The sequence below is a fragment of the Alnus glutinosa genome, chromosome 6, assembly GCF_958979055.1.
Source record: "Alnus glutinosa chromosome 6, dhAlnGlut1.1, whole genome shotgun sequence".
NCBI classification, from domain to species: Eukaryota; Viridiplantae; Streptophyta; class Magnoliopsida; order Fagales; family Betulaceae; genus Alnus; species Alnus glutinosa.
Window position 1 is genome coordinate 9,126,623 of NC_084891.1, and position 72,089 is coordinate 9,198,711.

General features: G+C 36.3%; 3 protein-coding genes, 1 long non-coding RNA gene and 1 pseudogene across 5 annotated transcripts in view; 1 reads left to right on the plus strand and 4 right to left on the minus strand.

Moving 5' to 3' along the window:
• Window positions 1-8,992: 8,992 nt before the first annotated feature.
• LOC133871169 (uncharacterized) lies at window positions 8,993-12,987 on the minus strand. The gene is made up of 3 exons (XR_009900832.1): window positions 12,548-12,987; window positions 10,619-10,717; window positions 8,993-9,274 (listed from the first exon to the last, which is right to left on the minus strand). It is a non-coding gene; the product is annotated as an uncharacterized LOC133871169 (long non-coding RNA).
• Window positions 12,988-13,405: 418 nt separating this feature from the next.
• On the plus strand, window positions 13,406-14,391 carry LOC133871497 (uncharacterized). Its single transcript, XM_062308938.1, has 2 exons — window positions 13,406-13,427; window positions 13,916-14,391. Exons 1-2 carry the CDS (start codon window positions 13,406-13,408, stop codon window positions 14,389-14,391), a joined length of 498 nt encoding a protein of 165 aa, XP_062164922.1.
• Window positions 14,392-23,953: 9,562 nt separating this feature from the next.
• On the minus strand, window positions 23,954-27,289 carry LOC133871498 (uncharacterized; annotated as a pseudogene).
• A 4,601-nt stretch (window positions 27,290-31,890) lies between these two features.
• Window positions 31,891-33,408, minus strand: LOC133871109 (protein OXIDATIVE STRESS 3 LIKE 4-like). Its single transcript, XM_062308474.1, has 2 exons — window positions 32,800-33,408; window positions 31,891-32,461 (listed from the first exon to the last, which is right to left on the minus strand). Exons 1-2 carry the CDS (start codon window positions 33,105-33,107, stop codon window positions 31,999-32,001), a joined length of 771 nt encoding a protein of 256 aa, XP_062164458.1. The 5' UTR covers window positions 33,108-33,408; the 3' UTR covers window positions 31,891-31,998.
• Window positions 33,409-70,369: 36,961 nt separating this feature from the next.
• LOC133870701 (exocyst complex component EXO70A1) overlaps window positions 70,370-72,089 on the minus strand; it is a 3,484-nt gene continuing 1,764 nt past the window's right edge. For both annotated transcript variants that reach the window (XM_062307889.1, XM_062307888.1), the window contains exon 2: window positions 70,370-72,089. This exon is cut by the window's right edge. In XM_062307889.1, coding sequence (XP_062163873.1) covers window positions 71,114-72,089 — 976 coding nt within the window. In that variant the 3' untranslated portion in view covers window positions 70,370-71,113.

Consider the following 72,089-nt stretch of genomic DNA (forward strand, 5'->3'; position numbering starts at 1 on the left):
AATTTTGTGCTTTAAAAATTGTCTATTCACTGCTTCTGTACTGAATTTGCAATATACCTTGCCCTCTATGAGCAAGTAAAAATTTTATCTTGTCCTTTATGGTACAAGTAAAACAATTCGGTGATGTATCTCATAGGGAGTGTATCAGATGAGGATGGCTAGGCCCTAGCAAAAGTAAGGTTTGACTTTTGGTTAATCTGTCACGGATTCTCTCTCTTCTTTAGGAAAATCCGGCTGCTCTTGTCATGATTTTTCAAACCTTGTCGGTTTAGTCTCCACACACACACGCATTGCATGAGTTGAGTTGCCTGTTTGATTTTTCTATTTTCAGGAAAACTATTTGTGCTAAATGAAATCTCAATTCTCATTTATATCTTTGTTTAGTTTCTGAGATGCTCTCTGATTGTGTTATCAGTTGATTATACATGCGTATTCTAACACTAACTTGAGGAAATTTGATCTCTGTAAATTTTCCTCAGCTTTTCTGGTGTTTCAGTGTGGAGCGTCCGGATGGACTGGTGGTCTGGACGGCTCTCCCTTGGAGTCCGAACAGAGATGGAGCCCACATGTCTGGACAGGACCTGACGGAGTCCGAACGCGCGCTGTCATCACCGTCCGAACAGTCTCTTTATATCGTCCGGACGCGCGCGACCAGTCTGCTCCTTTCCGAGGTAGCGAGCGTCCGGACGTCCTACCCCACAAAATCATTGTTTTTTGACTGTTTGTGAGTTAAGTTGGCTTTAAGTTTTTGGCTTGTTGCATATTCCTCTCATATTTCAGGTATTTTTCTAGTCTTTTTTCCTTCAGTTTTTTTTTTTTAAACTGTTAGAATGTTATTTTTTTTTTTTTTTGGAATATGAGATGCATATATCTGCCATGTTGAAATTTCTTGGACTTAGTTGCGATATGATTTTGTATTTATTTTTTTACAAGTCATTTTACTGCTCTTATTCTGCCAAATTTTTGTTATCCTAACAAGAATATTTTTGGAATATTTTTCTTTGGACAATTCTTGTTGGATCTTTTGCAGAATCATGTCTGCCGGCAGTCCACCCCGCAGGGTCTGTCAGAGGCTTGTGGAAGATAGGGCTGCAATTCAGGCCAGAATTATGGACCGCTCCGTCATTGCTGAGCGGAATGTCCTTCGGGCTGATATCATGGTGCCACAGCTGGACAACATACTTGACATCATCTAGACGTACAACTGGGGATATCTCCACAGCTGTGCTTGTGTGGTGTACACCAGATTGGTCAAGTTGTTCTACGTCAACCTGGAGGTGGTTCAGAATGATGATCATGGAGTGGTGCTTCAGTCCTCAGTTGCGGGCCATCTCATTACTGTTGATCCTCAGGTCATCAGCCACATCATCTGAGTCCCAGTGCTCGAGATTTCGGCCAGCCCATACAATGAGGTGGTGCTTCCTCCATCCCTGGATGATCTCAGGGAATTCTTCTGTGCCGTTCCCCAAGGTGAGGAGCGCTCTACTGCCATCTGGATTGGTGCCCTGTCATCCACCCATCGCATGCTGGCCAAGATCGTTCAGCAGAACATCTGGCCTGTTGCCTGGCGCAGTGATCTTATTCTGAAACGGGCCCAGTTTGTCTATGCAATCCAGCTCCGCTTGCCTTTCTGCCTGTGCAAGCACATTTTGGGGGTTATATTAGAGGCCCGTGATGAGAGCACTGCTGGTCTCCCCTTTGGCTGCCTCCTTACTCAGATTATTCTTCAGTCGGGCATCAATGTCAATGGTGAATCGAAGATGAAAATCCAGTAGCCCATCAGCAAGCATACATTGATGAAGTCTAATGCGCAGCTGCGAAGATATGACTCCGATGATGAGGTGCCCCCACCTGCTGCTATGCCGGTTGGCTTTCCAGATATGGCTTCATCCTCACATACTGTGCCGCCATCTGAGCCAGAGGTCAATTATGCTTAGATTATGGAGGCTCTTGCTGCACTTCAGGGAGGGATGAGCAGCTTGCAGGTGTCTATGTCCTCCATGCAGCAGTTTATGAGTTCCATGCAGTTAGCTGTGCACTCCATCGACAGGCGCGTGGAGCAGAACCAGCTGGACCTTCAGGAGTGCCTGAAGTATCATCATCCTAGCAGCAGTGATGATGAGGATGTTGCAGATGGGATTTTACCCATGCCAAAGGATGTTTGATTCCCTCTTATGTTTGTAGTTTTTTATTGTTGCCTTTTGTTATTTTGAGACAATTTCTGCTTTGTTAAAACTTTTTGGATATATATTACTCTGTTTCTCGGGACCTTCTGAGACCGTTAGGGGAAGTAATTTTTTTATGACAGTTAGTTTTTATTACTCTGTTTTACCCTTTGTCCCTTTGAGACAAAAAGGGGGAGTAATTTTTATTTTGGACCAGGAATGTATTTCCAAACCGGTCAAGTGATTTTTGTCCCAGAATGGCCAAAGGGGGAGTTTGTTAGTATTTTGGCCTCATTATGTGTTTGGACAAAATCACTTAAGTGTAAAGATGCTGTAAACAGGGATTCCACTATTCAGAGTCTGCAAGTCAGAAGAAATTCAAGTTCCCTGTCAGCCGTCCGGACGATCGAGCCATCCCGTCCGGACGCCCATCTGTCCACTATTCCATCCGTCCGGACGACGTGTCATCCCATCCGGATGCTAGACAGACCAGCATCATCCGTCCGGACGAAGTGTTCATTCCGTCCGGACCCCATACTGTATCAAGAAGTTTCTGTGCTAGCTTGCATCAGTCCGGACGGTTCAGTAGCATGTCCGGACGCCTCCCAGTATCGATCAGTTTCTGATTTCTTTCCAATTTCCAAGAAAGGGAAGATCAATCAATCGTCCGGACGATGTGGTATCCCGTCCGGACGCGCGTCTCCGTAAGGCAAGAATCGCAATTCAAATATGACCGTCCGGACGTCTGACAGCTGTGGTCCGGACGCGCGTGCATTAAAGAAGGAAATTGCCGATTCGACTTCAACCGTCCGGACGCTCATCCCCCATGGTCCGGACGCTCGAGAGCCTTATAAGGAAATTACTTGCAGCGGACGTGCGACGGTCCGGACGATGTCCTTAAACAGGAAAGATTTCTCCGCGAAATTTTATGAAAATCCTGTCGCACAGTTGTCCGTCTGGACGGCCCATGTCCACCGTCCGGACGATGCCCAGGTATATTTTGCCTGACGCTCATTTGAGCCCCCAGCCTATAAATAGAGGCCCCTGGGCACTGAGAACTGCAAGAATTCGGTGTGAATTCCATTAGAGCTCAGAGAAGTTATCAATCCCTCTGAAGCCGTTTTACAAGTGTGTTGTGCTGTAAACCGAAGTCTATCTTAGAGGTCGGCTCTAAGGTAAGGAGTTTCATTGAAGACCCCTTCAGGTAGGTAAACCTGGTTGGGAAGCGTTCGTGTTGGGTTACACATCAGAGATCAAGGTACGACCACTGCATCGATACATGTGAGTGTTACTGTCTTGTATATAGCTATGTCTTCTGAATAGTAGAATTCTTCGGTTTGGCTGCCCCGGAGTAGTTTTTCTCTTAACTGAGTTTCCACTTCGTCAACAAAAATCTATGTGTATTTACTTTCCGTTGTGCTTTAATTTTTGTTGACAGTTATGCACACACTTTATTTTTAGAAGTCAATTCAATTTTTCACATGTTATCAAGGTGTATCAACGAGGTAGTAAATCATTTCAAAGAAATAATAGCAAGGTGGAAATCGTCTTCAACTCCAATATTTAATGGTTATCAAAAGCAATTAGATATGAATTTCAAGCTTTGGTTACAAACAAGAGAGAGAGAGAGAGATGCAATGTTGTAAAACAATGCTACATACAACACTCCTAATCTTTCGTTGTTCAGATTCTTAGTCTATTCGGTTTCCTTGGAAACTAGTTTGCTTAACCCAAGCCTATTGGGCTTTAGACTTTTTATTTTTGTAGGAGATCTCTCTTTTGTTGTTCTGATTCTTAGTCTACTCAGTCTCCTTGGAAACTAGTCTAGATCTGAGTTTTTAGGAGTTCTTTTAATCCCAATGGTTTTACCCATTATAGTGCGCCGTGGCTTTCATTGGCTGCATTCGCAAGTTACTTCAACCTTTCTGGTTTCCTTTCAGTATTTGGAGGTTCTAGTTGTCTAGCTAGCTTGAGTTTTTCAATTGTTAAGCTTGTATTTATTTTTTTGTTTCTTGCATTTGTTGCTATCTTTTGTAATTTTTTTTTTTTTTTAATTTTTATTATTATCAAGTTGAGCAATAAGGATAGCTTATATTAAGGGGAAACTTCACATAAGGCTATCAAACTATCGCGCTTTTTCAATTAAGGGTACCGATGTAGCAAAATTTTCAATTGAGTGTATGCATTTATCAAAACCGTGCAATGTCGGGTATTCCATTAGGATTTAACACTAAATCCTGATGGAAGTGGAGTCACGTGACTTCTACATGATTTTTAAGGGCGTTCTTCCTATTATGCCCCTTAAAAAAATGCTAAAATACACATAAAGGACAAAACTTATAAAATGCTCCAAACAACGTCGTATTAATAGCCCCAAAACACCCCAGACACCGTCTTCTTTGGCGATAACACCCTGCCTCTTTCCCTTCCGTCTCGGTCTGAGCCTGGGACACCGATGATGAGTTCCTCTTCATCAAGACCGCCTTCCACCTTCCCCACTGGCTCAACCCCAATACTAGACCCAACCACGTCTTCGTTTGCCAAAACCACCTCTCAAATCTCTGTTAAGTTCCAAACTTGATGCTCCTTGTCGACCTATCCAAGCGACCGGACCCAAAAAACCCCCTCCGGGTACAGTAGGTTCCCGAGCCCGCAGGGGCAACAGCAGCACACGGCCGCGCGGGCACAGTATAATCTGGTTAGACATGATTTGGTTTGGTTCGTTAACTAGGGTCAGAACGGAAAATTAGAAAATGGGTTCAAGGATTTGGAAGAAGGAAAAATGGGGTGGGCTTTTCCGATTTTGGTGTTTTGGTTCAATGGCAGAATCTGGTGGGTTTCGAATCCCCTTGTTGTGCTATGTTTTTTCTTTGATTCTTTCCTTGGCATTAGAACAATAAAGATAAAGTTCTGAATCATAAAACCTTAACGAAATTAACATAGTATATACAATGAAAATTAAGAATTGAAAGAATATTTCCCTGCTAAACAACGGAAATTAACAGGGTCTTCCTCATGGCTAAAAGACGTCGTTGGCCGAAGGTTTTGATGGCAAAAATCCCTAATAAACCACTACCCAATTCCTAAATAGCAAAATCCCTAATCCCTAAATGGCCCAAAACAAAAACCCAGAGATTTTGACAGCAAAAATCACGATCACGATCACAACAAAAATCCCTAAAAATCATGATCACGATTTCAAAAATATGATATCAAAAATCTCTCCCTCTCTTCCTAACAAAGATTTTGATAGCAAAATTCCTAATCACGACCTGTTCTGATTAGTTTTTTTTTTTTTTTTTTTTGACCAGTTTTTAATAGATTAATAAAAGATTAATGAATATATATTTTTTAATAGAGGGGCATAAAGGGAAGATTTGCTTAAAAAATCACGTGACAGGCACGTGAGGGGGGTTCCGTATGGGATTAACAGCGGAGCCTGACGGAATACTCGACATTGAACGGTTTTGATAAATGCATACACTCAATTGAATGTTTTGCTACATCGGTACCCTTAATTGAAAAAGCCTATTGGGCTTCAGACTCTTTATTTTTGTAGGAGATCTCTCTTTCATTATTCTAATTCTTAGTCTACTCGGTCTCCTTGGAAACTAGTCTAGATCTGAGTTTCTATGAGTTCTTTTACTGCCAATGGTTTTACCTATCATAGTGCGCCATGGCTTTCATTGTCTGCATTTGCAAGTTACTTCAACATTTCTGGTTTTCTTTCAATATTTGGAGGTTCTCGTTGTCTGTCTAGCTTGAGTTTTCCAATTACTTAAACCCTAATTGCCTCATGTGGTTTCAAAACTTTATTTTTTACCCCCTGAGTTTTAATTTTTTTCATATGAGGTACCTGTGCTATGGGAAAAGACGGAAATGGTACCTCCATCCATTTTTCCGTCCAAAACTAACGGATTGCCACATCATCTAACACGTGTCTGTGTAATATTGCAACACTTGTCTCCTAGCACCACGCCAACGCCAACGCTAACTTGTAGTTTGACATATGTATGTGAATTATGTAACTTTGAACCTCCTGTGGTTTTATTAATTTCATGTTTTGCTCCATGTGGTTTCATTAATTATGACAAATGGTACATCGGTTTTCAATTGTATGCCTCCTGTGGTTTTATAAATTTCATAATGTATTCCATGTGATTTCAATAAGTATCATAAATAGTACATTGGTTTTTTATTTTAAGGCTTTAAAAAAAAAAAAAAATGTAGGGGTGGCTCATGACCCATGGGGGTGGTTCGGCCACCCAATGGGCGAAAACCTAATTTTTCTTTTTACACTTTGGCCCTTGAGAGTGGTTTGGCCACCCCAATAGCCAAAACCTCTTTTTTTTTTTTTTTTTTTAAAAAAAAAAGTCTTTAATATATATATATATAGTAGTCACGTCAGTGTTGACATGGCGCTGATGTTGCATCTGGGGACAGGTGTCACATAAGTACGCCGACACGTGTCCGATGGCATAGCTAGACGTTAGTTTTAAATGAAAAAATAGAAAAAGCCACAGACATATCATGTCAATCTTTTTCTATAATACACATACTATTTATGAAAAAAATAAAAATTTAAAAGACAAAAAATAAAGTTTTGGAATCGAGATATTTAACCATACTTTTATCCCGAAGAAATGTTTTAGACACGTTTCAAAGACCAGAGGAGCGGGTACAAACGCGCGTAAATCCAGAAATGAGATTCTTCAGAGATAAGAGCGGGGAAAAGACTGAAAAGTTATCGATCAGGCGGGCGCTAGAATCTTCTACAGACACGCTTCACTTCGTACACACACAACAATCAACAAAATATCTTCCAAAATCATCACCTAAATACCAATATTCCAAGATGTGAAATATCACCAACAGTCTGCAGACAGAAAGAAAGAAAGAAAAGGGACGTGTCTGCCAAAATGGATTATCGCTCCAATCTGGTTAAGTCTGAATCATAAAGGGTATAAATGCCTCATTCTCCAATCTGGTTAAGTCTATGTTTCAAAACATGTTATCTTCCATGAGTCCACCTTTGCTTTTGCATCCAACTCTCCTCCTAGTTCTGCACCATCCCCATATTCAATTGTTGTTTTAGCCTCACCTCTTTCTGCTGCAGATTCCTTTCTTTTCTCCACTCTCACGGGTTCTTATTGTAAGATATTTTTCCTTATATGACATTTATATCATATATTACGGTGTTTATTATATTTTAATATAATAAATATAATATACGGTATTATGGTTATGGTAATTTTTATTAATTTAGATTATCGTAATGGAATCGATTAATTGATTTCAAAAAAATCAATTAATAAAATTGTTTCCTTGATGGGAGGAACAATATGGTATTTACCAATTTGAGGGTCTCTAACCTAACCTATAAATTGAGTACCTGTGTACACCATCAATACAACCAAAAAGCAAAAGGCATAGGTTAGAAGATACCTCAAAAATTTATTCTGCAGAAGTTCTAAAGAAGCGCTTGAGCAATAATGACCGGAGATAAGCCTAAACCTGATTCTTGATTTATTTCCGCTGCGCATGTTAGTTTCATAATGTGTTGATTGAATCTAATATGTGGTATCAGAGCCAGCCTCTATGCCGTGTTGTTTAGCGTTTAGTGTTGCTATGCGTTATCGTTTGATCCAGTATAATTTACTGTTATTGTATATTATTGTTTGATAAACACTCTTTAAAAATAGTATTGCAATTTTTGTTTTGTTGTGAAAGAAACGCATGAAATTGGTTGTGATATTTACAGTTTATGATTGAATTTATTGTTTTGCCCCTGCTTGGAAATCAAACGTAGGACCCCTGTTTCGCCTTTTGGGGTGCTCCAAGCAGCGGCCAAAAGGCCGCTGCTACTATAGAAGACGGCGACCCTTGGGTCGCCGTTCTAGTATCCCGAGCACGATAAACGGCGACCCAAAGGCCACTGCTTCTGCAGCAAACGGCGACCTAAGGGCCGCCGTTCCAGTACTCCGAGCAGCGGCCCCAGTGAACGGCAACCCACAAGGGTCATCGTGGCTGTCAGAGCGGCGGCCTCTCTTGGCCGCCGCATAAGGGGCGGCGGCGCTAAGGGGTGGCGGCTAGGGTTTTGTTTTTCAGCTTTTAGGGTTTTTCAACCCATTTAGAAAATGATGGGTCGGGTCGGGTCGGGTCGGGTCGGGTCGGGTCGTGAATCGGGTAGGGCTTATACTCTATGACCCAACCCAACATCAAGTGGGTTGACCCATTCGGGTCAGCTCAATACCTGGCCAAAAAAAAACAAATAAAGGGGAACTTAGGTCTTGTGGGGTTTAGAGCTTGAGTTCACCAAGTGTAAAGGGCCTAAGGCCACATACTAAACCATTGGGCCATATGCTTCTAAATGTAATTTTATTTAGCTTGAAATTTAAGTTATTGTGTATTAAAATAATTGTTTTATTTAATAAATAGATGTATATTTGTTTTTTTATATTGTTCAAATATAAATTGTTTGATGCCTAGACCTAAGGAATAATTAGCAATACCTAATATGTTAGTGTGGGTTTATAGCGCTATCTAAGAATGCAATGTCGGGAAAAGTTCTGGCAAGGAAAATCTTGGGATTTAAGTGTGTCCGGGTGACCCCCCTCACTTTCCTGGGAGCTTGTGACGACCCATTTTTATTTTATTTTTTTTATACAAAACATTTCATAAATATTAATCTCTTAAAATACTAATAGATCCTCACAGTAGCACGACGATGTGTCGCAAAGCCAACATATGGTACATACCCCATAATATGTACCTGGTAAATCAGAGTACAACATCTAACTACTATGCAGCGGAAAGCATAAACTCAATAGCGAAAATCAAATCTTAAACATATATCATAAACTAATAATAACAAGAGCCATTTAATATCTATGTGTTTAAGTCTTTCCTCAATATAAATACATAACAGAATGGCTTTATACAATAACGAGTGACACATGCGTCACAAGCCCAACAAAACCTATAAAACTGAGGACGCCTATGGTCCCGCAATTACGACCATCGCGGCGAGCTTCGGTCATAATATCCCAACTGCACGTCTACAACCCCATCAACTACGACCCGAGTACCTGCAGCCAAAGGAACACTATCTATACGGTTGTGGGGGTTTGCCACATCCGTATAGGTGAAATGATGAGTTCACCGCCTCAGTGATATTAAACTAACTGAGTTTTCGCAAAGAACCAACTTTTCTTTTTAGTCTCGCGTACACTATAACAGCCACCAATTTATAAAATTTTGTTTGAAAACCCCCATAGCTGATATAGCAAACACCGACTATCAGAAAACATTTAAAACATACTATGTAGTTGGGCCCATACGTAGAAGTTCCATTGGCTAGGAAGCAACCACATATAAACCCACCTACAATAATACTTTTATGTTGGTAGCTCAAATGCACATAGGCCTAACGTTATTAATTGTGATAACACTGTGCCTCGGAGCATTACAACTTCATGCCGAGCACATAGTTGTCCATGCGGTTACTAGAGTAAAACTTGGGTATCCGAGCACTTCTTACTGATGTGCCACGACAATCCATCTACCTACTCCCAAGCCACACCGATATTGCAACCAATAGCGTCAAAACCAAGCACACTAAGCTTAAAACATGTCATCTCGCTCTTTAGTACAAGCTTACTATCATTTTCCGAACATGGTTAACACGGAATCGTAGGGCATTACAACTTCATGTCGAGCACATAGTTGTCCATGCGGTTACTAGAGTAAAACTCTGGTATCCAAGCACTTCTTACTGACGTGCCACGACAATTCATCTACCTACTCCTAGGACGCTGTATTACTCATACCGAACCATGACAATATTCTTGTTCGTCCAAGCTCAATGTTCTGAAATTATGCAACTAGACGATAACAGTATACATAAGCTCTTTTGCCATTAAAACTCTTAGGCATACTAATACGTCTAGCATGAAAACTACAATATTCTATATCATGAAAACATTATACAATTTAACAATGATATGCATGCTCATGATTGTCCTTCCATTCTTTATGTCAATCCTTTCATTCCTTGTGCTTTGTCCTTTCATTCCTTTCATTCTTTGTACTTTGTCCTTTCATTCCTTTTATGCTCATGCTTTATGCTTTACAATTCAAACTCTATTCTCATATTCTTTACAAATCATGCTTTCTTCAAATACAATAAACCAATTAACATGAAACTTTATCATTCTACTTTGCATAATTTAAATCCCAAACGCAACTCACATTCAAATACTTTAAAAATAATTCTACACATTTCATCCATACATCATTTCATAACATCATTAATATTATTTGAATATAGTTGAAACTACTCAATCAACCAAAACAGATAATCAACATACAGTTGGTTCAAATTTATAAAACACATATATTTTGCTATTCTGATAAACATAATAATAATAGTTTCTCAGTGAGTAAAATATCACCTGGCTGTATTTGACTCCTGACTTGAACATCCCCTCAAATTCTAGTCACTTGGACTCCACATTGAAGAATCAATTGAAGTCTCCAATCCGGACACTATCCTGCAACACTTGTGACGTTAAACTATGCTATGGGCTCATTCTATGACACACTAAAACTACCCGCATGCCCACACGTTGTGTTACTCACTTCTAAAGCTAGTTAGGTACTTTGATTACTATTAAGTTAACATTTAGGTTTAGGTTCATATTTTATCTTGATTATTAATACTAAGATGTATTTACTATTATTAAGTTACACTATTATTGTTAATCATTTTTATAGCTTGTTATTCATTTTCTAAGTTAACATATATATTTAACCAATATGCATGTATATGTATATATTTATGTATACACCTACATATACCATGTTCATCCAATTTAAGCTTAGTTCGGCGATATACTTAAGTACTTTACCTTAATGAATCCATTGGTTATTAATTAAACCGGGCTAAGATAATTCCATTTATTTACTGCACTCTTACTTTTACTTTAATTACTTATTTCTTTAATTCATGCCGAGTTAGGTATATATTCCAATAATTAACTCATAGATTCTAATGTTTTACACTTACCCATTCATCATATTGTCCTAATACCCTTATGTATTAATTCTTTTTCCGCCTTATCAAAAATCCAAACCAATCGGAGCTCATAGACATCACCAAATATATCTCCTAGCACTCAACACCACATAACCATAATCACCAACAATCTATTAACATAATCTCTCAAGACAACACAATGAAAGGATCACTCACCCATTAATAACCCATACTCATATGGCTATCAGAACAACTTATTGCAAACCCAACACTACCATTCAATTACTTGAAAAACAATAATATAAATTAGATCACATCCTTTACATAACAAAGGCTAACTTCTCTTAATTGGAAATACTTTCCATCAACATTCTATAATAATCATCAATGGCAACTAACTATATTCTCCAACTTATCAAAATCTATATCCTCCAATGGCTGCGTACACGAATCAAAGTAAAAGTCTTCCCAACCAAATTACATGCGACCGGCCATCACCACCAAACATAACAAAGCAAACATAGATAACAATCCCTCAACCAATCTTCACAAATTACATTACTATAACTCGCAATCCAATACAAATTCATATATAAGTTCTTATCAAATGAGAGCCTCAAATAACCGTAAACCAATATTTTCGCTTAATTAAAAACTCACAAATCCAGATTTGGATCTCCATAAAATACTCTTCAAAATCACTTTCCAATCAAGCACCAACAACCTACATAACATTTCATTCAAATTTTAAACGTCTTCGCTATTTACACCAAAGATCACACATTAATTTCAATATTAAACATCAACTCCCCATTGGCTTTCCACACCAAATCAGCCTATATTTCACCAAACAAAGTCCCCCAAAATTCCATTACCAACTTCCAACAGCAAGACAAGGATTTACCAAACCAAACACTTAACATCCAATAATTCCACACTTCCATAATCTCTCCAAATTTACAAATCCAGCACAACAAAAACCATTAAACCAACAGAAAACCAAACACAATCACAGCCCAAACCCATACCCATACATATTAAAAGAATAGGGAATCACCACCAAGCTAAACAATCTACTAAAATCCTAGAACCCAAATAAAAACAGAACCCATTCGGCCATCAACAGGAAATACCCAGGAAACCCTAGATTTTTCTTCTTAAATCAAACTCAAATCAAACTCCCTTTTCGTCTAGCATCAATCCTAAAGTATGAATACAAATATTCACCCATAAAAAGGGAACCCTAGGATTTAACCTAGATCAAACCCACATGGAGAACCCATGCGGTTACAGAAAATCAAAGGAACAAAACGAAATCAAAACAAGAAGGAAGAGGAAATTTCACCTTGAAATTTCTGCATTTTCGGACTCTAATCGCTGCAGAAAACCTCTCTCGGCTCCATCAGCCTCACGGGTTCCAGGTGTAAACCGAAGAAGAAAGAAGACGGGGAGAAGAGAGGAAGGAAAGAGAAGAGACGAGGGGGTTCGTGTGTTGCAATTCCAAGCATGGCCAACGGGAGGGGGGGAGAAGAGAAAGAAATGGAAAAGAAGAGGAAGGGCTGCGTGAAACAGGGGAGAGGGGCTGCTGGCTGGGCGATTGAAGGAGAGAAAGAAGAAAGAAGAGGAAGGGAAGAAGAAGAGAAGAAGAGGGGAAGAGGGTGCTGCTGGGGCGTGGAGAGAAAGGGAAAACTGAGAGAGCTTCAACCAAGAGAGGAAGAAGGAAGAAAAGGGGAAGAAGAGGAAGATGAGCGTGCGGGTGGGGGAAGAAAAAGAAAGAAAGTAGAGAGAGGATCTGGATAGGGGAAAGGAAGAGAAAAAAAGGGGGAAAAAGAGATAGGATGCCATGTGTCATCATGGGGTTGGTTAAAAGAGGATAATGAAATCTTCTCTTAGCCAATCCCGTGGTGACATGTGGCAAGCTAAGATTTCTTTTTATTAAAAACCCCACAACAATAAAAATTATAGGAGGACCCCATCTTATTTTATTTCTATCTTTTAACAATAAAAATTTAGCCCCACATTTATTCAAACCACATTTTTATTAACGTAATTATTTATTTATTCAACTAGGACCCACAATAATAATTATTACCTAAAATATAATTATTAATCCCATCAATTTAATGAAACCCATTTATTAATTGATAAATCTTCTATTTAATTTCTTGGTCTTTACAGAGCTCATCTGCTTGCACCTTAAAAAATGCTATTTACCTCATTTACATGTTGGTTTGTCTTATTCCTAGGGCCATTTGTGGGCATCTATAAAGTTGTTAGATGTTAATAAAGTCGCAATTATTATGATAATTTTGGGGAGCCACAGCATCCCAATTTTTGAATGATAATTGCATCAAGTTCATACATACGAACTTTATATAGAAAAAAAAAAAAATTAACATCGTGTTGTAATTAATTCATAAATTTAATTACTTATCCCCACAGGGAAGTTTTTTATTTTTATGACTTAATGAGAATAAGATAACAAATTTAGTATTAAAAGTAAAATTTCTCTTAGGCCCACAGGTACGAAAAATTTTATTTACTAATATTTAAATTTGCTTTTAGTCTTATTAAAAAATAGTAAATTTCATGCGTGATGCAACCTTTTGCCCACAGGTAGGTTGAAATTTACTGTTTAAATTGGCATTGGCTGATTTAAATTAAAGTCACTTCATAGCACTTAAGTAGTTTTGTTTTTCCTTGGTTCTTGCAGCTATACCTGCTGGATTATTTGATGGCACTTTTCATGTTCCAAATCTTAATGGTAATAATTTTACTGAATGGAAAGAGAACTTGCTCTTTACATTAGGGTGTTTGGAATTAGACCTGGCACTCTGGACGGATGAACCACCTGCTTTAACGGCTACCAGTACTACATTAGAGATAGCTAAACATGAAAAGTGGGAGCGATCTAATCGCCTCAGCTTAATGTTTATGCAATCTCATATTGCCAAAGGCATTAGGGGTTCCATCTCTGAATGTTCTAAGGCTAAGGATTTTTTGAAAGCCGTTGAAGAACAGTTTGTGAGTTCAACTAAAGCCATGGCCAGCACTCTAATGAAGAGACTATCAAGTCAAGCCTTCGATAGTTCCAAAAATGTGCGTGAGCACATCATGGAAATGAGGGATATAGCAGCTCAATTAAAATCCCTTGAGGTTGAGATTTCCGAATCCTTCTTGGTCATTTGATTCTCAACTCTCTTCCTCCTCAGTATAGTCCTTTTAAGATTTCATACAACACACATAAGGATAATTGTTCGATTAATGAACTTTTGACCATGTGTGTTCAAGAGGAAAAGAGGTTGAAACACGAGAAACCAGAAAGTGCTCACTTGGTTGCTGGTGCTAAAGCAAAGACTAAGAAAGGCAAGGTTGCCCACCACTCTAAGAGAGGAAACAAGGTGTCATTCAAAGGCAATAAGGATGCTTGTTTCTTTTGCAAAAAGGAGGGGCACATGAAGAAAGAATGCCAGAAATATATTAAATGGCTGGAAAAGAAAGGTAATCTCATCTCTTTTGTATGTCATGAATCTTTTTTTGTTGAGGCTCCTTGCAATACATGGTGGATTGATTCTGGTTCTACAATCCACATTGTGAATACATTGCAGGGATTTATCAAAACAAGGAAGCCGATAAGAAGTGAGCAACATGTTTACTCGGGAAATAAATTGTTCTCACCAGTCGTAGCAGTTGGGACTTACAGACTTATTTTGAAAACTGGATATGTACTAGACCTTGAGAATTTTTTTATATTCCATCATTTTCTAGAAACTTGATTTCTGTTTCAAAACTTGATGTATTTGGCTATGGTTTTTGGTTTGTTAACTCAACTTTCAATATTTTTAGAGATAATAATTTTATTGGTGGCGGAATAAAAATTGATGGTCTATTCAAACTTTCTTTAGATCCCAATTTTGAGAACAATTATTTATCGTTGCATACTGATATTGGCATCAAGATAAGCCTTGTAGATGAGAACTTCGCTTGGCTATGGCACAGGAGATTGGGACATATCTCCATAGAGAAAATCAAAAGATTAGTAAATGATGGAGTTTTACAAACTCTTGACTTTACTAATTTTGGTACTTGTGTGGATTGCATAAAGGGAAAGCAAACCAACAAGACCACTAAAAGTGCCGGAAGGAGTTCTGAGATTCTTGAAATCGTACACACAGATATCTGTGGACCTTTTTCTACTCCCTGCCTCAATGGTCAAAGATATTTCATATCCTTTATTGATGACCATATGTGATATATGTATCTTTACTTCCTAACTGACAAGGCTGAAGCGTTGAATGCCTTCAAAACCTATAAGGTGGAAGTGGAGAAACAAAAGGAAAAGAAAATCAAGATCGTGAGATCTGATAGAGGCAGAGAGTACTATGTTAGGTATACAGAATAGGGACAAATGATCGGCCCATTTGCGAAATTCCTTCAAGAATAAGGTATGGTTGCTCAATACACGATGCCTGACACACCACAACAAAATGATGTAGCAGAAAGAAGGAATCGCACACTTATGGACATGGTTAGGAGCATGCTTAGTAATTCTGAATTATCTTTGTTTCTGTGGAGTGAAGCCTTAAAAACTGATGTGTATGTATTAAACCGGGTTCTATCCAAGGCTGTCCCCAAGACACCTTTTGAATTATGGAAAGGATGAAAACCAATTTTAAATTACATACACATGGGGTTGTCTTGCTGAAGTGAGGATTTGCAATCCAAACATAAAGAAACTTGACCCAAGGACAACCAGCGGTCATTTTATTGGCTATGCGGAAAACTCAAAAGGATTCAGGTTTTACTGTCCTTCTCATAGTACTAGGATTGTTGAGTCTATGAATGCAAAATTTTTAGAGGATGTTGAACCTAGTGGGAGTGCTCATCCACAAAGAATAGAATTAGTGGAAGCACGAGAGTTGGCCAAATCTCCTCCTCACAGAGGAAGATTGATTGTGTTCAGGGAAAATCAGATTGATTATCCTGAGCTACAATCAGTTCTAGTATAACCGGCTCATGAAGAACAGGGAAATCAATTTGATCCTCCTGAGCCACAACCAGTTCTAGAACAACCAACTCATACAGAACAGGTTTAGAATGAGTCTACTCTCCCATTGCAAAATACAGAGGAAGTGGCATTAAGAAAGTCCTCTAGAATAAGGAGACCAGCAATCTCTACAGATTATGTTGTATACCTCTAAGAGTCTGACTTTGATGTTGGACCTATGGATGATCCAAGTGTGTTTTCACAAACCATGAGTGAGGATAACTCCACATTGTGGTACGATGCCATGAAGGAAGAGACGGAATCCATGGCTAAAAACCAAGTCTAGTATCTCGTTGACTTACCAAAGGGAGGTGTAGCCATAGGCTGCAAATGGGTTTACAAAACCAAAAGGGATGCTTCTGGTAATGTTGAATGATATAAGGCTAGACTTGTGGCCAAGGGTTTCACTCAAAAGGAAGGCATTGATTATCACGAAACCTTCTCTCCAGTATCAAAGAATGATTCGTTTAGGATAATCATGGCATTAGTAGCTCATTTTGACTTAGAATTACACCATATGGATGTGAAAACAGCCTTCATGAATGGGGATCTTGAAGAAGAGGTTTATATGAAATAACCTGAAGGCTTTGATGATGATAGCAAGAGAGCTTGCAAGTTAAAGAAATCTATATATGGACTAAAATAGGCCTCCCGTCAATGGTATATTAAGTTTCACAAGGTTATTACCTCATTTGGATTTGTTGAGAACCTTGTTGATCAATGTATATACCTTAAGGTCAGTGGGAGTAAAGTGATATTTCTAGTCCTATATGTAGATGATATTTTACTTGTAAACAATGATTTAAGTTTGCTACATGAAACTAAACAGTTACTCTCTCAAAGCTTTGAAATGAAGGATTTGGGTGAAGCCTCTTATGTCATTGGCATAGAAATTCACAGAGACAAACAACAGAAAATATTGCGACTGTCTCAGAAGGCCTACATTGAAAAGGTTTTAGAGAGATTCAGGATGAGTGACTGTAAGTCTAGTGTGGCACCTATCACTAAAGGAGAAAGATTCAGTAAAGACCAGTGTCTCAAAAATGAATTGGAACAACAACAGATGAAACGTATCCCATATGTATCTGCAGTAGGGAGCCTGATGTATGCTCAAGTCTGCATCAGATCTGACATTGCATTGGCGGTTGGAATGCTGGGACGATACCAAAGTAATCCAGGATTAGAGCATTGGAAAGCTGCCAAGAGGGTCATAAGATACCTGCAAGGAACCAAGGGTTACAGTTTGACTTTCAGACACACCGATCGTTTGGAGGTCTTTGGGTATACAGATTCAGACTTTGTTGGATGTGTATATAGCAGAAAGTCTACTTCAGGATATATTTTTCTTCTTGCTGGAGGGGCTATATCTTGGAAAAGCAGCAAGCAGACTATAATTGCTACATCTATTATGGAGGCAGAGTTCATTGCATGCTATGAAGCCACTACACAAGCATTGTGGTTGAGAAACTTCATTGGTGAACTAAAGATTGTCGATTCAATAGCAAGACCCATTAAGATTTTTTGTGATAATTCTGCTGCAGTCTTCTTTTCAAAGAATAACAAAAGTGGAAGCAGAAGTAAGCACATTGACATCAAATATCTTAGTGTTAGAGATAACATTAAGAGGTATGAAGTTTTCATTGAGCATATTAGTACAGAATCAATGGTTGCGGACCCCATGACAAAAGGTTTACCAGTGAAACAGTTTAAAGGTCATGTGGACCATAAGGGACTTATTGATTTATTTTGTACTCAGTTTTGATCTATAGACATAAAGTTATTGAAATAAAGTTTATTGTGCACATTTGTTATTTTATCTATGAGGATAAATAAAGTTGGACCCGAATGACTTATAGGAAGTTCATTCATAAAGCTTAACTATCCATAAGGTACTCACATAAAGAATGGTTTACATTGTGATACATGGAAGGGACGACCTAATTTTATAATGGTTTTACCGCCATAATTCGTGTGAAACATTTTTTATTTGAATTGGAGGATTCCATAAGGGATTGCCCAAACTAAAGAACCTAATATCATAAGGTCATGTGTCATAAAGGCCAAGTGAGAGAATGTAAGATATTTTTCCTTACGTGACCTTTATATCACATATTATGGTGTTTATTATACTTATAATATTTTAATATAATAAATATAATATACGGTATTATGGTTATGATAATTTCTATTAATTTAGATTACCGTAATGGAATCGTTTAATTTATTTTAAAAAAAAAAATCAATTAATAAAATTGTTTCCTTGATGGGAGGAATAAAATGGTATTTACCAATTTGAGGGTCCCTAACCTAGCCTATAAATTGAGTGCCTGTGTACACCACCAGTACAGCCAAAAAACAAAAGGCATAGGTTAGAAGATACCTCAAAAATTTATTCTGCAGAAGTTTTGAAGAAGCGCTTGAGCAACAATGACCGGAAGTAAGCCTAGACCTGATTCTTGATTTATTTCCGCTGCGCATGTTAGTTTCATAATATGTTGATTGAATCTAACACTTATCTCTACCATCATAAATCCATTCAAGAAGCCCACTTCCTATACCACGGCTATGAAATCCCCACAGTCGCGTTCTACTATAAATTTTGAATTTGATGCCCTTTTAAATAACAACATATGGATCCGCATTCCTTCCACACGTGGCATGAACGTTGATGGTTGTAAATGGGTTTTTAAAGTAAAAATAAAAGTTGATGGCTCAATCGAACGTTACAAGGCCCACTTGGTTGTCAAGGACTTTCATCAACAACTGGGCTTCGATTATGGCAATACCCAGTGGCGGACCGGCCCGGTGGCTCTTGAAAAAGGAAAATAAAATTAGTCTCTTTTTTTTTTTTTTTTTTTGTCTTGCAGACTAAGAACTCTCAAGTTTGGCCCACCAATAGCTAATAGGCAGTAGGAATTACTCTTGATTTCTGGTCCATGAGTCCATCCATAGCCATGCTTCTAATTCTAGGCTTTTAGGTAGCCTCTTTACTAGCACGACACTCTCTATAAAAGATGAGAAGACAGCACTGTGCGGCACAGTGCACAGACTGCACCTCAACGGCTCAACTGATCAAGAAAAATGAAGACAGCAGCAGATAAGAAATGACATGATGGAAAAGAAAAAAAGAAAAAAACTTGTAAAAGAAGTCGTCCACTCGTCCTAGCCAGAGATATTTTTTCAAATCCTTTACTCTTTAACTCTGAAGAACTTGTAAAAGCTTGAGCCTCGAGACAAAGACAAACTTAACAGAAAAAAACTTCACAAAAATAAAACTTATTAGTGCGGCCGTGAGGGTGCTGGTGAGTGGCGCCTGTGGGCTGTGGGCCTGTGGTTGTGGTGGAAAAGGAAGTATGTGACAGGAAGTGTGGAAGTGAAACTGTGGAAGCTAGTTAGCATTTTTTTGAGGTATTTTTTTTTTTTTTTTTTTAGTGTTCTATGAGAATGAGGATGAATTGTTTGCAAATAATTTAGTTGTATATATTGAAAGGGAAATAGCATAGACCTTCAATTTAGATTCGATACTTGATGATTTTGTTTCTTTAAAAGGACCTAAACTAGATTTTTGAACACTATGAGTATATTTGGCAAATACTTGTACATAACAGAGTAGTGGGTTATTAATTTCGGAATTAGTAAAAAGTAATGATGTGATATAAAGTAAAAGAATTTGTATAGAAAAATAAAAAACTTTTATATTGTAGTGAATTTTTTTATTTGAATAATAAAAAAATTTTATTAATGTGATATAATGTTGATTGTTATTGAAAAATGTAAAAAAAGTGAGAAAAAAATGCATGAACAGTAGCAAAGCACTACTCTGGCCTGGACATGTTATTCCAAAACATAGCCTATATTTCTGCCTTTTTTACTAGTGCCAACGGGCTTGTTTGGTAAGGGTAAGGAAATTCCTCCTTCTCCCTCTTCACTTTTTCCAAAAACAATCAACTTCAAAACATTCTAACTTTATATCACATCAATAATTTTTTATTATTATTTAAATAAAAAAAATTTACTACAATACAATTTTTTTTTACTTTTATATACAAATTTTTTTTACTTTATATCACATCTATCACTTCTAACTCCCACTACCAATTCTCCTTCCGTGAACAAACAAGGCCAACATGTTTTTGTTGCTAATATATTAATTTTGGCATATATTACTGAATTTTTATAATGTACCTTTCTAATATACATTGTGTGATAAATTATTCACTTTCTATTTTAAATTATATTTATCAGCCCCTCCGCCACTAGCAATACCTACAATCTAAGCCTACAACTATTCACACAGTGCTCTCTTTGGCAGTTTCCTCGAGCTGAGCTATTGACCAAATTGATATTCAAAACGCATTCTTACCTACGTTCCTCCATGAAGATGTGAATATGGCCCAACCAGCTAGATTTCATGTTCCACAATTTCCAGGTTATGTTTGCAAGCTTTAAAAGACTCTTTATGGACATAAACAGGCACACGAGCCTGGTTTTCTCATATTCGAAGTAGTGTTTTTTATAGTCCTTTGGTCTTGATTTAATCCACAGAAAAACTAAAAGGGGAGTCCCCTTTTTTTTTAGCCTTATTGTCAAGTTAATGCTACATTCATTCAAAAGATTTATGGTTGAGTCAATAACATGCTCTCAGTCGAAAATCTTTCAACTTTTGCTAGTATTACTTAGAGTTTGTTTGGAATTGCGTTATGAAACTTAAAAAATACTTTTAGTAATTAAAAAATTGGTCTATTTGATAAAAAAATTCTAAAATTATTTTTGACTTTTTTATTCTAAAAATGGTCAAAACGCACTTTTAGAAAAAAACCTAAAAATGAAGCCTTTTTTAAAAAAGAAAAAGAAAAAAAAAGCTGTTTTTGACTTTAAAAGCTCTATTTCCCAATGCAATCCCAAAGAGTCTCTTAAAGCACTAGAGCAAACACCCTATAGCTCATTCCCTTCCCTATATATAGGGAAAATCTTAAAAAATCACAAAAAATAAAAAATAAAAAATACTTACATCAGTTTTCCTAAATTTTTCTTAAACCCTTGGGTAGCAGTGTTACCGAATGTATTGGATAGCATTATAGCTACCTAATGGATTATAATAATCATAAAAAAGAAAACCAAGGCTATGGAATAAAGAGGAAAAAAAAAAAGAAGTAAAAGTACAAAATATATATATATATATATATATATATATATATATATATATAATTTTAATAATATAGGAAAAGATTAAAGAAATCTATTGTGATGAATATTTGGATAGAGAACCAAAAAGTAATTTAATTCTCTAAATTTAAGGAAAATCGTTGCTAAGAGCACTAGTAGCAGTTATCCTATATTGGTTCCCTTCCCTATATTTAGGAAAAATTTCATGAAAAACATCAAAAAACCTCCCACAGCAGATACCCTATATTTAGATGAGGGGGTTGAGAATGAATAGTAATTCCCTATGTATACATGTCTACTATTCCTTCCCTATGTATTATTTTAATATAAAAGAAGTATAATTAATTGATATAGGGAAGAGAGAAAAAGAATAAAATAAGAGTAAAAAAATAATATTTAATTGATATAGGAAAATGTAAGAGAATTTATTGTGGGGTATTTTTTTTATAGGGAAGTAAAAAGTAGTTTTGTTCCCTAAATATAGGAAAAATGGTTGAGAATCTGCTGCTTAGTGCTCTAATGCTCTTGGAAATGAAATTTGCAGACCTCAGTAACCGATCCGGTCAGTCACAAAATAGGATAAGAAATGGTGTCTACTGTCTAGTCTGGTGTAGGCGTGTAGCTAACGTGACTTGACGAAATGGTGCTTTGTTCACACCTAAGTTGATCTTCCATTGCTTTACATGTCCTTGGATAGGTGCATTTTACGGGAAAGAGATAGACAGGCAGGATATTAATGAAAAAAAAGACTAGCTAGCATGAGCGGGAGGAGTACGTAATCGATCGAACACTACTTAGAAGACTTGGCTTTGGGGTGGTTTCTCTGTGGACAATGTCACCTTAAATCATTTTTTTCGTCTCGAACACCTTCTCTTCTTGAGTTATAATATTCCTCTTCATTCTTTTTATGGTGATTAAAGCTACCCTTGATTGAGCCATGCAATATCATAATTTGGAAACTTCTTTATCTAATTCTACCGGAAACTGTACCAACAAACTCTAATGTTTTTAAGTAGGCTTAGGTCCTAGTACCAAGCTTCTCGAGCTAGGCTTCATTGGTCCTAATCTACTATAATTGAGCTCTAAGAAGCAACAAACATTTGCTCGCTCGAGTACTGAATCAAAAAGCAAATCTTTAGCGAATGCCGTACGTAACTGAATTGATTTGGCTTCAGTCTCTCTTCAAGGAACTTGGTGTCTTTCTTCCTCAAACTCCAACACTATGGTGCGACAATTCATCTGCACCACCTACGTACCTCATGAGTCATGGCGAACCCAGCCTTCCATGCATGCCAGAACTAAGCACATCGAAGTTGATTTCAACTTTATACGTGACCGTGGAGCTTCCAAATCTCTACCCGTTCATTTTTTTGTCTACCAAAGACAAGGTGGCTGGCATTTTTACCAGCCCTTGCCTTCTCATCGGTTTCAACTACTTCGATCCAATCTCAACATCCAGCCCTTACTGTTGCGAATGAGGGGGCTTATTGAAGATTATAAACTCAACCTCTTCTGTGAAGAAGACACTAACGTAGCAAAGGACTTTGAACGGAGTAATTCTAAACAACCTAAATCTGATAAAGATAAAAATTAAAAATTAAAAATTTGAACTTTTGCGAGTAGGAAATCTTTCAACTTTTGCAAGTATCACTTAGAGCATGTTTTGAATTGTGTTATGAAGCTTAAAAATTAAAAAGTACTTTTAGTACTTAAAAAGTTGGTCTGTCTAGTAAAAAAACTCTAAAATTATTTCTTTGATTTTTTTTATTCTAAAAATGGTCAAAACGCACTTTTAGGAAAATCTTAAAAATGAAGATTTAAAAATAAAAAATAAAAAATAAAAAAAAGCTATTTTTGACTCTAAAAGCTTTATTGCCCAACGTAATTCTAAACAATCTCTTAAAGCACTAGCAGCAACACCTTATAGCTCATTCCCTTCCCTATATATAAGGAAAATCTTAAAAAAGCACAAAAAAAAAAAAAAAAAAAAAAAAAACTTACATCAGTTTCCCTAAACTTTTCTTGCATTTTTTTGGTCAGTCGCTCCAAGGTGGTTTTGATAGAATCCATTTGCTGCTCCAATTGATCCAAGTGTGGATCCAACATAACCAACTCTAGTTTGTCATGTGCTCGAATTTCAACCGCTTAATGGGAATTATTTGGGGAAGGTTCTTTATAGGGAAAGGAATTTTGTTGATTTTGTTTATGTTTTCAGCATACTTTATTGATCTCCAATGAGTCTGTAAAGTATAAACAGACAGCTGACAAATGAAATGAGATAAAATTAGTCCTACTAACAAACCCTGTCGAGATAAAATAATCCCTGTTCAAAAGATAATTACCCCTACTTCAATTATTTTTCCTAATCTTATCGCCTATCCGTAATTGAATTATTAATCCTAATCCTAATCCTAATCTTACCACCAGGCTAAGCACATAATAACATACTATTTCGCATGAAGGCTGTTAATCAGATTGAAAGGTTTGTTCGAATTCTAAATTGATAAAGTAAGACAGAAATTCAAATTCAATCTCAGCAACTCAAATTCATATTTCAGGCATTTTCCAACAGGAACAACATTAAAAAAAATATTGGGTTGGTGAAATTAAGGTTACCTCACTTAGATTTGGGATAGGGCCTGGTAGCAAGGCAAGTTGGAATGTTTTCAGGTTGTTCTATCCACAGTTTATGAGTGATGCCACCAGCTGTGAGCTTTTCTGACAAGTTTTCACCTCAAGAGTGGCCTACGTATTTGAAAAAAAAAAAACTTCTTCTTCATTTCCAAGCACTTTCATCAATGTTTTGGGGACTACAATACTTGACTGTGTGAGGATCGTCCTTATGGAACCAGACTGCACACACGGAGGCATGGCAGGCCTGTGTCAATCAGGTCTCACCGGAGCACCACGTACTGGACGAGCACATTGGAGTTCTCCGCCTTCACACTGTCGCCGTCATCGAGTACTGTGGGTTCACTCATTGAGTTCGAAGGCCGAGTCCAGACACGGCGGGGAGAGGAAAGGCTAGCCTTGATTCTAGTGCTTGAGAAGGGAAAGCGAGAGTTGGAGGATGTGGCGGAATAGCTGAGTGGGCTTGAGTCATTGAGCAGAAGGCGGTATCATCAACTTTAGCCCATATATCAATGCAGTTGATCCTCATCAAAAAAAAAAAAAAAAAAAAAAAAAAAAACCACTTGGTAAGCCTAGTTTCTCTAACATTCCAAGCCCCAAGGTTTTCGCAAAAAATAAAAAATAAATAAAAATTAAAATTTTACCCCTAAATTTTTTTTTTTTTTTTTTAATTTTGCCCCCACAAATCTCAAATGCTATCTCCGCCCCTCAAGTAATAAACGGTCACATTGATGTCTGCTAAACTTGCAATTAACCCACATAACTTGTATAATTAAATTGATTTGATATGCATTGAGAAGTTGGGTTATGTTTATTAATTATGGTTATGAATATCAATTATCCAATTCATTTTGTCATAAATCTGGTTGTGAATATGTATAATTGACATAACTTCTGCTTATAAGATATGAAATTGTGTTAATCAGGTCATATCAAATATTTGTGTCAATTAAATTCATTTATATTAAACATGTTGAAACGAGTTGTGTTTCTATCAACTCAACACGTTTAATTTATTAAACAAGTTATTTGAGCCTTGTCGTATCACCTGTTTAGTTAAATAAATTATGCTAAGTTTGAGGAGTTTTACACAATTAATTAAACGAGTCGTGTTTGTGTTAACCTTATATTTTCTCTTTAAAATTACACCTGAATTTTAAATCAAATTGCATTGATTGTATTTTTTGTAATGTGGTTCCACTGGGAACGTCATTGCCTAAAGAGGCATATGAAGCGAAGAAATATACGAGAGACTTAGGGCTTGGATACTAGAAAATAGTGGGAGGTCATAATAGTTGTATGTTGTTTTGGAAGGACTGTGAGGACTTAGAAACTTGTACTGCGTGCGGCATGTCAAAGTTGAAGCAGGTCACTGGGGGGGCTGTTGAGTCGTCTACAAGAGCAAAAAGAAGACCGGAGAAGGTATTGCGGTGATTTCCTTTTAGATTGCAAAGGTTATTTATGTCATCGGTACCCCCAGAACACATGTGGTAGCATGCTAAGGTTTGTATAAATGATGGGACACTAAGGCATTCGACCCATAGTGTAGCCTGAAAGACATTTGATAAACAACATTTGGATTTTGCATCTGAGCCCCGCAATGTCAGGCTTAGGTTAGCAACGGATGGATTTAATCATTTCGATAACATGACCCTTAGCTACAATACTCGATCAGTTATGTTGGTACCTTACAATTTTCCTTCATGGATATGTATGCAGAGAACATCTATCCTATTGTCATTGCTTATCCCAGACCTGCATTACTTTCTATGAAGATAGATGTGTACCTAGAGCCCCGAATATTAGGGTAGAAGGAGTTATAGGAGGTGGGATTATTGACCTACGATGTATCCTCTAAAGCGATGTTCACGATGCACATGGCCTTAATTTCTCTTTTAGCACAAAAAAAACTAAGCTTCTAAGCTCTTTGGAAACATTGGCCTTGTTTGATAACCTATAGAACATTACACAATAGTGGCGGGCACTATTCACAATTTTTTATTTTATTTTTACATTTTTCAATAACAATCAACATCAAAACATTCTCACTTTGTATATCACATCAATAATTTTTTATTACTATTCAAATAAAAAAATTCACTACAATACAAATTTTTTTCACTTTTTTATACAAATTCTTTTTATTTTATATCACATCATCACTTTTTACTAATTCCAAAACTAACAACCCACTACAATACAAAATTGTGAATAGTACCAGCCACTATTGTGTAATGTTATGTAGGTTATCAAACAAGGCCATTGTCTCTAATCCACTAGAAAATCGTGCTTTAAGAGCCATTTAAATAGAGTTTTGAAAACAAAGTTTACTTGTGTAATTAGGAGACCCGAATATATATAATAAAATAAATGCGGTGGCATTCAAATGGTCCAATCCACCGTTTGAACAAAACTAGGTTAAAGCTAGTTCTTAATGGTGTCGTTCAGACGCCTCAGCGAACGGTGCAGTGATCGGTGAACTCTGGAAGACTAGCATTTGAACAATGCTCCGAACAGCTCAGCAAACGATGGCTCTAACTCTATCAAGTAGGGGCATACAACTGGTTGCGGTTGCGGTTATTTCCTCATAACCATAACCGCAACAAGAATACTCGGTTATTCTCATTTTAAAAACTGCAACAGCAATCGATTTAGGTTATTACCAACTATCGGTTATTAACCGGGTAACCGATTTTCATATATTGTTGATTTTTTTCTGTAAATTATATATGTTTTCTTTCTTATTCACATTGGAATTGAAATATAATTCACTAAATCCTTTAATTTAATATTTATACCTTGAATTAGATAAAGTCAATTAATTCAATCTCAAATTAATGATAATTTCTTCTTCATAAGAATAATGAAGGATGATGACATCTTAAGTTTAAAATTCATTATTTATTAAAATCATTTAATTTAATGTTTTATTTAGCTGCACTCATAATGCAAAAGATGCTACTAAACACGGGGTGTTTTTGTGATTAAGTAGTATGTCTCTTCTGATCCAAACATTGAAACACAAAATTTTATACATATCTTCTTTTTGAACTCCTAGAGTTTCATTTCATCTTTTTTTAAGCTCTCCTTTCAAACATGAAAAGTTGCGGAACATATTGGTGAAGAGTACCACTACTGCTTGCCTTTGTAGGCACGCATTATCAAACTCTTGCCACTTAAAAATGTTGCTTCTTCTCCACCATTATCATTCGTCCATTTTCGTTACCTTAGCAAACTCTCCATGATATGTATATATAAAAATTGGTTACCGGTTACCCGGTTATTAATCGGTTTTTTAAAACCCTATAACCAGTAACTACAACTGGGATACCTGGTTATCCGATTATCTGGTTGTGGTTATTTTCTGTTGTTCAGTTTTTCGGTTAGCGGTTGTTGGCGGTTATTAGTGTTTATCGGTTATTAGCGGTTAATAACCAGCCCGCTTGTACACCCCTACTATCAAGTAATATACAGTTCGGACAGTGTATCAAATGGATCAACGAACGGTGTTCTTGGATTCCTCAATGGTGCAAAATGTTTGAAGGGTCTAGCGAACGATCCTCTCTAAAGCTTACCGTTCAAACCATTTAGCAAACGATCTAGCAAATGCTCGCTTTTGGAAGTTGGTTTTGACCCAGTGAACTTTGGAATTGAAAAGTTTTCATGAGATATAAAGTTGTAGAATTTTGAGCCATCTTTCCAGTGCCACAGACTTGCCTTTATTTGATGTTGGAATCAAAAGATATGAACATTTTAATCTGACTAGACCAATGTCGGACAATAAATACAAACTTGAATTCTCATGTCTTGGATCAACTTTTGCACCGACTAAACCCTAAACTTAAAACTTGCAACCAAACATATTTTGACACTAAATTTTCCAACACTAAAAACTAAACATATGTCTATATTTTGAATCGTCTTCATAATAGTAATTTCTTGAGTTTAGCTACCCGGAAGTGTTTTTTTACTTTTGTTGTGTTCAAAGGGTTTTCCACTTCTTAACGAAAATATTTATGTTGTGTTGTGTTCTGGCGTTTTATTTTTAATTATTCCAATTTTATTGCTTGTGTGCTTGTGTGCTTGTGTTGGGGGTAGAATTCAGACCCTAGTGCTTTCAAAAATCAAGGACAATTTTGACTGCAAGGTGAGCTGCAAGAGTCTCACCTTCGTTAGGGTCACACGGGAGATCCAACGACGTGGCTTTAGCAAAGAGGATGGACCCAAAGGCTGAGAAAAATTATCTTATTCAAATGCTTGAATTTTGCTCTCAATTTAAAGTAAAATTGTCCAATTTTTATGTGGTTGTACTGGACAATTTTTTTCAACTTGACCAAATTCAAACTCTAGAGTCAATCTGATCCACTCCAAGCATAACATAATCAAGAATGAAAACTCAAGTCGAGCAACATAGAAGATGGGGTCAAACAATGGACAAATTATAATTTGTATTTATCTCAAATTTGATCATATTGCAACAATATTATTTGAGTAAAGCTAACAAAATAATGCAATTTGTTTCTTGGTAGTTGTGGAGTCACGTTGCAGTAATTAAACCCTCTCTCTCCTTCCCTTTTCCCCTGCTCCCCTCCAAAGACACATGCATAAGAAGATATGCAATGACTTCGTTGTCACAGGGAATATGCTAAACGTGTGGATATATAGTCGATGCCCTGTCATTGGCAAAGGTTGTCAGCTTTGAAGCCATATGATATACTCAGGATTGTCATGAAATTCATTCAATCAATCACCGACTCTATGGAATTGCTTCAAAACCAAGGCTGACTGCCGTATAGACGAGGAAGACGTGTATAGCAGCACACCAACATTAGTAGGGTTGGCAGTCTGAATTCACGCGTCGAATTAATATTATCAATAACAATTTTTAATACGATCTACGAATTTGATACGAACTTAGCACGGCATTAAAGTGTTAGAGTTTAGCATAAGCGAATTATATATATATTTTTTTATATTATAAATACTTGTTGAGACTGGTCAAACAGGTCGTATTTGATGGTTTGATCTGTTTAACTAAATAGATTGTACGTGTTCGGGTTGATTCTTAATGGGTTGGGAGCTCAAGTAGGCGACCCAAACTTGATCCGCCAACCCGAATTGCCAGCCCTAATTCAGATCGTATTAGTACCAACTTTTAGTTCTGACCTTTCATTTAAAATTTATAATATCAATTTTATTAAATGAAATTAATTGAGAAGATCCAATTCCCTAATTTCTTTGTCACAAGTTCTACAAATATATATATTTTTTTTCAATAGATAGTTCTACAAAATTTTAAAACCCTAATAATGGTTGTCTTATATCATTTATGTTACTTTAAAGTTGAAACTGAGATTTGACCAGGATTTTATAGAGTATTTAAGACGAAATCAGATTGAATATATGACAAAATATCACAGTTTGTTTTACATAATCTAATCACTTGGACATGCAGCACCTATACGGTAGTTTTCTTTACAGCACGTAAGCCTAATCCCAAAACTTATCCATATAACATATATATTAGATTAAAGTTAAATAAAATGTCAGAAATCAATAGAATTGTGAATTACTAAGAATTGTCTTGCAGCATAATTGCCGACCTTTGGACAAGAGTATACATGTTTTTTTACGGGAGCATTGGTACTTGGCATATCATTTGGGTTCAAAAATTTAGCTGAAAATATTAATAATTTATAAATTATGGATAATCTAAATTAAAATTAGTAACAATACAACATAAAAAAACTTTGCCGAGCAAAACCAGTGAAATTGACAAAAAGTTCTAATGCATTCTTAGTAGTTTCATCAAATTTTACTAGCTAAAATAATTAAAAATTATTTTTCTCTATTTTAACCACCTACTTTTTTAAAACAGTACTTTCAGAAGCATCACAATTTTAACTATCTATTGTCACTATTCTATTTAAATAATATTTTTTTCAAAGATTTTTTTTTATTTTTTCTCTATAATCTTTTTTTGAATGTTTGTCTTTTATTAATGGTTATATTTTTGAATATTTTTCTTATTCTGACGGTTATATTTTTAAAAATTCATTTTTTACCTATCGGTAATATTTATGTATGGGTTTTGTTCACTAAAAACATTCTCACTGGCTTAGCTATTTTTACTTTTAGGTTAAAATGACTAACCAATTTACTAAAAAGTCCCTCCATCTGATTATGCAAATCAAATGCAAAATGCATTTATGATACATTTGTGAATAATGCAACTCCAACTCCACATTTAGAGTTGCACTATTCACACATGCATCTCTTTTTTTATTTGTTCATCTTTCTTTCATTCTCTCTCTCTCTCTCACCAAAACTCATTTACGTCATAGCAATATTCTTATATATCTCAGAATTTAAGAAATTGTATTTCAGAGTATGTCTATATGACAAAATCTATGTTTGTCATTTTAAGGTCACATTCATACGAACCACCTCATATGAGAACAAAAATTTTGTTGACTTTATAGTAAATAATTATCCAAAAAAGAATTACCATGTTAACATTAAAAAAATAAATAAAAATAAAAGAGACTTCTTGTTGAAAAAATATCTAAGAATTAAAATAAAGAAATAAAATAATATTTAAATGATATAGTGAAATAATAAATAGTCGGATGTAAGGTATCTTTTGAAAATTATTAGTTAAAATAAATAAAGTAGATTTTGGTTAGTCATTTTACATTAAAAAAAAGAAAAGAAAGAAAAAGCCATTGAAAAATGCTCTTTAAGTAGATTATCCTGCAACTAAAATTGCATTGCTCGGAAATAATACAAGTAAAATACACATGTATAAGAACCACTGAAGGTATTAAAAAAACTAAAAACAACTATTAACTCAGGATTTACTAGAGAGAGGATCTGCGACAACAACTATTAAGACCAAATTTTAATAATTTTTTATTATTTTAGTGTGTGATCAGAGTTTATTATTGTTACTAAATACTATCCACTTACCAACAAATTGGTGATAATACTATATTATTTAATTTTTGGGTTAACAATCCCTTTTACTTTTGTAGTTTTAAATCTTTATTTTTAACTCATTGTATTTTCATTTTTATATCACAAGTAATACTTATGCTACGAAAAAAGACGGAGATGGTATTTCCGTCCATTTTTCTATCCAAAACTAACAGAGTTTCATGTCAACATGTGGCACCAATTAAAATTGCGAAACATGGCTGCCACACACACATTAATTTTGAGGCTTTAAAAAAAATTAATAAAAAAGCATACTTCTTAATTTTTAATTTAAGCCTTAAAATAAAACACACACATATATATTAATTTTGAGGCTTTAAAAAAAATTAACAAAAAAGCGTACTTTTTAATGTTTTAGTTTTTTTTTAAGCGTTGAAAAAAAAAAATAAAAAAATTGTGCAGCCACGTATCACAATTTTAATGGTGCCACGTGTTGCTAGTGTAAAAATCTATCAATTTTAGATTGAAAATTGAACGGAAGTATTATCTCCATATTTTTTCATAACACAAATACCACATATAATAAACATGCCAATATTAACATCTCAATACCTTTCTGAATGCTAACTAGGGTTTTATTATCTGTAGCGTCTATTAGGCTTATGATTAGGACGACCCCCAAGACTCTTCCCAAACAAAAACAAAATCAAGTGGGCAGAGGGCAAAAATTTTCCCTGGTTTAGAGGCGCATGCATCAACCAAAGGATTCATATCATCCACATTACATGATCATGTATATCCATGCCATAAACCAAAGATCTCAAGTCAAAACAAATATCTATATAAAAAAAAAAAAAAAAAAAAAAAAAAAAAAAAAAAAAAAAAAAAAAAGAGAAAGTCAAAACAAATTAAAAAAAAGGATAATATTTTATATTTTATATTTTTCTAATGGTTTTTTGAGTGGGACAAAGAAACAACTACAGAAAGAGAAAAAAAAAAAAAGAGCAGCTGCTAAGCTAATCATCATCGTCATCATTATCATCTTCCTGTTCATCGTGTTCTTGCAGATCCGAGAGAGAAAAACAACTCCTTGATTTCAAACTCAAAAACCTCCTGTCAAGCAATTTTTTTACTAGTCTCTCCGGATTATCTCGATCTTCTTCTTGTCGTTCCTTTTTCTCTGATGACGACGATGATGACGAGGAGGGCGATGATGATGATGATGATGATGGATATCCTTGTCGATCTTGATGTTGTTCGTCTTCATCTTCATCTTCCTTGAGAGCCAGCAGAGGCATGGATTTAGGGTTGAAAGAGCTGTAGAAGGAAGATCTCCTTGACGACAACTTGGACGCCACCAAAATTCTCCTCCTCTTGTTGAATGAGTTCTCCGATTTCTCCAGATCCTTCACTGTGCTCACTTCCGATAGATTCGCAAACGACTTTGATTTCCCTGTAAAATGGTTCGATAATCCCCTCCTGCATACCAAGACCAAACCCAATTCAGCAAAAAAAAAAAACAAAAAACCAAAAATAATTCAAAAAATCAAAACTATTTCGCAAGAGAGAGATTCCCTTCGATTATTTCAAAGGATCAAGCAGATATTCCGTGGTGAATGCACGCAAAAAAAAAATCAAATCAAATCAAACTTTTTTCTAAGACGAATTGTGTAGCAAAGCATACAAAAATCGGCCTTGATGGGCACGGATGAGTTCTGAATAAAAGAAAAAAAAAAATCACCAAATAAATGATTTTAAAGAAAAAGCTTGGTACCAAAAAATTGAAATAAAGAACCCAAAAAACAAAAATTAATTACTTGATGGGAAGAGAGTCTTCCAATGAACCCAAAAAAGCAAATCCTCCACCGTTGAAACCGCTCCGCACCTCCTTCGAGGAAACGTCGTCGTTGTCCTCGTCCTCGCTATCGTCTGGCGCTCCGATCGAGGACGAACTCTCCGACAAGTCGTCGTCCTGCTCCAGGGCCTTCCCCGGCACGCCGACATCATCGTCCTTCAAAAACAGGCAAGTCGCCACCCTGCGCTGATCGGTGTCGTTGGGAACGACGGCGACGCCGCTCCGGTCCCTAACTTCGATGCCGAATACGGGACCCACCAGAACCTCCATCGGTACCGCAAGTTGGCTGATCGAGAATATCGCTTCTTTTTTTGACGGTTTTACCCTCTCCCCCTTCGTCTTCTCCTTCTTTTGGGCTTCCAGATGATAGGGCTGCTTCTCATCAATCGGCGGTCGCTCTCTTTGTTGTTTTCGGATCAGATCAGACGGTACAGGCAGAGCGAGATACAAGGGTGCGCAGGTTAAGAGAGGCGAGTCGGTGTAGGTTAAGGGCAGCGTGAAAGAAGAACAAAGGATAAGGATCAGCTTGAACCAAGAATAGCGTAAATTTATATTTATATAGAGAGAGAGAGAGAGAGAGAAAGAGACAAAGATGTGTAGTAGTCCTACAAATGCAAGGAAAAGGCTAACGTCCGCCGGCGGCATAATAGGCAACCAAAGCCCTTTGACACGTTCATGATGACGTGGCAGGGATAATGACCAGAGATGCACACAAAACTTATCCTCTTTCCTTTAATTAGATCCGATAAGGGGAGTACGAAGATCAAACTGGTCCCCTAAGTATTTTCCTTGCATATCCTCCTGTCTCAAGTTGTCTTATTTCTTTGTTCTTTCTTTTTTTCATTTCTCTAATCACAACAAAATGGAAAGAGTACATCAAATATACAACGCAATAGATAGATAGGGAAGCCCAAGAACAACTTTTGTGAAATCAATATTGGGATGTACACGTGGATATTCTTGTGATTATATTTTATATTTGTCCTCGCATATGAAAAAGAGAAATGATCTTTACACTCATTTCTCACAACAGCTCCACAACAAGTTGGCGTGGATAGTAATATTTAATAAAATATTACCAGCCACGTCAGCTTGTTGTGGGGCTGTTGTGAGAAATGAGTGTAGGGATCATTTCTCTATGAAAAATGCAGAAAATCACTCTTAAATATTTGTATCCGCATAATTGTTTTATTATTCGCATCTGCGTGGTTATTGTGTTTAATAAATACGATTATTATACCATATCTACAAATAAATGATGGGTCTATTTCAAACGCTTTGAAAAATAATTTTGACCGATTTTTAGTCAAAATATAATGAAACACAAAAAAATATATAGAACTGAGAAAAAAATGAGATGCTGGACACGACATCAAAATATTCATGGTAATCAATATTCACAAGAAACATACTTAGATTATTTTTATCCAGGATTCAATGAGCATAACAATCAAGCCAACAAACATAAAAAAAAAAAATAATAAATAAAAATAAAAAATAAAAATAAAAAATAAAAAATTACAAATCCAACATTAAAAAAATAAAAAATAAAATTATTACAAATCCATAACATAAAAAATACAAATTGTCTAAATATTACACATTCATAAGTGGAATATATATATATATATATATATATATATATATATATATATATATGATGGGACTCCTGTCCTCACTGATGGCAAGCAATTGCCTGATGGTATCAATACTTTGATATACACCATTGTCAAACATTTTGTTGGGACTCTGTCCAATATTACTTCTCATATTTCTGATTATTTGAATAATCTTAGATGCCCTACTATGTCTGATTATAGATGGTATCAAGATGTTTTCATTTCTCGTGTTATGCTTAGAACTGATAGATTTAAGCCTTATTGGAAAGAAAAGTTCATTGATAGATTACCTTTATTATTTGCTCACAAAGTAAAAGATAAACTTGTTGATCCTGTTACGGGATCCATTGATTATGAAAACTTAACCTATGGTGATTTGTTTTCAATTATTAAAAAACTTGGCATAAAAATGTGTGTCAATCAGAAAATAATAAGACAACAATTAAAAAATGCTAAGAAAGCGAAGTTGGCTTTTAGTAATTTGTAATAAATGCGGTAGATAATGACTAGAGGTTGACTACCAATTAACATGTTATAACCAAAAGTTAAAACATTCAAAGTTAATGCTTTAGAAATATTAACATCACTCAAAGAAAGAGTTATGTTAGGAAAAGTATCAAAATAAACAGGACCATTGTACAGAGACGTATGGACCATGCCAAGAGTGCTGGCTCTAAAATCAATGAACCTAGCGTCTCGAAGGCACATCAATACAGAAGCATCAATACCAAGTCGTGTTAATGGTTTAACAGCAACTTGAACAGCTCCAACATGTAAGAACTTAAAACCTTTAGCAAGAGATTGGTTAACAAATCTCTTGTTAAATAGTTCAAAATCCTCATTCCTATTAGAAATAGGAATGGTTTGTTCAACAGTTTTAATAGCATATTCAGCTCTAAAAGAGCTTTTAAACCAATAAGTTTTGTAAACTTCTTTATCAGGGAGTCTTGGAATACTCCAACTACTAAAATCAAAAGAGGAATCATCCTCAACATAATAGTGTTCAGAGTTACACATTACCAGGGGGATTAATAGAGGATCTAGAGCTAACAGAAGAGTTAGACCTCCACATCTTGAAAACCAAATCAAATAACAATCAAAACAAACATGATCAACAAAGCCTTTAACCCTAGTTGGTTATTTCACAACATATACCCTGACCCTAGACCTTTTTTCGACCAATCCCTAAACGCTTACCCCGGCTTTGACGGGAACCAGGTCTGTGCTAAAGAACGGCCTCTACCGAGGGGGGGGGGGGGTGGTTATGATCCCTAACCTTAAGGAGAAAGTCTCCGAAAAAAGGAAGATGCAGTGTGTGTGTGTATAAACAGATTAGATAGGGAAAGTTGGGAAGACGGTATAAACCAGTCAACAGGGAATGCAGATAATGACGGGACCGTAGCAGTCAATAAAGTTGTCGGCCAGTTGCAAGTGCAACCAATAATTCCGCAAAAGACAAGCAAACTTTAGGTGGAGCTTTGGTGGAGCCAATAATGCTGTCTAGAGCGTGAACCAACAGTAAGGGACCCGTGGGAGTCAATAGTTGAGCTCTGGGATGTCTTCTATGCCTGGGATTGCATCTAGAGCATCCTGAGTACAAACCAGGTCATGCCCGAACAGGTGTCGGTTTTCTCCGCATAAACCAGTAGTATCCAAGGAAAATCCAGAAGAATTAGATTTTTCTTCATCTCCACTGTCTTCACTATCTTCAACATTATTTTCTTCCTTGAATATTTTGAGAAATTGGTGGAACATTCTCATGTCATTCTTGGAAGGCCCTTTCTTCTTCTTCTTTTTGGATGAAGAGAATGACGCAGCAACAGACTTTTAAAACTTCTAAAGAAAGATATTTTAATTGTAGTAAAAAGGGACATTATGCAGATAAGTGTCCAAACCCACCTAATAAGTCTCAGAATGATACTACTCATTTTGAGACTCGGAAGATTTCTTTACCAGAAGAAAGAAAAGGAACTAGTTTAAAAACTAATAGCCAAAAGAATTTGGAAAAAATTGAAGAAATGCTTCTGGAAATCAGCCTCCGAAAGGCTGCTAAAAAAAAAAGTTTCAACTCCTGAAGCCAGTTCTTCAAATGTTAACAATGCATGTGCCATAAATCAAGACAAAGGCAAAAATGTTTTAAATGTTTTTAAACATTCTGATGATGAGTCCGAAACTTCAGAGGAATCTGATTCTTCCAAATCTGACTCATCCACTGATGAAGATATTAAAATTCTTGAAGAAAACTTTGGAAAAATTGATGTTTCTCCAAAACTCCAAAAAATTTTCAAAGCTAAACTTGTTAATCTTACCAAGAATTGGTATAATAAACCCACTCCTCCTGATTTACAGTTTGAAGAAAGAGTTTTTCAAAACCAATTCTCTGTTTTTGCTGATAAATTATATGAGTAGAATATTGATGGTTTGTCTGAACAGGAAATCCTTAATAAGATGAATCATATGTCTATGGTTGCTAATGCTTATATGACTAACCATGACATTTCTGATTATGATATTGTTGAATTGTTAACCACTAGTTTTTCCGAAACCCTCAATGCTTGGTGGGACAAGCATCTTTCTCAAGATGCTAAAACTCGGATTAAGACCGCTGTTAAACCCAATGATGATGGGACTCCTGTCCTCACTGATGGCAAGCAATTGCCTGATGGTGTCAATACTTTGATATACACCATTGTCAAACATTTTGTTGGGACTCCGTCAAATATTACTTCTCATATTTCTGATTATTTGAATAATCTTAGATGCCCTACTATGTCTGATTATAAATGGTATCAAGATGTTTTCATTTATCGTGTTATGCTTAGAACTAAGAGTTTTAAGCCTTATTGGAAAGAAAAGTTCATTGATAGATTACCTTCATTATTTGCTCACAAAGTAAAAGATGAACTTATTGATCCTGTTACGGGATCCATTGAGTATGAAAACTTAACCTATGGTGATTTGTTTTCAATTATTAAAAAACTTGGCATTAAAATGTGTGTCAATCAAAAAATGATAAGACAACAATTAAAAAATGCTAAGAAAGCTAAGTATGAAATGGGTAATTTCTGTGAACAATTTGGTTTGCCTCCCATTTCTCCTAGCAGGAGACATAGGAAGAAACCAGATAAGTTCACTAAAAAATCCCGTCATATTAAAAGACGAGTCATTAAGCCTGAAAAGCCTGATAAAATTTTTAGAAAGCATAAGCGTTCTAAAACTATTAAAACTTCTAAAGGAAGATGTTTTAATTGTGGTAAAAATGATCATTATGCAGATAAGTGTCCAAACCCACCTAATAAATTAAATAATAAAATTAATTCTTTAAATATTGATGAGGAAGAAAGGAATGATCTTTTTAGGATTTTACAATCCCAATATTACTCTGATTCTGATTCATCCTACATTAATGAAGTTACTTCTGATGATTCTTGTTATAATTCTGCTAGCGAATCATCTGATAAAAATGTTTTTAAAATTGGCTGCAATAAATCTTGTTGTGAAAGTAAATTTTGCAAATTCTGCAATGTTACTTCTAAATAAGAAGAACAAGAAAATTTACTAATCACTTTAATTTCAAAAATTGAAAATGATGAGTTAAAAGATGAATATCTTTAAAAACTCAAGAAAACAATGAAGCATGATTTTGGAAAATCTATTAAATCCAAAATCTCTCTTGATGAAACTTTGGAAAAAATTTCAAAACAAAAATCCAAAGTAATTACTATCTCAGATTTGTAGCATGAGATAAGTAATATCAAGAAAGAAATTGTTGATTTAAAAAATGGCATGCATCATATTAAACTTAATAATCAAGACTTTAAAAGTAAAATATTAATCACAAATCTTCATAAAAAATTCCAAGATAACAATGAAGATTTAAAGATTGAAGAAATCGCTGGTAATCAACATGAGCATTCTAATGATCCTGAATCCAGCAATGCAATTGTCTGTTCCAGTAGTACTTTAAAATTTGTTAAACTCGTTAAAAGTTTCATACCACCCAAATGGTATGCCAAGATTACTGTTATTGTTGCAGAGGATTATTCCTTTGATGCCATTGCTTTGATTGATTCTGGATCGGATATGAATTGTATCCAGGAAGGATTAGTCCCTAGCAAATATTTTGAGAAATCCACTAAAAGATTAAACTCTGCCAGTGGAGATTCTCTTCATATTAAATATGAGCTTAGTAAAGCCTATGTTTGCCAAAATGATGTTTGTTTCCCCATTCCTTCTGCGCTTGTTAAAAACATGAACAATGATAAAGTGATTTTAGGAAACCCTTTCCTTTATTTACTTTACCCAATCTCTTCCATTGATGAATCTGGGATAACAACTGTTAAAATGGGGACGGAAGTAAAATTTAATTTTGCTTCCAGACTAGATATTGAGCTAGATCGGCTCAATTTAGTCACTGCTAAAACCAAACACTTGAATTCCTTAAAACAGGAACTCAAGTACAAGCGAATTGCTCAGCAACTCTCTGACAAATTATTACAATCCAAGATTGCTGCTTTCAACAGTAAACTTGTTGATACTGTTTGTTCAAACTTGCCTAATGCTTTTTGGCACCAGAAGAAGCACATTGTTGCTCTGCCTTATATTAAGGATTTTTCCGAAAGAAAAATCCCTACTAAAGCTAGGCCCATTTAAATGAATGCTGAAATTTTAGATTTTTGCCAAAAAGAGATTGCTGACTTACTTGCGAAAAATATCATTCACAAGAGCAAGTCCCCTTGGTCTTGTGCTGCTTTTTATGTAATGAAAAATGCTGAACTCGAAAGAGGTTCTCCTAGGTTAGTAATTAATTACAAACCTTTGAATGATGTTTTAAAGTGGATTAGGTACCCCATCCCTAATAGGAAAGACCTAGTCAATCGCCTTAGTGAAGCCCTCATCTTCTCTAAGTTTGATATGAAATATGGGTTTTGGCAAATTCAGATTGATGATAGGGATAGGTATAAGACTGCCTTTACCACACCCTTCGGACATTATGAATGGAATGTTATGCCCTTTTGGTCTTAAAAATGCCCCTAGTGAGTTTCAAAGAATCATGAATGACATTCTTAACCCCTTTAGTCATTTTGCCATTGTTTACATTGATGATGTCCTCATCTATTCTAAATCCATTGATGAACACTGGAAATATTTGAACTCGTTTCTAGAAATCATTAAAACCAATGGACTTGTTGTTTCTGCAATGAAAATTAAATTATTTCAAACCAAGATTCCATTCCTTGGTTTTGACATCTCTGAAGGACAAATTCGTCCTATTGATCGAGCTATTGAATTTGCTAGCAAATTCCCTGATGTCATCACTGATAAAAATCAACTCCAAAGATTTCTTGGATCGTTAAATTACATTGCTGACTTCTACAAAGATTTGAGAAAGTATTGCAAACCCCTGTTTGACAGGTTGCAAAACAATCCTCCACCTTGGACAGAAGTTCATACTTCACTTGTTAAAGAGATTAAAACTCATGTTAGATCTCTTCCTTGCTTGGGAATCACCACTGATACTGCTTTCAAAATTGTTGAAACTGATGCCTCTGACATTGGTTATGGAGGAATTCTGAAACAAATTGTTTCACCAGGATCATCCGAACAAATTGTTCGATTCCATTCTGGATCCTGGAATAATGCACAAAAGAACTATAGTACTATTAAAAAGGAAATCCTTTTTGTTGCTCTTTGCATTACAAAATTTTAATTTAATTTATTAAATCAAAAAAAATTGTTAAGAATTGATTGCAAATCTACAAAATATGTTTTGAAAAAAGATGTTGAAAATATTGCTTCAAAACAAATATTTGCTCGATGGCAAGCAATTTTAAGTATTTTTTATTTTGATATTGAATATATTAAAGGAATTAACAATTCAATTCCTGATTTTCTCACTCGTGAATTTTTGCAGTGCCACCATGGCAAGAAAAGTCCATTGATGGATTACCTTCATTATTTGCTCACAAAGTAAAAGATGAACTTGTTGATCCTGTTACGGGATCCATTGATTATGAAAACTTAACCTATGGTGATTTATTTTCAATTATTAAAAAGCTTGGCATTAAAATGTGTGTCGATCAGAAAATGATAAGACAACAATTAAAAAATGCTAAGAAAGCTAAGTATGAAACGAGTAATTTCTGTGAACAATTTGGATTGCTTCCCATTGCTCCTAGCAGGAGACATAGGAAGAAACCGGATAAGTTCACTAAAATATACCGTCATACTAAAAGACGAGTCATTAAGCCTGAAAGGCCTGATAAAATTTTTAGAAAGCATAAGCGTTCTAAAACCCTCCGAGTAAAGGGAAAAGATGACACTATTGCCATTGCTTCTCCTTATAAAACTTCTAAGAATGATACTATTCATTCTGAGACTTGGAAGATTATTGAACAAAATAATTTTGCTAATCAATCTCTTCACATTATTGGTCAACAACTTGATCGTATTGAAGAAAAGATTGATTCTTCTCCTATTAAAGTTATTGAAAAACCTATTCCTTTGGCTGTTAAAAAGGATGTTGAAAAACCTTTGATTTCTTTACCAAAAGAAAGAAAAGGAACTAGTTTATATATATATAACGGATGTAGGCGGTTAAAATCTGCCCACATGTACACCCCTAATCAATACAATGCAAAAAAAAAAAAAAAAAAATTAAAAAATTAAAAAATCTAAACTCTACTGAAAATAAGTCATATGAATGGTTCGGGCCGATAAATTCTTTGGCTCACATGCCAAGAAAGAGGCCGCGTAAAAAATGGTAGTTTTAAATGGTGACCCAATTATGGACCTATCTGAAACAGTAGTGTAGAGACTGGACCAAAGCTATAAAAGATGAGCATTACTATGATGTTCGGCGTAAGAGGTACCCAACAGAGAAGGCTTGGTGGATGGTACCAACAGAAGTGGCAGATGACAAAGAGTGTGGAGGGGCGGTGCGAGGGAGGTGAAGGTTAGGAAAATGCAATGGATCCGGCTTCTAAATTGCATACAAAAAGAGAAAAAAAAATGGAAAAAAGAAAGAAAGAAAGAAAAAAAGAAAATGATACGGGACGAAGAATGAAGAGACTAGGATCCTCCCTCCTCCACAATCGGTAGTCACAAGGGGGAGTCAAGGCATTTACCGATTGAAGAAAACCACTAGGGTGAAAGAAAGAGACGACAAACTCTTTAGAAAGTCTCATAGCCGCTAAAAAAAAAAAAAAAAAAAAAAAAAAAAAAAAAAAAAAAAAAAAGGCAAAATGAGTTGTTAGTTGAGATATGTTCAAAGAAAAAGATGCATCTAGTTGTTCTATTGCAGTGTATAGGGAAGGCACATCTTATGATGATAAGCCAATGGTTAGTATTTGGTGAGGTTGAATTAAGATTTTTTTTTTTTTTTTTTATATATAATTCTTTAAATTTTAATTATTAATTTTAAATTAAATATTTGAAATTTTAATGATATAATTATTTATTATGATTTTTTTTTTTAATCAATTCAATATTTATTATCTTATTATTTACTATAGTTTATTATGGGAGTGGCTTAACTCCCCTTAAAAGCCAACCGTTTGCTCCCTTTTTTCAACAGATAGAAGCCACATGTATTAAAAAGAACCTGAAGGTCAATCAGTTTGTCACATCATTTATGTTAAAAATAACTCATACTAACATCAAACACAACCACTAGTTTTAAGTCTTCACACTGTCATCCTTCCTCTAGCGCTACCAGCATCCTCAATACTCTCTTTTGCTTCCTTCGACTGTAATACATCAAACATTAATTAAGGTTAATTACGCTCTAATTATAGATTTTAAGGTTGGTTCTCAATTGGCAAAGTGTGAGATCTTGGACTTTTAAGAATTTTCTATCTGGGGAAACGTTCAAAGTTGGATTTGAACGATCGACGAAGAACGTTCGAATTTGGATTTGAACGATCGAAGGGTAATGTTCAAGGTTGGATTCAAACATTCGATGTTTGCCAAACAGTTTTTCTTTTAAACTTTTGGACACCTCAACCCTTCTACCAGCCCTAGCTCGCCTATAAACAGAACCCTATGACCTTAAGCCTTCATTTTCATTTTCCTTCAGTTCAAAAAACCCGAGAGAGAGAGAGAGAGAGAGAGAGAGAGAGAGAGAGAGAGAGAGAAGGTGCTAATTCTTCAAATGAGGTAATTTTCTTTGCATAACCTTGTTTTTAGTAGTATTGTAAAATTATCATCTCGTTGTTTATACGTAATTTCGTTCTATTTTTGTAGCATAGTCTCTTAGTTTGTGGTTTTGAGCCTCTAGGTTGATTATGATAGTTTGGTTATTGGTTATTGCATGGGACGCTTACATTTACAGATAAGTCCTTGATAGATTCGGTATGAATAACCTCCTGTTTAAGAGCTTAACAAAGACTCATGGATTGTGTTGAGACTTTAAGACAATATTAGCGATGGGTCAGTCATTTAATAATGTTTGACGTACTTTGGTGTGCATGAAAGTGTTCTTTTGGTTGTGGATATTGTTAAGTATGTTAAAATGACCTTTACAAAATCTAAGATTAGGAAAAGTTAGGACTTTATTAGAAATGAGGCTTCTACTAGTTTATAGAGCGTTCGGTAGGTTGTCGAAAGATCGATATGATAACCGAACGTTTGATGACTAGACAAAATGACCATTTTGCCCCTAGGATAGGTTTTAGGGTATTCCGTTTAGATGATGGGCTAATGTTAGATTGTTTCACAAACTTGGTTGTTGTGTACTGTCCAGGAAATTATTAGGTGGAAGCCACGATCAATGGTGAGTAAAACTGGCACAGATCCTTGTTACTTCAATTTCTTCATGACATGATTATTTTATGTATTAGACATGCATGTTTACAACTTAAATGAAATACATTTTAGAATGATGTGAACTCTAGTTTTGTGAAAATGATTGATGAATAATGAAGCGATGAAACATATGAGTTTTGTAAGTGCATGCATGTAAAAGATAATGGATAATTGCATCCTATGATATGGTATATTGTGAAAAAGGGATAACGGCCATCAGCTACTATTTTACAGGTTAACCCTATGGTCAAAGAGATTGACCTTTATGTTGGCCTTGTATCCAATGGTGATTTGTGATTGGCGCAACCATGTTTGAGTGAGGCCACCAAGACGGATGTCATTAATGGCGTGGGGCTCCTGACGTCAAACTTCTAATAATGGACGGGATTCAAAAACATTCAGAGCACTTGTGCTGTACTACATGTCACTCAGGACAACGACCACCCTATCGAGAAGGGGTTAATATCTAGGGTAGACCTTATGGATGTTTAACATATGATATGTTTACTTAATATATCATATACTATATCTACAATGTATTACCGTGACCTTCTTTGTATTCAACGGAGGACTTCATTTATATTACTACTTATGATTTACAAACTTTTGTTAAATAACTTAGTTTACAAAATGATAACCTATAAACCATGGATATTACTACTCACTAAGTCCTAAACTTACGCTTCTATCTTTTCCAACGGTAAAACATGTATTGTTTTCTAGTTGGTCTACATTTAGATGTCGGGTTTGAGAACGAACTCGAGGCACTTGCAACCATGTGGAGTAATGATAGAGATATGGATTATGATTTAGTACTCGTAACAGGATTTTAAAGGCAACTCATGGTAATTAGTACTTTTGGATGACATTGCAAACTTAGTGTTTAAAACATGTTTGTGTATTAATGTTTAGTTCGGACCTTTTATAATGATGATCTGTATAGAATAATTTCAATTAATATGATGATTCTTAGTAGATGCTCTGGTTGTAATGATTAATGTTGGTAAAGTTATCATGCGTTTTTGTTGCTTATTATTTTGTTTTGAGGAATAGATATCCATTGGTCTTATTCTTTATGGGAATTAAACGGAGAGGTATATTGAGAAGTTAATTACCAGTTAATTAATTTATCGAGGAATTACACTTGCTCCTCAAGCGTCCACCACCACCATTATTGCCACCTTCCTCATATATCAACTTCAGAAATTGCCAACGCCACCACCATTCCTCCAATCTAGTAAGTCGAAGAAGAGAAAAGTGAGTCATGCCTCTTCCGTTTTATTTCTTTTTCCTTAGCCCATTTCTGTTACATATAGTTGTCACTAACTATCCCATCTTCTTTGATGGCAGATTGTGCAAACTTACCCCCAACTTTTGCCTTCTCCTTGTAGGCAGTGGTAGAGATAGGCTTCCTCCGCCATTACCCATTGGTCATGTCCCTCTTGTTTAGATCTTTTACCTTTGCTTCAGCAACTTCATCGGCCTTGTCTTCACAACCAGAATAGGAACTGGCATTGGTTGCATCGAAGATAGCACTAGTTATATGCATGTAAAGAACTTTTGTCTTCTAGACATGTGACATTGTACAATTTATTCGTAGTCACCTCTAGCACAAGACCATATGTGAGTCTCTGTGGCTGTTGAGTCGAAACCCTAAGTTGTGTCTCTTCGATTATGGCTGAAACTCGATGTTGTTTGGCCTCTAATGCAACACCTCCAAATTGTAATTTATGTAAAATAATATTGGGTGCGCTAATACTTACTCTTTTGACCTTTAACCATAATAATCTATTAGGAAAAATATCATAATAACAATTTTATAAAAGCAGGAGCCGCGAAAAATTTAAAATGTTTCCCATTAAATTAGATAGAGTACACTAAAGCACTCAATTCTCTTAATCAATAAACCTTTTATAACTTGTCTAATCAATAAACGTTACATAGCATTCCTCATAAACAATAAACATTACATGCAATTTCTATTCATATACAATCTACACATATCCAGGGCCTTACATCTAACTCACATTTGATTATCACCTTTTTGGGGTTTATGCATTAAAAACCAATTTCCTTTTATGACATTTTCGGTTTCTTAATAAAGTTGTTTATTTTCTGAATTTTAGCAAGAACATTGGGCATATCATTGTATATATATAGTCCTTAAATTATATAGAATATGGCTTAGGTATGTTAATTAGATTATCACATAGAAGATTTAACTCATAAACCTTGTAAATTATAAACTATAGTTTGTAGTTGGTAATGTAATTGGACATTCTATTTGATAATACTATAACATATCAATCATGATGATCTATCTTGATCATAGAAGTGGAGACTTTTGATTGATATCTTGGTGTGATTACAATGCACTCATCGGAACACATGAGTTGTTATTCTATTATAACTATTGTCGATATGAATAACTTGAACTCACGTCTGCTTATTGCATTAATTCTCATTCTTGAGAGGAATGTGAACTCAAAAGTGAAGTGGAGGTCGCTTTGATAAATGTAGGAGTGGGATATTTCATGGTCAAAATATCAAAGTATTAGGTGATCACACCTAGCATGGTGGGAACACTGCTCAAGATGGAATTCATAATCCTTTGATTTTAATCAAAGAGATATGAAATATCCCATTGAGATAAATTTAATGGGCATTGATTCTTCTAAGTCTCTGGTCATAGCATTTTAGTGAGCAATTACTAAAAATAAATGTACTAATTGAAATATGGTTTCAAGCAAGAATAATCAAGATTTTAAATTGGGAACTCAAAGATTAAGACATAGTAAATTAAAGTAATAGTTTTATTTATGACTTTAATTATACCATGGATATTTTTTGGAGGGGTGAATTGCAATTATAAGATGCCATTAGGATTTTTTATTAACCCAAATAAATAGTAGAATGCAATTACAATAATAAATAGAAATTAATAGTAACCTAGAGCAAGTAAGTCATGGGATTAAATGTGGCAAAAGCCTGTTGGAGCTAGATTTATTTTCCATTTACGTCCATTCTCAAGCTGATTATTATCCCTTAGAAGCTTAACCTAATTACACAAATACTTATCCCCATGTGGCCGTGTGCTAGAGTAATAGGGTTTAGGTTTTCCAAGTCTTACTTTGACAATGAAACCTATTCTTACGTTCACTTGGAAATGCAATTATTTAAAGGGGTCTTGTGTAGACATTAGAGCCCCACACTCTTGGCCTTATAATTAGAATTGTAGATAAGGTTTACAGTTCTCAAAACCCTAGCCTACACATGCAAGATTGAAGGAGGATCAAGAGGAATCAAATCAGTCTACACCAAATGCTAGCTAATTTGCAAGGTAGTGTTCTACCTTTGATTTTTTTTTTTTTTTTTTTTTTTTTTTTTTTTTTTTTTTTTTTTTTGCATGATCTAATACTATGCTTTATTTATGCTTGTTCTTGGGATTTTCCGCTTTATCTTCCGAGATATATTCCCTACAATTGGGATTAGAGCAGGGCTTCATAGATTGCATGGCTTAAATTGAAGTTTTGAAAAAGTTCAAGCCATCCAATAGAATATGCAATCTTCAAGCTTGCTGCTGAATTTTTTTTCCATAAACTCTTGTGACTTGAATCCAATGATTCTTGACACATTGGAATCTCTAAAGTCATGATAAGATATTTATTTGATCATCCCAAGAGACTAGTTGCATGTTTGAATGATGTTTAATTTGATTGCATCAAAACAATGCTGCTATTTTTTTTTTTTCCAACATGTGTTCATCTTGTTTGATTCATGTATGCTTTATCATCAATGAAAATTTGTTTATTTGATTGATCGAACATGCCTAGAATAGTTTTAACAAATCTATTAACATAATATTCATGTTTTAGAATCGCTCTTTATATGATTTTATGTGGTTCTTTAAGTTGCAAGGTTGCTGGAATTTTTGGGATAAGGAATTCTTCTATGTCTCGGGAGAGTGGGAGTATCCTTCTACTAAGGTGCTTGGTTGTGGAGCTCCGGCACATGCTGGTGAGGTGTAGTGCCTAGGAGAAGCACCTGAAGGAGCTTCTAGAGGCGAAGGACCGAGACCTAGCGGGGAAGACTGCTCAAGCTGACGAGTTGGCTAAGCAGAACCAAGAGCTGATGGAAAAGGCTGCTTGAGCTGACGAGCTGGCTAAGCTGCTAGACAGTTGCTCCAAGAAGAACTGGAAGCTGGTAGCTGAGGCGCCCAAGGTAGACTTCGCCGCCATTATAGCAGCTGAGGAGCATGCTTGGACCATGGTAGAATTGGGTCGTCTGAGGGCCCAACTTGTTGAGTCTGAGATGGCCTAGAGACAGGTTCAGGACTCCCTGACAGCCACTAAGGTTTTGCTGTAAGAATCCGATTTAGTCTGCAAGAAGTTCAAATCGAAGTATAAGTTTTGGAAGGCCAAGGCTCTCCGGTTTATGAAGTAGCTGTCCTTCACACCTTGGCTCTGGGACCAAGTATGGACTCGAGGCTTCCATTGGGGTTTCGAGTCCTTTAGAACCTTCGTTCGGCATTCAAAGAAATACCAATTTGATTCGGAAACTGTGGATGTCGATTGCTGCCTATCCCTCAAACTTCAATTCACAAGGTGGTGGAGGTCGGGGCAGAATTGTTCCTAGATGTTCCTGAAGACAACATTCATGACCTCTACCCTGAAGACACCGAGATTCCTCCACTTCCTTTAAATCCCGAGGAGTCTTCTGAAGATGAAGATGAGAATGCTCCTACCTCATGATTATGTATCTCTTTTTTGTAAAGTTTTTTGATAATGAATGAAAAATAATTTTGATTTTCCATCCCTTGTGTTTGATTTTCCCACTGTTCTTCCTTTTGGTTTTTTGTTTCTCATAACATGTATATGTACCCCACATAGCCGGGGCTAAAATATAATTTATCCCAGGTTAAGAAAGGAAAATGAAAGAAAAACGTTGTAAGTAGGGAGCTCGGGTCGGGAAGTCCTTATTAAGGTAGGACTCAACCCCCCAGCCCGTCCTTTGAGACTTGGTTTTAAAAAAACCAAGGTATAGACTTTGAGCCAAGAATCTCTATTACTAGGGTGAAACCTGACCCTTCCTTTGAGACTTGGTTTTGAAAAAACCAAGTTTTATACCTTGAGTTGAGAATCCCTATGACTAGGGTGAAACCTGACCCTTCCTTTGAGACTTGGTTTTGAAAAACAAAAACAGGTTTTCAACCTTGTGCTAGGAATCCCTGTTACTAGGGTGAAACCTGGCCTTCCCTTTAAGACTTGGTTTTGAAAAAACTAAGTTTTGAACCTTGTATCAGGAATCCCTGCTACTATGGTGAAACCTGACCCTTCCTTTTAGACTTGGTTTTAAAAAAACGAAGTTTTGAACCTTGTGCCGGGAATCCCTGTTACTAAGGTGAAACCCAGCCCTTCCTTTTAGACTTGGTTTTTAAAAAACCAAGTTTTGAACCATGTGCCGGGAATCTCTGTTACTAGGGTGAAACCCAACCCTTCCCCTTAGACTTGGTTTTGAAAAAGCCACGTTTTGAACCTTGTGTCGGGAATCCCTGTTACTAGGGTGAAACCTGGCCCTTCCTTTTAGACTTGGTTTTGAAAAAACTAACTTTTGAACCTTGTACCGAGAATCTCTATTACTAGGGTGAAACTCGGCCCTTCCATGTAGGCATGGTGTTGTCAGGGTTTGCTTCCTAGCTTTCTTTTCCCAGGGTTTTCTCCCTGCCTTGTTTTTCTCAAGGTTTTCTCCATGTCTTGTTTTTCCTAGTGTTTTCTTCCTGCCTTGTTGCTAGGACTTTCATACAATTCAGAAGAATATTTTTTTTTTATTGATATGAATGGAAAGACAATAACATAGATCAAAAAACATAAGTCAAAAAAGAAAACTAAGTGTTGAGACGCTACTGGTAGTGTTTTCATCGGCCTTCTCAACCCAGTCTTGAGATCCACCATGAGATTCTTCACAATGTTCTTGCTCTCCAAGTCCCGAATCACGAGTCCCAACATTTATTAGTACTACTACTAGTAGCTATTTATGTTCTTCGTATTCCATTTTCGAGGTAGGGGCCTTCGGTTGGCTGCTTGAAGGTAGTAGGCGCCTGGTCTCTGGGATCAAATCATCTGATAGGGGCCTTCCCACTTTGGCCCTAGTTTTTCGTCATCGTAAAACCCAATCTCTGATCCCAAAGTCCAGATGTCTAACCTTTTTGTTGAAGTACTGTTCCGATCGCCTTTGGTACGCCGCCATCATGACCTGTGCCTGGTCTCTTTTTTCTTGCAAAAGGTCTAAGTGCAACTTCATTCCTTCACTGTTTAGCTTGGGGTGGTAGTGCTCAACACGGTAACTCAACGACCCAACTTCAACTGGTATCATTGCCTCGGTGCCAAAAATCAGGGAGAATGAAATTCCTCCTGTAGGGGTCCGAGTCACTGTTCTGTATGACCATAGTACCTCCGGTAAGAACTCTAACCAAGCTCCCTTTCTATCCTTCAGCTCTTTCTTCAATGTTCTCATCAAGGTCTTGTTGGTTGCCTCTACTTGCCCTTTCGCTTGGGGATGCAGCGGTGTAGAAAAGTAATTCCAAATACGCAGTTCCGCGCACCATTGTCGGAAGAAGTTGCAGTTGAATTGCTTACCATTTTTTGTCACAAAGGCATGTGGAATGTCGTGCTTGGCACACTACTGACGTGCATAGGAAGTTCTGGATATTCATGGCCATGATCTTTGCCAAAGCTTCGACCTCGACCCATTTCGTGAAGTAATCGACTGCCACTACCAAAAACCCACATCTGCCTTTAGTTGCGGGTAGGGGGCCCACGATGTCGAACCCCCATTGTACAAAGGGCCAGAGGGCCAAGACTAACCTCAATTCTTTCGGGGGACTCTTCATTACTCTTGCAAACCTTTGACATTTGTCGCAATTCCGCACGATGTTTACTAAATCCTCATTCATGTGGGGCCAGAAATAGCCGGATCTAATCGCTCTATTTGCCAGCATTCTACTTCCTGCGTGGCTGTCACATACTCCCTCATGGATTTCCCGTAAGACATAGTTTGCTTCGGCTTTTGAGATGCACTTGAGGAAGGGTAGTGTACACCCCCTTCTGTAGAGCGTGCCCCCAATCATTGTGTTTCGGGAAGAGCGCATTCACACCTGTCGAGACTTCTTCTTATCCTCGGGGAGCTTTCCTTCTTTTAACTATCGGACGACTTCCTTGGCCCATTCTAGGAATTTTGAGGATTCAACGGCATCTGCATTACGTTTACGAGTAGTGTGATGAAAGGTTGTTGCAGAGTCTGTACTTGTTGTCTCGAGGCTTCTATTTCTTCATTGGTTCCCGACCCTAAACGGGCAAGAAAATTTGCTCAAGCGTTGTCCTCCCGGGGCACCCTTGTGACCAACACCTTTTTGAAGGACCTTTTTATTTCTTGCACATTGGACAAGTACAACTTCATCTTTTTTGCTCAGGCTTTGTACTCTCCCCCGGATATGCCCGGCTAGCACGTGTGAATCGCTCCTTACTTCTAGGATCTTAACTCCCAGCAACTGATCTACTTTCATGCCGGCAATGACTGCTTTGCACTCTACCTCGTTGTTGGTGGTGGTGAAAGCAAGCCTTATGGTGAACTCTAGATACTCTCCCTCCGGGTTTATGAGTACAACACCTGCTCCACTCCTCTTTCGGGTAGAAGATCCATCTACACACGCCACCCAGGCCTCTCCATTAGGGGGCCTAACCTCTTCTGCGAACCCACTCAATTCTGCTAAAAAGTCAGCCAAGGCTTGCTATTTTATCGCTATTCTCGGGAAGAAATCAATATCGAATTCTCGGATTTCTACCGCCCAATTTACCATTCTTTTTGAAATATCCGGCTTTTGGAGGATCTTTTTGAGTGGATATTCGGTGAGGACCTTGATTGTGTGCTCTTGGAAGTAGGGCCTCAGCCTCCTTGGTGAGATTATTAGTGCCAATGCTAGCTTTTCGATCCAGGGATACCATTCCTCCACTCCTTGAGGTGCCCTACTAGTGAAGTATACTAGCTTTTGGACCCCTTGGTCCTCCCGTATCATAACTAAGCTTAACATCGATGGTGACAACTGGTTGAAAGCTTCTTCGCATTCTTCTCTCCAAGTAAAGACGTTCCTTAGGATTTTGAAGAACAAGAGACACTTGTTTGTTGACAGCGAAATGAACATGTTTAAGGCAGCAATTTTCCAAGTGAGCTACTGCAATTGCTTGGTTTTATGAGGGGACTGAATGTCTAGCACTGCTTGCACTTTTTCTAGGTTGGCCTCTATCCCTCGCCTAGATACCACAAAGCCAAGAGGGTTCAAATTCATATCGTATTTCCTCAGCGTCTGAAATGTCTCCTCCAAGTTGTGGATGTGTCCGGCTGCCTGTATGCCCTTTACCAACATTTCGCCCACATAGACCTCCATGTTCTTCCCTATCTGTTCTCAAAACATTTTGTTCACCAAATGTTGGTATATTGATACGGTGTTTTCAATCCGAATGGCATGACCTTGTAGTAGTACAATCCCCGGTCCGTTATGAGGCTGTCTTTTCTTGTTCTATTTCATGCATGCGTATCTGATTATAGCCTGAGAAGGAACCCATGAAACTGAAGAGTTCATGGCTCGAAGTTGAGTCCACCAGCATGGCTATCTGAGGTAGGGGAAAGCTATCATTCAAACAAGCTTTATTGAGATTAATGAAGTCGACGCACATTCTCCACTTGCTGCTGGACTTTTTTACCATTACAACATTGGCTAACCAATCCGGGTCGTATACTTCCCGGATGAACTTGGCTTGGAGTAGTTTTTTCTCTTCCTCTACAGCTGCTTTGTTTCTCTCGGGCGCATAGCTTCTTCTTTTTTCTTTTACTGGCCAATAATCGGGATCCACATTTAACTTGTGAACCATAATCGAGGGATCTATTCCTAGCATATCTTCGTGGCTCTAGGCAAAGACATCGATGTTGTTCGGGAGGAAGGCCTCTAGTTGTGTTGTCAATTCCCCATCCAACTGCAAACCTATCTTCACCATTCTGTCGGAATCGTCGACCGTGAATTCCTTCAATTCCTCGACTAGCTCCCCGCTCTGTAATTGCTATTTATTTGATGCACATCCTATCACGGGGCTTGCCTTCTCCGGGATGTCCTTCATAGTCACGTTGTAACACTGATGAGCTACCCACTGATCGCCCCTAACTTTGCCGACTCCATTCTCGGTGGGGAACTTCATTTTGAGATGTGGGATCAAGGTTATGGCCCTAAGTTGATAAAGGCTTGTCCTTCTGACGATAGCATTGTACGCTGAGGGGCAGTCTAGTAATAGAAATTTCACCATGTTGGTTACCTGCTTTGGGATCGTTCCGGCTGTCAGTGGTAGCTCAATCGACCCCAGTGACTGCACCTGCTTGCCCGTGAACCGCATTAACGGAAAGTGAACTGGGATGATTTTATCTCGACTCAATCTTAATTTCTCAAAAGTCGACCAGTACAGTATGTCTACCGAACTCACATTATCCACCAAGATTCGATGGACATTATGGTTTGCTATCATCAACGTGACCACTAAGGCGTCGCTATGGGGCCCAGAAACCCCTTTCATAATCATCATCCGTGAATCCTATCACCAAGGATTCTTTTTTCTTGAATTTTGTGGGCCTCTCTATTGCATACACCTCTTGATTTTTCACATGCCGAGCGTAGGCCCTTCTAGCTGAATTGGATTCACCTCCTCCTATGAATCCCTCGGATATGGTCTAAATCTCTACTATAACTTCTTGATTGTCCGGCTCTCGGCGAGGTTGACTTCTGCTCCTCTCCTGTTGGCGATCGTCTCTTCTTCCTTCATTGTCAGGCAGGGCATCGTCTCGTCCCCTATTGTGATGTTGAGGAGGTCCCCACGAGTGGAAATCCTGGGGCTGCCTACCCTTAGGCAGATACTTTTGGACTTCGTATTTTTGAGGATGGTGGTCTCGTGGTTGGTCCTGTGGCCAGTCATTCCCTGTTGATTTCTCTACTCTCCTATAAACCGAATCAACTTCCCACTTTTAATGAATTTTTTGATGATCAACCTCAAAGCTATGCACCCCTCAGTATGGTGCCCTGCGACTTTGCGGAAATCACAGTAATTGTACATGTTGTGGGGGGGGGGGGGGGGGATTTCCCGATATCTTTGGTGGCCGATGAAAGTCTGGATCCTTCTTTATTACCATGAGGACTGCTGCTGCTCTTGTGTTGAGAGGAGTGAAGTTGTAGTCTTGGAACTTCTTAACCGGCTTCTGCTCCTCCTTGCTTGCTAACTCCTCCACCTTATTCATTAACCCCTGCAAGGTGCTCTGCTGCTTCCAGGCCAACTACTTCATTAATGGTCCCTCTGGTGACAACCCCTGATAGAGGACCGCGGAAATCTTGTCGTCGGTTGGATCATCCACGGTCATTCTCTCGAAGTTGAAGCGAGCCATGAAGTCTTTGAAAGTTTCATTGCTTCCCTGCTATAGCACCAATAAGTATCCCAAGGGTTTCTTACGCATCCATGCAGCCATGAACTGCCCCAAGAACTCTCTACCCAACCCCTCAAATTTGTTGACAGATCCCGGGGGTAGCTTTTTGAACCAATCCCGGGCATTCCCTGTCAAAGTTAACGGGAAGGCCCGGCAAGCAACTTTGTCCGGGGTTCCGTGAAGGTCAAGATGGACCTTGAAATTCTCCAAATGCTCAACAAGATCCCTGATCCTAGCATAGCTCTGGATCGGAAGAACTTTGAACTTCTCAAGCAAGCGGTATTTAGCCACCCGTTGGGTAAACGAGGTATTGGTACCCCTCAAGAGTCTATCCACTGCAGCAGCTTTGCCCTTACCTTTTCTCTCCATCTCCCAGGCTATGCTGGCACACTTCCTCACTGTTAGTATTTTATGTTGACAACATTCTGTTCGACAAAAATACTTTATGTAACGGTTGCATTTTAACAGGATGATCGGTTCTTTTCAAAGTCTTCATGTTATATGGAGAGTGTTTATTTCAAGCCATGTGACTGATCACAAGTTTCTAGAAGATGTCCATGAAGATTCCATGCAGTTTTCAAGTCAAAACAGTCAGTTCCTGTGCAACCGTCCGGACGGGCCTTTTAAGGCATCCGAAAGCCTCGCAGTGTCTAGAAGCTTCCGCCGTTACAGCTGTCCGGACGACCGAGCTACACCGTCCAGACTCTAGGTCAATCTATTCAGAGTCTGAGTAGAAATTGGATTTCATGTTCAGACACGGATCGGGAAATAGCAACCGTCCGGACGGAAGGGCAACACCGTTCGGACGCTTTTCAGGTTTCCAGGAAGATTTATGCACACGTCTCAGTGTTTTTATCATAACTCTCTGCTCGAGTATCGGATTGAGACGAAATTTGTGTCGCTGGAAAGCTAAGAAAAAATCCTACAACTTAAATGTCTGGACAGTAAATAGAAACATTTAGACGGCCCACCGTCTGGACGGAAAAAGAGTAGCGTTCAGACGGCCTGGCAGAAATTCGAGAAATTTTGAAATTCCTTTTCAGACACGGAAAAAGTTGACCGTCCGAACGCCCTTTGCTTGCCGTCCGTATGCCACCTAGAGGACTCCGATTTTGAGTAGAATTAGGTTTTCTAAAGCCTATAAAGAGAGGCATCTAGGCATGTATTTTGTACAGAATTCAAGAATTGAATTCTCTTAGCTTTGAGAGGGTGTTTAGGAAAAATTGAAGATCAGCTAGCTCTCAAGCTGTTGCAGGTGTGTGTTCCTTGTTCGTGTGAAGTCTATCTTAGGGGTCGGTCCTAAGGTAAATGAATCCATCAAAGACCCCTTCAAATAGGAGACTTGGTTGAGAAGCGTTCACGATGGGCTTCGTGTTATAGTTAAAGGTATGATTACTACAATGGGTTTTGTGAGTACGAGTGCTTTGTAACTTGCTTTGTCTTTGGATAGTGGATTTATTGGGTTTGGCTGCCTCGAAATGGTTTTTCTCTTCACAAAGTTTTCACTTCGTCAACAAATATCTTGCCTTCTTTAAATTCCGCATTTAAGATATTTTGTTGCACACAAACACAAACTTGGTTCTTTTAGAAGTCAATATTTATTTTCAGTCTTTATTTCATCGACCTTTCTGTCTAAATACCTAGATACCTCATTAGATTAGTCTCGTCATGATGTATCACCGAGGGTTCGCCTTCTCATTGGTCCTCTCGGTAAAAGTAGTCCTCGTGATGGATTCGGCTATTAACCCGGCTATTATGCTCATCTTCCTCTTGTTCTTCCTAGTTAATCTCAGAGTGAGATTGTTTGGGGATTCAGAGCAGCAGCTCCACGTTCTATCATGTCAAGAATGCTATTTGGGCTTCCAACGCTGCCATCTGGTATTTTCTACATCGCTTGGGAGAGGGGAGGTAGTGGTGGATCGTTCCTTTCGGAGGCTGGTTCGATTGAGACACTAGATGGAAAAATGTTCCCATAGACGACGCCAAACTGTTGATATAGTTTTCAGTATGGTCTTGACAACACGCCCTTCTTCGGAGATCTTGTCTTCTAACAAGTAAGTATTATTATAAGATAGAATATAAGTAGTAGTTTCCCTTGTCTCAGTCATCTGCCTCTTCAATAAATAAATAAATAAAAAATCTCATTGGATAGGCTCGACTGCATAATAGTCTATATAGTTGCGGAAAATGCTTTTTTATTTATTTATAATAAACATTAGGCAACTTGGAAACATGGTCAAAAAGATGATACAAATAAAATCTTATCGAATCTTTTGAATATCGAGATAAGGAAGTCCCACGAGTCGACCAAAAATTATAAGAGAAAATGCATACACAGTTGCAACCGTATTGCTTGAATATTTCTCATGGATGGTCCAGCTGGTTCTATCCAAACATATATATATTTGTTAATTTAATTCTATTGATTATAAATTGAGAGAGAAAGAGTATTTTGAAAGGATATTTTAAGGATCCCCACTTATCATCTTGCTTCATTGTAGTGGACTTTGGGTTATTGGCTGACAGATATTCTAACCACCACCCCCCCCTACATAAACATATAATAAAGACTAAAAATGAAGCTCATTCGAGGAAATTAGGTCAAACCAAGGAGTGAACATTGACTGTTCCTTCTATTTGCATAAACTATATAATTTACAGGAAAGATTTCACTTACTTTGAGGTATCAGCCTTTATGCAATTTTAATTTTTAATTTTTAATTTTTGTAACGTCCGTATTACAAGAATTTTTCTCTTTTAACTTTGTCTTCTTTTTTTTTATTCTTTTTTTAACATATCCGTTCTTAGTGATAAATCTCAACAAAAAGAAAAAAAACCCTAAGATCAAAACAAAATAACTTGTTCTCTAATAACAATATCGATACTAGGTGTGATTTCTTTCAACCAAGTTGGATCTACAATATGAGTAACAACTTGTCTTGTCAGGCTATGAGCCTCTGAATTGGCCTTCCTCTTCACACGGACAACATCCGTTGTTCGAATGGATCTCATTCCTACTATGATGCCCTCCATAACATGTTTGTATCTACTTAGATTTGGCACGTCCTATATGCATTCCTTACAACTCGCAAAGCATCTCTTTTAAAAGTATGTCGAACAACTCACTTCCTTGCTAAAAATCAGGGCATGGAGTGCAGCCCATGCTTCAGCCACCATAGGTTCACCCTTCTTTCTTTATTTTTTTTGGTTAAAATGCACCTTTTATTAAAAAAAAAAAAAAAAAAAAAAAAAAAAAAAAAAAAAATTGGGGCATTTTTGGTATTTTAACAAAAATGAATATTTAAAAAAAAGAAAAAAATTAGAATACTGACATTGTAAAAATTAAAAGTTTAAAATTATAGTTGAAAAGACGTTGATACTCCAATTGATGGATAATATGCTATGAATGAGAAATTTGCTACAACTCCACAATTTTTTTTATAATTACTCGCAACATCATAATTTTTATATCTTCATTTTCATAAAATGGACCATAAGCCATTTGACATGAGTTTGCGGCCAGTGTGACCCAGTTGACGTGGGGTGGAGCCTAACGTCAATGTCACATGGATTATCATATTTATAAAATTATTATTTATTTTAAAAGTTTAAGTTAATAAAAAAAAAAAAAAAAAGTTAAATACTCTCTTTCACGTATGGGTTCAAATTTTATTTTTTAGTAGATGATGTTTAACACGTGGAATACTTAATTGAAATGAGTGTTGAATAACGAAGACATGGTTCGAACTAATAATTCTAGAAGTCCTATTGTGTCTCTCTTAATGGTGATTTTAAAAGTCATTTCATTATTGAACAGACAGAAAAAAGACTTCTACCATTACTCGGGGGGTTTAAACTCATGACATGTACTTTGATACCATGTTAAAGTAGAATTAATTATTTAATCAATACTTTAACAACTTTAATTTAGTGATTGACATTATTACGTAAATAATAACGTTAGTTTGTAAGAAAATATAGCTAATAAAATTTGCAGTGGATCATCTGTTCATTATATCTTATGCTTGGGCTAGGGTTAAGAATTCATGAGTCAAACTAAACAAAAAATAAAATTTGGCGTGGCGTTGACCGGCTAATTCAAAGTACGACAGGCAAATTTAATTTTGTCGTAGTTTTCATTATATTTGTCAATGTTCCCAGAAAGTTTGAATGTTCTATTGTTAAGGTTAATGTCACGGTTTGACACGTTTTAAAGACACAGCCTACCGGTCAAAGTGGGTTGAACGGACTCCGTCCTTCATCATCTCAGGCATTCAACCTTAGCCTCGTCTGTGATCAACTTTTTGGTTTGTTATGGTAGACTCTTGTTCCATTTTAAAAAAAAAAAAAGCAGCTAAAATAGGTAGAAGAAACTGGTCACAACTGAGTACGATAGGTTTATATAGGTTCGCATTAATATGTATCATTTTATCTTCTATAACCGTCTTATTCGACTTCTTGAGAGGACTGAATCACTTGTTTAACCTATTTTTTAATCTTTGTAATTATTTAAACGCCGTTTTAGTTTTTTTTTTTTTTTTTTTCTACCCATTTTTCGCTTATAGGATCATTCAATCTCTCTTAATTCTTTTCGGATTAGGCCTGAGAATGATCATCTTCCCATCTTCCCATCTTCCCTGTAACCCTTTTGTTTTAAGTGTTCGAATGGGATTAGAGTTCTTTATAATTATTTATCTGAATTTGAGATAATTCTAGTAAGTAATTATGCAAGATCACTTACGGGACCTACCTGACCAAATAAAAATTAAGTTGCTCAACCACTTATCCATTCAGGTGGATCCCATAAGTAATCTCTTACAATTACTTGTATGAATTTTTTTGAATTTAAACAAATAATTATAAAAGATCCTAATATGTTGGAAGTTGGGATTGTTTTTTCATTACATTGAATAACTCAAAGTATTGATTTTTATAGAAAGATTGAGAGTGTTTCTTACATTTATTTGCTCTTAATCCAATGTTTTGTCTCGAGCAATGAAAACATTTATTTCCCTTCCATTAAGTCCATTATATGAAAAGTCAACCATCCTTTCTCAAAAGTTTTTTTTTTTTAACGGGAACTGAAACTTTCATTAATACAAAGCCCAAAAACAAATACAATAGTCCGAAAACAAACAACCAGTCCGAAAGCTACAATCGCAAGCCCGTAGGCCAAAGTAGTGAATAGAGATACAGAATCCCTAACCACTAAGCTATGAACAAACCCAGCTTTAAGCATTTACCTAAGCAACAAACTAAATTACATGAACAGACAATATGGTTCTCTCTTTACAATAAAGCACAACCCAACTAAAATGAAAGGGTCTAGTCTAACTTATAAAATGCCCAAATAATTTATAACACATTACAAAGTAAACTGTGAACAAAACAATGATGTACAAAAATGAGAAAAAACACAGATCACAGAAGCCCAGATACTGCCGGAGGAAGAAAACTGTCTGGTCACCAGCGCGTGTAAAACACACGCCACCCCTAGACCTCCCTTGCTGCCGTCGAACACCCTTCCAACTTGAAATACCCCCAAAACCTGGCCAGACTAGTGGAGTGTGGCTCTCCATGCACGGGCCACCCTTAGCGTGTGACGACCACGCACTGCGCGTGGAGGCCTGACACTGCCAGTGGTTGAGGTAGCAGCTTCAGAGGTGAACGAAGAACACAGCTGAGCGGGTCATGTCGCAAGGTCTCCGATGAAACGTTGTAGATCTAGCTCGAAAGGAATTGGAGACAAGCTAAGGTCCCTCCTCAAAACCGTCTCTAGCCTTCTGATATGCTAAAACCAAGAGGCAAAACAAGCAAAAACAAAACAAATAAACAAACTCCATAGCTTAAATGTTAGGAGAATCACAGCCACCATCGGATCTAGTTGGGGGAAACAAAAGCTCCACAATTCTAATGGTTGGGAGAAATCTATCATACTGGAACAAGCCAGGGAGAACAAAAAAAACCACCCAGGCTCACGAGAAGCCAAAGGAAAAATCACCATCGAGAGGAGGGAGGCGTGAGGCCACCCCCCTCCCGGTGAAAACCAAACTCATAAGGGCTCTCTCTCTCTCTCTCTTACCTCGAAGGATGGGGATTTGAATTCAAACTTCTCAAACATCTTTCTTAACCTATTGGGTTTGATTGTCATTTTGTATCTATCACTTTTTTTAAGGAAAGAAATTAGCTACATATATTTTATTTCATTGCATCTTATAGGGTTTGTTTGGCAAAACTTTTTAAGATAATTTTCTTACTTTTAAATAAAAAATAAAAGCATTAATAAATAACTTAAACACAAAACATTTACAAACTACTTTTACTTTTAGGTTATATTACAACTAAAAAATAATAATAATAATAATTAAAAAAAAAAAACAAACAATCAAACAAACTCTAAAAAGTTTTACCAATAAAAACCTGCATTTTCTTATTCATTTGATGACATATATAACAATATTACGTAGAGTCCATATTTATAATGCAATTTCTCACAAAGTCAAGTATAAATTGATCACTTGTTTATTTTTGCAATTTGTTAAACGAGAGATTCTTGTGTTCAATTACTTCCTCTGAGCAATCAATGCTTTATGCTATTTTGTAATAATTATGTCTGGTTGAAAGATGTCCTAGATAGCATAGTAGAGTTATAATTAAGGAACTTGTTGTCTCTAGGCCGATCTTAATATTGATCACTTTGTTCTTTTTTTATATCAATAAGATCAAACTACTTGTTTCAAAAAAAAAAAAAAAAAAAAAAAGAAAGATGTTAATCGGGTCTTGTTTGAATCTTCATAAACTCTTCTCTTCTTCTTCTTTTTTATTTTTATTTTATTTTTATTTTTTTATTAGTGACTTGCTTCTTAATTGAAAATCTCTCTTCTTACGCATCTCCTCTTTTTCTTTTATTCATTTATTATTATTTTTTTTTGTTTATAGCTTCCTCTTCTAATATGAAAGGAGATGGTTTGATATTAGTGTTTTAGCATTTTTGTCCTTAGTATGGTATGTTTGGCAAGTGATCAAGCAAAGTAGAATCGTGTGTCTGACATGAGAGAGAATTTTTGAGTTGAATTTTTTTTGGAGTTAATAATAAGAAGTGATAGGTGTGATATAAAATAAAAAGAATTTATATAAAAAAATGAAAAAGTTTTATATTGTAATAAATTTTTTTATTTGAATAGTAATAAAAAATTATTGATGTGATATAAAGTTAGAAAGTTTTGAAATTAATTATTTTTTGAAAAAGTGAAATAAAGTGGGAGAATTTTCGGTCACTTACTAAACAATCCTGTAGTTTTAAAGGTCGAAAGAGATGATTAATATATGTAAAACCAATTTACAATGCCCTTTTAAACTTTAAAAAGTTACAATATTCCCATCCAAACTACTTTCTTTCTTTCACTTCACTCTCTCTGTTGAGGATTTTCGTTAAATCCAACTGAAAATGGGTCACATGTGATACATGTAACCCCAAATGATAATAATATCCCTTCAAATATTTTTTTTTTAAAGAAAAAATGAAAAAAGAAAAAGAAGAAGAGAAAAGGCTTCCATGGTCAGCGAATTCTTTTTTTTAAAAAAAAAAAAATTAATCTAAGAGTATAGTTGTATTTCCACACAAGGGTATAATGGACATTTTTTGCATTTGTCGTCCAAATATATATATATATATATATAATCTTTACTGCGGGAATAACCGAAAGGGCTTGGTAGTTGGTAAAGAGGCCAGGGTGGACATTGCAACTTTTTAAAATTTGAAAAGAATATCTCAAATTGAATGATATATAGTTTGAATGGGGTAAATACGTAAATAAGGAATAATGAGAATGAAATCCTCTTGCCCGAATTTCCTTGGTTTTGCAAGGAACTCGCGGATTTTGTTTAAACTGTTGAGGCTATGTTTGATTATAAAACTATACAATTTGATAATTAATATACCATAAAGTTCGACTAAATTGGGTTTTATTAGATTAAAATGGGAGTTTTGGGAGAACGTGTAGTATGTGTGTACTAAATTTTAAGTCGAAACCATTTATGGTTAAACAAATCAATACAATAAATTGTAGAAATTGAATTTCTGAGTCCAAAATAGTTGGATTGAAAGCTCACGTGTGTAGTTGTAATTTGAACCAAGTTTCAAATTAACTAATTGGACTTTTTTAATAATATTACTGGACATATTTGAGTGTCAAACTACGAGACTTTTGAATGAGTTCTAGACCTTTTTTTTGGCTGACATTTTTTGTGGTAAACAGTCATATAGAAAGGAGTCCAGTCATTCAAATTTCCTAAGAGATCTCTAAGGGGGTCAAACAAATTTTATAGGAGGCAGAGTTGCAGGGAATTAACCTGGAAGCAGCCCAGAAAATGTTGAAACTTGATTAATATAATTGTGTTTAAATATTTCACGAGTGTTGTTTGATGTGTTTATTCAATGCATGAATTTCTACTTTCTATGAGCATTTTGTGTTTCAACCTTCTGGTAAGTTTAGACTTGTTAGTAATCGGTAGTGATTCTTTCGTTAGGTGACACAACGTACACTCCCGTTTGTGGTAGTTAGAATATTAATTAAATAATTAAATTTATTATTTTTTATTAGTATAAATTTTTAGAATTAATGGTGATTAAAATCGGAGCTCCTCCTTGACCCAGGTGTACGCTTTTTGTTTCTTTTGGCTTCAAGTTAGGGCTTTATTATCTTCTCTTTTTTCTTTTCTTTTTTTTACCTGTGGGGAGGTTATGAAATTTATTTAAAGAGCTTATTAGGAATATAATTCTTTTAATGAGAAATGTCACATGCAAATTATGTTTTCAATAAGATCCACGTTCACGAGCCTTGATATCCAAAATTATCGTTGGGACTAGCTACTAGCTATTACATATTTGATGAATATATATATATTCAAAATAGGGTGGATTCAGAAAATGTTATAGAAAAGTATAGACTTGATGTAGCATAATAATAACGCTTTATTGTTAAGTCTAATAGTACAATCTGAAAGATGCTTTCTCATGAAATATTTATTTTCTCTAAGAAAAGACTTGTGGTATTTTCGTATTAATTATTTGATTTTGTACCCATTTTTTGGGTAAAGGTGTAGACGCTCTGAATATGAAGAAGAATTAGAATGTTCACGAGTCTAGCTAGTTTGGTTCATGTTAACATCGGTTAGACTTGGTATTCATTCACATGCCGGTCATACACGCAAATTCATATTACGAGTGGTTGTCAATTTTTTACATGACCTGTAAATTTGAACTCAGCTCTTGATATATTGACAAACAATTTTTGATATGATTCGTAAACCTGACACGAATCCAATATAAAATATATTAAAGAGTTAGAATAAAGGGGTTTGATTTTTTTTTTTTAAATAAATCAGATTATGATTGACTGATATAATTTTATACTCATGCATCGACACGACCTGAACCCAACATGCAAATATAAATTATCACCCATAATTACGGGCTTAGGTGGTCATAATTGTCATGGACGTTGTCTTCATCACAGACATTAATTATTCCATTATCTCCTACTTTAGGAACCTGTAATAATGGGGAACATGCACCTAGCACAGGCAAGCTTTTGAGACAATTAAGATGAGGGAATCAATGGTTTTTAATTATCCTAAGATCGTATACAATTTATGGGGGGCAATTTTCCCTTTGTTCTGCATGTGGTTCCACTTCCGCCACTGATTGTTGTTGTCGTGTCCGTTGTCTTGATCAGAGGAATATTTCCATTATCTCCCACTCTAGGAAACTGTTAACGGGGAACAACGTAGGTGCGAGCTTTTGAGACAAGGTGAGAGAGAATCAGTGGTTTTGCTTTGGCCACCTAGCTAGCTAGCTAGCTCTCGCTGTAAGACCATTTCAAGTGAGCTGGCCTTTGGAGTTGTCCTGGACAACCTAAATTTCCTAGTACGTACGTGTCAAGAAGAAGAGCTTTGAAATTTCACAAGACGACGAAAGGTGACCCAAAAAACTTGATTGTGGCGGGCTTTGGTTGGACTGTCAACTTCTAATAAGACGCGAGAATTTAACACAAATTTAATTCAAAATTAGTACATTAATCGAGTTAGAATTAATTTATATATATATATACTTCGGTACAATTTAAATTTGACACGTAAATGCAAATTGTCATCGCTAAATTGGATGGTTCTTCTGAGTGCTTGGTAAAAGATGATAAGATAAGATCAAGACTCGTCGAAGGTTGTTTTAGTCTAAATTCTTAATGTGAAAGCACTTACCTAAATTGACATTGATATTGACTGGTCACATATGGTTGAAGCTGGCCTGTAGCTAGCAAAGTCGTCGTGAGTTTCGTTTGCTGTCATGAAGGGAAACATTTTCTGTCTTGTTTTCCCACAAAACAAGCAAAGATCAGTCACTAAATTTTGGTAGAACGATAAGAAACCCCCGAAGTTTCTCCCTTTCCACATGGCCCGCTATAACCACCAAACGTGCTGGTCATAATCTCTTGCTATGAATCTATATACATACGTCTCAACGTAATGATATCTATGTTTGACTTATTTTTAAAAATCCGAAAGTTGTTCAAGGTTATATTTGAAGTATTCTATATATTTTAATTTTGGTTTAAAACAGTAATAATTTATTAGTATCAGACAACTTCAATAGAAAGATGACAAAAAAGAAAGAAAGATATCACATAGATTATCTAGATATCACATAAAAAAAAGGAAAGATCTATATGCTCGGCTGTTATTTGACTTTCATGTAATTTTACATATTCAATAGTAAATTTAAAAAAAAAATAAGAAGAAGAAGAAACGGATGTATTAAAACACATAAGGAATCATTAATTAGCAATAGTAATATTCATTGAAATTGTCTCAATAGGACAAAATGTTTTATCCGAGTATATATGTACACTTTGAAATTTTATTTTATTTTTATAATAGATGGGTTATCTTGATTTCTGACCCGCTTACGAAGAAACTAAGAGAATTAACAAAGCTAACGATAATGAAGTCACTTCAAGAACTTAATGGCAAATAACATCAAGAACATTATTGAGTGTGACCTGGATTTGGATACAATAGTCTCCCTAGAGATCTAGAGGAGCCTAAGATTTGCTGCAAAAGAACAAAGAGAACTGTAAAATGGATATTTGGAAGTTGAGGTTTTAGGTGGAGGTTGTTGGTGGTAGTGTTGCTTAGATAGGGGTGAGAAGAGATGAACGTGGCAGGATGAGTACAGTGGTGTAGGCCTCGGATTGCCATGGTTCGAATTTTTATAGGTGCTACTAATTTTTTGGGTGTCACGCATCTACCATCTTAGTCTTGTCTGGTCTGTTTAAAAGATATGCTTTTCACTAACTCTCAGGATAAGTATACGAAATGACTTTGACTGAGGGGTTTTCTCACTATTATATATATAATCAAACAATAATAACAGTATGGGGTAATTAACTTTTTCTCATGAACTATCGGCATATGTCATTTTGCCCTTACGAACTACCACTTCGATCAAAAGAGAGTATCAAACTACCATTTTTACACACTTTGCCTCCTTCCGTCAGAAATTCCGTTAACTTGGATGAAATATGTCATTTTTTACCGTTAATTTTGATTTAAAAATCAAAATACTCTCTACAGTAATTAATAAAAATATTTAAAAAAAAAAAAACCTGAAGGAAAAGGGGTGGCTGAGGTGGCCGAGTGGCTTGCGAGCTACCCCCAGAGGTGGCCGGAGCCACCTCTGGGGTGGCTCGCAGCCCACCCCGGCCTAAGGGGTGGCCGCACGGCCTCCCCAGAACCTGGGGTGGCCGCATGGCCACCCTAGGTCATTTCTAGGGTGGCCGCGCGGCCACCCCTTAGGCCAGGGTGGGCCGCAATCCACCCCAGAGGTGGCTCCAGCCACCCCTTTTCCTTCAGGTTTTTGAGTTAGGGCATTTAAGTCTTTGCATGAATTAGACTAACAGAAGAGAGGCAAAGTGTGTAAAAATTGTAGTTTGATGCTCTCTTTTGGTCGAAGTGGTAGTTCGTGGGGGCAAAATGATACAGGTCGGTAGTTCATGGGAGAAAAGGTAATTACCCCTAACAGTATCCTTTCATTGAAACTAGAAATCTTTTTAGGGTTATAAAGAAATGGGATATTTAATATTCAAACAAAGTCATACTTCCACAAATATGGTTCAAATTCTCTTAGGAAGTCGAGAGAATTTTAAAAGATAATCTGAATGAAAAGTCAATATATATATATATATGTATATATATATAACAATTCCGTAAATATTATAATCACAAGTCAAATTCTAAGAAATCCAGAATATATGTTCTTTCATCTTACGCCCATCGACTTATTGAATATTAGATAGGAATTAGTTTACCATAAGATGGTCTAGATTTGCACAAATGTTCAAAGCTGATCTTAAGGTGAGGCCCTTTCTGAAAAACGTCAAAATCATAATGAAAGCCAAAAATTAATTCCACATACATCCTCCGGGAACTTCATCAAAGGGCTAAGCGTGGCCCCCCGTCTGATTTGATGTAGCCATCCATATTCAATGGATGCTTTTCTAATCTCATGTCCATTTTTGTGTATGATTTATTAGTGGATGAGACTTTGTCTTCATCCTAAACATTATTTTCTCTTTCCCTTTTTTTTTTTTTTTTTTCTATATTGTAATTTTATTTTTTTTAACATAGTTGGAACTCGACACAAACTCAATACAAATTTAGTGAATTAGGGTTAAGAGGTGTTACCCGTTTAATTAAATAAGTCGGGTTAAAGTTGACTAATTATATAGTCTTATACTCATACTTTTACATGATTCAAATCTGAGGCGTTACATAAGAACGGATAATTTTTTATACGATCTACAAATCCAACACAAAATTAGCAAATTAGAAGCAAGAGATATGACCCGTTTAATTAAATGGTCGAATTAAAATTAATGTATATACTCTTATATCCATACTTTGATATGATTCGAACTCAATATGCTAACATAAATTTTCACCCGTAATTAAGGATTCGAAAATTTCAAACTTGGGGTTAGAGAGGACGAAGGAAAAGGACTAGCTTTAGGTGATTTTGTAAAACCCATCACACCTAGAAGATTTTTGGTGTTGTGAGATGAATATGTGGACCCTTATTTGGTTTGCAAATTGCATGATTTGGGTGGAGACAACTGTTTGATGGACATCCGAAAAGCTATCATGAAAGACATCACTATCATCACAAAATCAACATTATTACTAAAGCACTTGGAGATGTTGAAGTCAAATTTTTTTATGCCTCCGTGTTCTCAGACATTATATATAAATCAGCATTAGGAATCCGATCACTCATTGGTCTGTCTTGATTACATTTGCTTTTTCTCTTTCTCTTTATCTGGGCTTGGCTTTGGAGGGTTTAGTGGTTTCCGTTGAAGAGGTAAGTTTCACATCTCACGTCATGATGTCTTCCTCGGATGGATGTCCTTTGGATGGCTTTGCTGTCCGGATTCCATTCAAATTTTTGTTTCTTTTCTCCTTTCAAGTTCCCCAACGCGCGGTACTTCAACTTTGTAATCTTTCATGTATTTGAATTTGCTTTCTCCTTCCTACTTTGTTACATCATAGCCGCCCAATATATATATATATATATATATATGGAAGACCAAGAAAACTAATGCTTATGCCACACTACGCTGAATTTGTGTTAGTGGGTCGGCTTTGTGTTAGATTTGCTAACGGGTCAATTCTAACATGACCCATTTCATTAAATAGGTTAATTTGGATTGACCTGAATGACCTGAATTGAAACTCGATTATACAAAATTTTAACTCGTTAATTTCGTGTTAGATTCGTCTCGAGTTCGTGAATCGTAGCAAAATTTGTCAGTCCCACATCACTCTATGGAAGTAGGCTAGGTCAACCCAAACCCGACCCCATTTAGTTAAATAGATCAAACTCATCCACCTTAGCATGACCCATTTAAATAAGCGGGTGACCTAACACAACACGCATAACCCGTTTAAAACAGGAAAACTAGTCGTATGGAGTTAACCCAACTCAAACATGCATAACCCATTTAATAAACATATCGTGTTAGATTAACCCAAACACAACCTGTTTGACCTATATATGAATTCACAAGTGAAAAAAAAAAATTGAATTTAAAATTGAATTTGAATTTATATAATTTATGAATTTTTAAAAGAATAATATTATATACTACATTCTTATCTCATAGCTAACGTGGCAGTCTTAACTAACATTTAGAATAATTTTTTATTTTTTAACAATGGTTAATTCAAGAGTTTGTTGGTTTGCCATGTCAGCATTATAAGATAATTTTGAGATAAAAATGAATTTATATAAATTTTATATTTTTAGGGTTTTGTTTTTTAATTGTAAACAAAAATTAATTTAATTTATAAAGGTTATATAGAACACCCATATGTTAAGTGAGATGACTCAAAATTAACCCATTTATTAAATAGACTAATTCGATAAGGGTCGGCTCAATTTGAGCCAAATCCTATTACACAAAATTTTATCTCACTATATATATATATATATATATATATATATATATATATATATATATATATATATATATATATATATATATATATATTTTGTTAAATTCGTATCAAATTTACAAGTCTTTTACGCTGACCCGACAGCTGTGGACCACCAAAGCAAGTACAGAAAAGCAAAGCTTATCTAGCAGCAATAATAGACTATTTGAGAAGAGTGCAAGACTTGTATATCCCACCAAACCTGATAGAATTTAGGCCTATCTGTTAGTTTATGCATATGATAATTCAAACAGTAATTAATGGCACCATCGTCCCCTCGTCCTTGTGCAATCAAAGATTACGCGTGGTTTCGTACCGTCCAATAAATTGATAATCATGAAATCCAAGAGACTACTCGAATCATAAATGGTCGTGTCGTTTGATTTTGATATTAGATCAAGGCAAATTTAATAGCGTTAAAAAGTTTATTCAAAAGGCTACAAAGATCCGAATTTGCTCGAATGAGATTGCAAGTAATCGCAAGATAGAAACTTTGCTCAACACTCGCGCAAAATTCGCTCGAGCGAGTTTTCAATAGTTTTAAATCACAAATTTTACTTGCATGGTTAAAACCTAAACGATGGCCGTATTCGAGCCGAATCAAGTATCGAATGTTTAAACTTAATTCATTTAATTTTATTTTGAAAACGAGTCAAGTTTGAATTTATCACCGAACTAGATATTCTGCTCAACCTTGGCTTGTTTAATTTTAATTTGAACAGAGTCAAGCTCGATCTTATCACGAGCTGCTCAATTAACTTATTCATTTCTCATACAAAGTAAATATTATAATTGTTTACATTTTCATAAATCCATATTAATCATTAATTAATTAAATATTGTTTTATATGTATGTATATAAATTCATTATGCACATACACAAATTACGAGCGTGCATACACTCACATATAACCTCACAAACACACTCATGTACACATAAATCTATAAAATTAAACTCACAACAATAATTCAAGTTATATCTATCATATTAAGAAAATAATTCATTTTTAATTAAGATGTTCTTCCTACAAAACTAAAATAATACGATTTTTTTTTTTTACTTTTATAAAAATGAAATTATACGAGTTTATACAAACGTATCCGAGTCGCATCGAGTTTATACGAATATCTCGTTTAATATTCGAACATATTATTATGTTTACGAACGGCTCATTTATTATTCGAACTAAGACCGAATCGAATTTAACCAAACCGAAGCAAGCCGAGTTCACGAGCGGCTGGACTCATCTTATACCCCTACGGCTAAACCTATTCAAACATAATAAGGGTGGCTTGGCCGACCGGTTTTATTTAATTGGTGTTATACTGTTATTCAAACACTTTTGAGAGTTTTTTTTTTTTTTTGTCCCCCCTATTCCTATACTCTTATCATTCTTGGAATTTTCTAGAATTTATAGAAGAGTTGTGAAGTCTAGTGTTTGCAAATTCTGCTTCTCACTAGGCCGAATACATTGCATCTATTGGTATCAAAGCTCAGTTACTTTCCTATTATGGCACGCACAGGAACACATGGAAAACGACATGCAACTATTGACGATGTGTATGAATGCAAATGAAGACCATCAGGATGACATTTTTGCATGACAATTCAGACAGCAACTAATGTTCACCACTATCCTCTGGTCCTAAAGGATCAAATAGGGCACATCATGATGACATTTTTGCGTTGAAGACCATCAATGGCACAACAACCTCCAGGTAATTGACAACAACAAGATATAACGTTTTGCTAGACACAGTTGTAGCTAACAGTACACGTTTTCACCTTCTGCATTGAAGTACTTGGATTCCCACATGGGTGTTTGTCCCCACTCGCATATGGGAGGCTTTGCACACATTACCACTAGACTAAAACAAAAGGAGTGTGAGAGAGACAGAAAGAGGACAAATATGACTCCATCCCAAAACACATGTAGAAGGCAAAAAGTTCAAGAGAGAAACTAAGAAGAGCAAAACTAAACAGAAAATACAACTGGAATTGGCGGAATCATGAATGCATTGGTCAAGAGTTGGAAGAAGAAGAAGAAGAAGAAGAAAAAGAAGGCTGTAAAACCATATTATTAACCCGATCAAACAGAACAGAAAATGGCTTTAATACATTGCCATTTTATTGTCAACAATATTTCAGTAAAAACATGGCTGTAATACATAAGCTCTCGACATAACAGGCATCCAGTAGCATTAACAACATGCATTTCAGCAAGGTCCCTACATGTACAATCTTTTTCTTTTATAAATACTGATGAGTAAAGAATTCAATCACAGCTAGACATCTAGATGCACTTTTTATCAAAGAATTGTACATGAAGTATACCACTTAAAAAGATTTTCCGTGCCGCCTACCTAGCAACTTAACTGACTAGTGAAGATGGAGAAGAAAAAAGGAAAAAAAAGAATAGCTATAGCTGAAAGTATATCTACTAACCTTATCCGATAAGCCTGTATAACTTGTGTATCAGCATGTCTCATATTCAATGACATCTTATGGCTTTTCAGAACCCTTCAGGCATGGAGGACAGTTCACAATTCTTCATCGCGTTCGACAAGTTACAAAAATTCCATCTCATGGAGAAAAATCCGTCAATGGGATGGCACAGTTCAGAGGAAATTCCTTCTCTAAATCCAATAACTGAAAATATTAGTAAAAAAGCTCCATGGCTCTTGGAACACAATATATACAGGTAATTGGCTAACCATCTAACTGAATACGGAGAATATTGGAGTATGGCACCCTTTCAGGTTAATCACCACAAAGTGAAACAGGTTAGACAATCACCCAACCGCAGAGGCGGTACGACGAAGATCTGTTACTCCATTGTTGAATTTCCCACTAGGCTGCCTACCTTTGAAACTGCCATATCTCCCGGGCTTTGGCTGAAAAAGAGACATTAACATTTGCTCCAAAGCCTGCACTGTGTACTTTGCATACTTGCTGGAACTTGCGTCTTGCTCTACCAAGGGCCCATAATTCTGCATGTAGCTTCGATAAACAGGCACAACTGCCTGAACTATAAATTGGCATGTCCTCTCTCGCAGATCTTTGTCCCACAGAACCCAGTTCGACTGCTTCTTGTACATGTCATCAAAAACTTCATTGAAAGCTTTCAGCCTTTTCTTGACAAGATCACGAGCAGTGGCTCGTCCACCTGAGAAGAAAAGTAGACCTTCCCTACTTAAGTGACCTGGAAGCTTTCCCCAGCTGTCTTTCAAGAAGACCGTGGCATAATAGTCCTTGCACTGTTCATGTTCTTTTAACCAAATATCCCCCAAGAGATCCCCAACCTTTGTTCCCTTCAGGTGCTTGTACAAATGCCAGTGGTTGTTCATTGCAAAGAAGTTGGATAGGATGGTATCATCATAAGCCTTCATCAATGTCTCCAAGTTCACCGCAATGGCTTTGATTATGTTTATAACCTCAGTAATAAGGAGTTTCTCCCGAAATTTCTCATGCTTCCAACTTCGGTGAATGACCAGAACCTGGGTTAGGATTGGCTTGTAATCATCCCCAAGCAGTTTATTACAGTACTCAATAATGATGCTTACCAATCTTGGAACACCACCATCTGGAGGAGGCGGCATCTGTCTCTGTAACTCAACCTGACCCCGAAGCTCCCAAAAGATCTCTGCTGCTCCATCAATCACCTTCCTGATGAGATCCCTAGTCAAGTTCTGGATTTCAACACATGCTGCTCCACCAAACAGCCGATTAAAATCCAGTCTCAATTTGTTCAAAGAAGCAAATATATCC

What these genes read in the sequence shown, in the direction of transcription:
- LOC133871109 (XM_062308474.1), bottom strand. Translation starts at nt 33,107, where the DNA reads ATGGAGGTTCTGGTGGGTCCCGTATTCGGCATCGAAGTTAGGGACCGG. An exon ending in GAAGACTCTCTTCCCATCAA is followed by an intron (nt 32,462 to 32,799) that starts GTAATTAATTTT and finishes CTTGGTATGCAG; the next exon opens with GAGGGGATTATCGAACCATT.
- LOC133871497 (XM_062308938.1), top strand. Translation starts at nt 13,406, where the DNA reads ATGCTATTTACCTCATTTACAT. An exon ending in GCTATTTACCTCATTTACAT is followed by an intron (nt 13,428 to 13,915) that starts GTTGGTTTGTCT and finishes TGGTTCTTGCAG; the next exon opens with CTATACCTGCTGGATTATTT.